Source organism: Spermophilus citellus, assembly GCF_964194105.1.
Source record: "Spermophilus citellus genome assembly, chromosome: 4".
In the NCBI taxonomy this organism is placed as follows: Eukaryota; Metazoa; Chordata; class Mammalia; order Rodentia; family Sciuridae; genus Spermophilus; species Spermophilus citellus.
This window is the reverse complement of record NC_138185.1, coordinates 43,184,630-43,244,321: the sequence shown is the minus strand read 5'-3', so window position 1 is coordinate 43,244,321 and position 59,692 is coordinate 43,184,630. Positions and strand designations below refer to the sequence as shown.

Here is a 59,692-nt window from a genome sequence, read left to right as displayed (position 1 = left end):
CCACTCTAAGGTTATATCGGAATTCTGCCATGCTTGTTTCTAGGACTTTAATGGCTTCATTTTATCACGTAGAAATCTTTGATCTGTTTGGACTATTTCCTGGTGTATAGTGGGAGGTATGGATCCAACTTTATCATTTTCCAGATGGCTGACAAGAGATATTTTTTAACAGGGAGCTGGTCCAAAACACACCAGAGAACACTTTCTTCAGGAAAAGGTCACGTGCCTCAGCAGAAGGTGTTGCAAATTATAGTAAGGAGCAGTTTTTTTTTAATTAGCAAAGATTCATTTGTTCAACAAATATTTCTCAAGTATCCACTGTATGCCAGATAGTTTTCTAGATACTGAAGCTAGAAAAAATAGACCATAGTCCCTGCCCTTAAGGAGCTCACATTCTCTTGGGGAAAGACAGACAATAAATAAGCAAGTAAATACATTTATACCATGTTAGGAATTATAGGGAAGAAAGACGTTCCAGTTACCTTGGCTGTGTAACTAATTGTGCCAAAACTTACTGGTTCTGTGGATCAGAGATTTGGACAAGGCACAGCACAGGAGCATAGGGGATAGGATAGCCGATGACTTTTCTCTACCCTTTGAGATCTGGGGCCTTAGCTAGAAGACCTGAAGGCTGGGGCCTGGAATTGTCTGAAGGCTCGGTCACTCACGTGCCTTGTGATTAATGTTTGCTATTGGTTGGGAGCCTTGATTCCTTTCCACATGAATGTCCCCTTATGGTCTGTGTGGCCCAGTTTGGGCTCCAATGACATGGTGGGTTCATATAGGTAATCTCAAAGAGTCAGGTGGATGGTGCATTATAGATTGAGACCCAGTTAACCAGTTGTGCAATGTTGCTGCTGCCACAATTTGTCAGAAGCATGTTACTAAGGCTGGCCCGTATTCCAAAGAAGGAAAATAAGACTCCCTTTTGATGGGAGGAATGGTTCTTGAAGAGCTAATGGGACCATATGTATTGCTGTGGCCATTTTTAGAAAATACAATTTGCTACTGAAGCAAAGAAGTCTGGAATGAGAAAGAAGTGATGTTGGTGGCATTGTATACAGGGGGGCAAGGGATGTGTGACCCGACAGAAGTGGGGAAGGAAGCTTCCTATCTGGGCAAGGATTCCAGACAGAAGGAACAGCAAAGTCATGGGCCAAGAGGCAGTGGGAGTATATTCGACTTATGTGAAGAGCATGAGGATGATGAGCATTAGCTTATGTGAAGCAGGAACAGGTGGGGGGCATGTAGACAGATGGGGGTCAGAGAGATTCAGGCAGCAAATTGTTACTGCAGGCTGATTATGAAGACTTTAGCTTGCTTTCTGAGTAAATTGGAAAACTGTTAGTTTTGAATTACTATAACAGAATACCTGAGATAACTAACTTATAAAGAGAAAAGGCCTATTTAGCTCACAGTTCTGGCAGCTCTAATCCAAGATTGGGCAAATCCATTGCTTTGTGCATCTGGTGGGGATACTGGAAGAGTATCTGCTCTGGAAGCACATGGCAGAGCAAACCGCTAATCTCATGACCAGGAAGGAAAAAGAGTCCTATAATCCCCCTCAAGTGCATGCTTGCTCCCAATGACCTAAGGACCTCCCATAAAGCCCCACCTCCTAAAGGTTTATAACACATCCCAATAAAGGGCCCAGCCTCTAATGCATGGGCCCTGGAGGACACTCACCCAAACTATAACGGAAACCAAGGAGAGCTTTGAGTGGAGGAATAACATGCTCTCATTTATGTTTTAATGGATTTGCTCTGGCTGCTGTGAGAACAGATTTGGGGGTGGGAGGCAAGGGTGGAAGTGGGGAGACCAATTAAGAAGCTGTTGCAAAAATAAAGCAGGACACAATGAATGCTTGGACCAGGATAACAGTGGAGGAGTTGGTGAGAAATGGCCGGATGCTGGATATATTTTTTAAAATAGAACTAACTGGGTTTGCTGATGGACTACATGTGGGTTAATGGTTAGACCATACATCCTTATTTGTCTGGGGCACTTCTGGTTTATGTAATAAAGTATATGGTCATCCTGGTTAGAAGGAAAAGAGAGGATAACAGAATGACTCCAAAAGGTTTTGCCTGGTACAACTTGAAGAATCAAGGCATCATTTGTATGGGAAGAATTGTGAGGGGAGTCGGGTCTGGGGAGGGTGTGAATCAGGAGTTCAGGTTTGGATTTTTAAATTGCTAATAAGACATCCAAGTGTCTCAAAGGCACAGGGACACAGTGAGTGGTGGATAGAGTTAAAGGAGGAGGGATGAGGAGGCAAAGAAAATTTGTGTTACTGGATCACAGGGAGCAGGAAGCCATAAAGCTTCATGTCCTCAAGTTTTAGTGAGGAAGAATCAATGAGGGAGAGTGTATTAGATGGCATTTAGTCTCTACAAGAAAATATCTGAATGGATTATGTATGAAGAAGAAGAGGTTTATTTTGTTCACAGTTTTGGAGGTTCAAGAGCAGGGCACTGACATCAGCTCAGATCTGGTGAGGCCCCCATCCCAGCTATGTCACATCACAGCAGAAAACAGTGAGTGTGTGAGTTTGCATCACCAAACAAGAAGTCAGAGAGAGAGAGAGGCTGGGGTCCCATAATCTCTTCTGAGGGGAAAACTCCAATTACCTAAGAACTTCCCATAGGCCCTCTAAAGGTTCCTTTTCTGAATCCCACCACGCTGGGGCCCAAACCTTCACCTGTAATGGGCCCATATCCAAACCATAGCACACAGTAGGATGGAGCTGCTGTAGAAAGGGAGGGGAAGTGGTGGAAGTCAGTGGAGTCATTGTTATGTGGAGGTGTATTTTCTACAACAGGGTAGGTTCGTGATGTTACTTTTTTTTTTTTTTTTTTTTTGGTTCTGGGGATCAAACCTGGGGCACTTTACCACTGAGCTACAATTCCAATCCCCCCTCCACTTGTTAAAAATTCTTTTTCATTTTTTATTTTGAGACAGGTTGCTGAGAGTCTTACTAAGTTACTGAGGTTGGTCTTGAACTTGGATTCTCCTTCCTCAGCCTCCCCAGTTGCTGGGATTGCAGGTGTGTACCACCATGCCCAGTTACTATTTGTTTTGAAAGAGAAAATTTCTTAGGCATGTGTACTTTCGTATATTAAACAGGAGAGCAAATATTATCAGTTCTTTTTTCAAATTTAACAAAAATATTTAATGCTTCCAAACAAAAGTATAAAAATACAGTAGGAATGACAGTTTGCTACAAAGTGGTCTCTCCTAAGTTATTTCTTTTATGTCTTTTCTACTTTGTGTGTTGCTGGGATTTGAACCCAGGGCCTCATGCTTGCCAAGCAAACACTTCTCCACTGAGCTATATCCCCACCCCAGCCTGTTTTCAACATTTCATACATGTATTTTAAAAAGCTTAACAATGCTAGAGATGGTGGCACATGCCTTTAATCCCAGAGACTCAGGAGGCTGAGGCAGAAGGATTGCAAGTTCAAGGCCAACCCCAGCAAGTTAGCAAGACCCTGTGTCAAGATTTAAAAAATAGGGGCTGGGGTTGTGGCTCAGCGATAGAGCGCTCGCCTGGCATGTGTGGGGCTCTGGGTTCGATCCTCAGCACCACATAAAAATAAAATAAAGGTATTGTGTCCAACTACAACTAAAACAAAACATTAAAAAATATTTTAAAAATTGAAAAAATAAATTAAAAAAATAAAAAGAGCTGGGGATATAGCTCAGAGGTAAAGCGCCCCTGGGTTCAATCTCCTGTGCCAAACAAACAAACAACACTTAACAATACATAACAAATATGGATCACTTCACAAATATGCACGTCATCCTTGCCCAGGGGTCATGCCAATCTTTGCATGGGTCTGACTTTTTAGTATATGTGCTGCTGAAGCAACAAGCGCTCACTGACTCACACCACCAACTGGTACAGGGGATTGAAGCCAGGGGCACTTTACCACTGAGCTGTATCCCTAGCCCTTTTTAATTTTTATTTTGAGACAGGCTCTTGCTAAATTGCCCAGGCTGGTCTCAAATTCACCATCCTCCTGTCTCAGCCTCCTGAGTTGCTGAGTTTACAGATCTGCACCACATATCCAGCACTATTGGCTCTTTTAAGTAATGCCACAGATGTCACCTGTCAGATAATTTGTAGGCACATCCTCCAGAGTCGCTGAGGCCCCTGGCTGGCTTGTTCTTGCTATGCAGCCCTAGATTGCTACTCTGAAACACCACCCTCTATTGCTTTTTCCTGCCCTTTCTTTGTGGCAGCTATTGTTTTCCTTCTTGTCCTGGGTCGCTCCTCCTTTAATCCTGGGCTTTCCAGGATACAATTGCTAGATAACGAGTTTATCAGGTGTGGAAGAACCACAGGTGAAGGAGGGTCTGTCCTGTGACCTTTAGTCACTGTTTGAGCTGATTCAAGGCCTCTTCCTGCTTCCTTCTTCATTTCCCCTGGATAATTGCTCGAGGGAATGTGACTTTTGGGTAAACCAAGTGGAACTATAAAAGTTATCTTGTTGCTAAATCCATTCAGTCATTCCGTTTTGGCCAGGGTCTTCACACATTGTGTCACACATTGTGTTAGACCCAGCTGGGGATACAAAGACGGATCAGTTCCTTTATATAACCAATACCAGTTGTGGGCTTATAGCCCAAACAGCAATCCCTGCTTCTTTTGAATTCACATTCTAGAGGGAGAAGGACAACCACCAATACGATAAATGTATACAATATCAAGTATGCACATGGTGCCAAGCACCATGGAGAAATTGTCAAGTAGAGAAGGAGTATGGAGAATGCCAGGTGAGGACTTCACGGTGACACTGGGAGGCTTGGATCTTGTGATCCTCTTGCCTTAGCATCCTGAATCGCTGGGATTCCAGGAGTGTGCCACTGTGCCAGGCTACATTCCCACCCCCTTTTAAATTGTTTATTTTGTGACACTAAGTTGGCCAGGCTGGCCTCAAACTTGCAGCCCTCCTGCCTTGGCCTCCTGAGTAACTGAGATTATAGCCAACACACCCAGCTCTGTCCTCTGATTTTTTTTTTCCTTTCTTTTTTTTTTTTTTTTTTTTTTTTGTGGGGCCTTATGATAACCTGGCAGCTTTTGCTTTTGTTTTCTTTTTTTTTTCTTTTATTTTTTTAAATTTTTTTTTTAGCTTTTGCTTTTGAATGTTGGGAGCCCCAAGCTGCCATGTCTGGCCACACTGCTAGAAAGGTGTCATGAGGGGGCAAAATTGTGAAGTTTGCAATCGAGGGGAGAAATAAAGAATATCCACGCACTTCTGCCCCTTTCAATGCTTTATTCACTCAAATTACTTAGAACAATTTTACTCTATAGGTTCTTAAGAAAATGACAATCCTTAATGCTAGGCACAGCAGTAGACATAATCAATTCACAATAAACAATTCTAGATTAATTCTAAACACTGCAAAACACACGTAATCATGATAGGCTAATGACAGACATTTCCTCTGCATGCTAAATTCAAATGTCAGATCAAAAGTCTTAAGCCTTAGGCTTTATGTCCAGCAGATGCACACACACTCAGACCACGGTGACTGGGTCCGGAACCAAGGCAGGCTTTTCCTGGCATGGAGTGGAAGACCGGTTGAGGAGAGGGTCTTAAGGAGAAGTTGTGGCTCTCACCAAGGTCCAGATGAGGCAGTAGAATCTGAGAGCAGTGAGGATCATGCAGAGGATTAGGAAACGATGACAAGTGATGGGATGTCAGGTCCTCATCAGGCTCTCCAGCTCGAGTGCATCCTTAATTTGGCTGGCTGAATTCCTGTTCATTTGCTCTATTATTTATACTGAGTTTGGGGGGTTTTGACCCCCCTTTCAATCCTTATCAGCTATCACTGGATTTCTCAGTGACATCATTTACCCTGGGGTCAGAAACCCTGGTCTGGTGGTCTCCACCCTGATCTTCTCACTTTTCCCTCTTACCAGGGGAGGACAGCCTGTCAGAAGCTTCACTCTGTTTATCAGGGTGAGGGGAAGTAACTTGTTTGAGGCCATACTGGAGGATGTGCCTGGTGACACTGCAGGGTTCAAACTGGAGTTTTTAAAATGGAGTTGCTTAGACTCAGGCCTAAGGCCATCCTAACAAAAGGCCGCATGGACCAGCCTTGTGTCGAAGGAAAGGACCTGAGACTACAAGAAGAGCCTAGTTGTCCCATTCCAACATCCAGTTGGGCCCAGGCTCTCAGCCATCGCCTGACAAGCCATAGAAAAGTGAATGAGTTGTTTTAGATGTTCCAGCCTGGTCAAGTCCCAGATGACTGCAGCCCCCATAAAATCCTGTGTGGATGAAGAACCATCTAGCAGAGGCCAGTTAGTCTGTAATTTTTTTTTTTTTTTTTTTTGTCCCAGGGATTTAACCCCAGGGCACTTTACCACTGAGCCACATCTTCAGTCTTTTTTATTTTTTATTTTTTTCAGACAGGATCTTGCTGAACTGCTTAAGGCCTCACCAAATCGCTAAGGCGGCTTTGAACTTGTGATCCTCCTGCCTCCTGTGCCAGGCTACATCCCCACCCACTTTTAGATTTTTTATTTTGTGACACTAAGTTGGCCAGGCTGGCCTCAAACTTCCTGAGCCACTGGGATTACAGGCATGCACCACCATGTGTGGCAGTCCACAAAATCTTGAGATATGATAAAATGATTGTCATTTTGTGGTGGTTTATGATGCCGAAACAGATAGAGTACTTTTGCTGACCACCCTCGCTCAAACTGCAGCTTCTATGTCTTTCTATTTCCTTTCCTCTGCTTTGCTATTCTCCACAGCATTTAAAACATCCTGACATTTATACCCATATTGTTTATTGTTCACCTCTTCTACTGGACTCTAATCTCCATGAGAGTGGGGAATTTTGTGTGATTTGCTCATGGCTTTATTCCCAGAGTTTAGGACAGTGCCTAGCTTCAAGTAGGGACCCAATAAATATTTGTTGAATGACTATTTAAGTATTTAATCTTCTAAAATCCAAACAGTGCAGGGTGTGGTGGCTATAATACCAGACACTCAAGAGGCTAAGGCAGGAGGATTACAAGTTGGAGGCCAGTCTGGGCAATTTAGCAAGACCCTGTCTTAAAATAAAAAAGAAAAAGGGGCTGGGGATGTGGCTCAAGCGGTAGCGCGCTCGCCTGGCATGCGTGCAGCCAGGGTTCGGTCCTCAGCACCACATACAAACAAAGATGTCATGTCCGCCGAGAATTAAAAAATAAATATTAAAAATTCTCTCTCTCTCTCTCTCCTCTCTCACTCTCTCTTTAAATAAATAAATGAATAAATAAATAAATAAATAAAAAAGAAAAAGAACTGGGGATGTAGCGCATTGGTAAAATGCCCCTGGGTTCAATTCTCTGTGTGTGTGTATCCAAATAGCATCACTTTTATAATGGCCCTTTCCGCCTGGGGGAGGATTCATTCTTAGCTCACAAGGACACATACTGTTCCCTGAGGTGCATCCTGCAACTGACCTCATGCATGAAAATCCACATATTTTTGGTGAACTGCTACATGGAAGACTGATTGGAAAACTACACATAAATATTTTTAAATAAACAGCAATTTTAAGCAATCAGTTGTATGTTTGGGCATCCCCTCTGTTGTGGAGGGGCAGGAAGTAGTAACTGATGCAAGGGCTGGTTCCAGGAAGGGGCCAAGAGCCCTGAGGTACTAAGGAAGAGGGGGATGTACGGCTCTTATCCAGCTGCTCATGCTTCCCAGGGTCCACCTCTGAGTCCCCTCTATATAACAACTGCCCATTGAGATGCCTCCTGGACTCCCTCTGTCCCTACGCAGAGGGGCAGATTTGTGTCACCACCATGGTCCACACAGTTGCTATTCTCTCCTCTTGTTCTATCAGCCTGACATTTCCTCAGCCGATTCCAAGCCCAGAGTACCATTTTAGCTGACGTGGGTGAGTGTTTCGTGGGGACAGCAGATGGATGGAATGACAAATAGCAGGATGGTGGGGACAGCTGAGAAGTGCTTTTTCCTGTGCCGGAACTGTTGGCTGTGCACGTGTTCCGACGTAGTCTAGACACACTGTGGCAGCAGCAGTGTGTGCTAGGGGACAGCCGGCAAGCTGGCTTCCATTTTACTGCAAAGCATACTCATCCACACACGCAACCAGTCCACTGACTATCTTAGTTTGGGTTCCCCAAGAAGCAGACCTTCAGACAGTCATTTATGTGACCCCAGGAAGTGTGTAAGGCAGTGAAATGGTGAATAGGGAAGAGAAGAAAGCCAGTACAGAGTGGTTAGGGAGAGGTCTCTGCCATGGGAAATGGGGGCCCAGTACTGTTGGGCACCCCTGGGTGACTGGCAGAACTTGGCCCAGAGTTGCTCTGGGATGGCTGTTTATCCACTAACTCCTGATTTTCCTCGGTTAAGAATTGCCCCAGGAGTGGAACTTTGGCCCCATCTGCACCCAAACAAAACCTTCAGGCAGGAATTCTCAAATTCTCCTGGGTGTGGTGGCCCACACCTGTAATCCCAGCTACTTGGGAAGTTGAGTCAGGAGCACAGAGAAAAGTCAGTTTTTTTCTTATTTTTTAAATTATTTATTTACTTTGTAGTACAGGGTTTTATCCCAGGACTTCACATATGCTGGGCAAGTATTCTACCACTCAACTACACCACCATCCCTTAAAAAAAAAAGTATTTTGAATAAAATAAAATAAAAAGTATTTTGAGATGGGTTCTTGCTAAATTGCTGAGGCTCACCTTGAAGTTGTGATCCTCCTGCTTCAGCCTCTCCAGCAGCTAGGATTAAGGGTGTGCACCACTGCACCTAGATAGGTTAGTGCTTTTTATATTTTTCTGATCATTATTGAGAAGAAAACTTTTGGAGGTAAGAAGTTGGCACCTGACTTTTTCTGGAGTATACTCCCCCCTCCACACTTTTTTTTTTTTTTTTTTTTTGGTACCAGGAATTGAATCCAGGGGAGTTTGACCACTGAGCCATGTCCCTGGCCCCTTTTTATTTTTTATTTTGAGACAGGGTCTTGCTAAATTGCTTAGGGCCTTGCTAAATTGTACCTGGATTTTCTTTCTTTCTTCTTTATTTATTTTTTCCCAGTGTTGGGAATTGAACCTGAGGCTTTGCACATGCTAAGCAAGTACTCTACCACTAAGCCACATCCCCAGCCCTGGAATACCGTCTTTATTGAAAAAAGAGAGCAGCCCTTAGATTCAGCTTTTGGAAAGAACTGAGTTAGAATTAATCAATAGCCTTGCTTTGTTTTTATTATATTTATTTTATGGTTACCATCTATTTATGCCAAGGGAGAGCTATTTTCCACTGTAGTAGTAAGATAAATATTTACTTTTGAAATAAATTTCTTTAAATAGTTAGCTGTTTAATGAAAAATGTGTAAATAGCAATCTATGTGGTCCTCAGATATGCAAAAATATAGAATTTTTTTTTTTTTTTTTTTGGCATGGGAGTTACTGAAGTTTAAGTATCAAGGCCAGGCTTAGTAGCACATGCTTGTAATCCCAGCAGGCCAGGTTTAGTAGCACATCCTTGTAATCCCAGCAGTTTAGGAGGCTGAGACGGGAGAATCTCAAGTTCAAACCCAGCCTCCATAACAGTGAGGCATAAGCAACTTAGTGAGACCCTGCCTCTAAATAAAATACAAAATAGGTGGGGATGTAGTTCCGTGATCGAGTGCCCCTGAGTTCAATCTCTGGTAAAAAAAAAAAAAAAAAAAAAAAAGGAAAAGAAAAGAAATATTAGCTTACCTAATAAAGATTAAACTTGATCATTATTATGATAACAATTAAGCAGCTATTATTGAGTATTGATATATGCCAGGGATTTTTAAATTTGTCATTCTAATCTTTATTATAACCCTAAGGGGGATGAGAGGGTGGTGCACACCTATAATCCCAATTATTTGGAGGGCTGGAGGATGGCAAGTTGGAGGCTAGCCTTTGCAATTTAGTGAGACCCTGTCTCAAAATAAAAAGGGATAGGGATGCAGCTAGCAGTAAAGCACCCCTGGGTTCAATCCCCAATACCAACAAAACAAAATTAAAACAAGAACAATAGATGGGAACGTGGCTCAGTGGTGGAGTACTTGTCTAGTGTGTTCGAGGCCCTACCTGAATTCAGTCCTCGGCATTACAAAAACAAACCAACAAAAAACAAAAACAACAAAAATAAAGAAAACTCTATGTAGTATTTATAATTTCCCATCTACAGATGAATGAATGGAGCGGCAGAAGCTTTAGATAACTTGCCTGGGTTATGCTGTTAGCATAATAGATAATAAAAGCGTTCACAATTCTTTCCTTTCCTGTATCCACACCACTTTATAACGTGACTTTTCGGCTCCTCTTGTGAAGAGATGGAGTTTGTTTCTCCACACCTTGCCTTGGCCGTGTGATTTGCTTTGGTGAAGGGGACAACAGAAAAAATGGCCCACACCAAGTCCTATAAAGTGCTTGTCCATAGGGCCTTGTTTTTTTGCTGCTGCTGAGAACCCTCTGTAACCACTGCATGAACTAGCCAAGGCTAGCCTCTTGAAGGTTGAGTCACAGGCATCTCCCTAGCCACCGAGCCAATCCTTAGACATGTGAGGTCATCCTAGATCATCTATCTGGCTCTGGCTGAGCTGGCACGAATCAGAAGTGTTTAGTTCAGAAATACGTTTTAAACCATTAAATTTGGGGGTGATTTGTTACACAGAAAATGCTAGCCTTAGAGTTAGTGAGAAGACTCAGAATAGAACCAGAGTGTCTCTCCTCCAGTCTTTCCTATCCCAGCAAATAGCTCTCAACTGCTCATGCCTCAAACCTAGAAGTTGCTGTTCACTTATTTTTTTTTAAAGAGAGATGTGTGAGAGAGAGAGAGAGAGAGAGAGAGAGAGAGAGAGAGAGAGAGAGAGAGAGATGTGAGAGAGAGAGAGAGAGAGAGAGAGAGACAGAGAGAATTTTTAATATTTTTTTTTTTAGTTCTCGGCGGACACAACATCTTTATTTGTATGTGGTGCTAAGGATCGAACCCGGGCCGCACGCATGCCAGGCGAGCGCGCTACCACTTGAGCCACATCCCCAGCCCTGCTGTTCACTTATTGTCTTCCTTATTCTATTCATCCGACCATGAGGGAGGGCTCCCAAAATACATCTCAAATTTGGCTCCTTTCTGGCATTTTCTGTCACTCCTCTAGTCTGAACTATTTACTTCTCATCACAAGTACATTGACAATTTTTTTCTGATGAAGTCCAGATAATAAATTTAGGTTTTGTAGGCCATATAGTCTTTGTTGCAAGGCTTAATCCCATTGCTATAGAATGAAAGCAGCCACGGATGATATGTTAACAAATGGCTGGGTTTTCACAAAACTTCATTTATGGACAAAGGAATTTAGAGTTTTTATAATTTTCATGCATCAAAAGTATTTTTTTTAAGAGAGAAAGAGAGAGAGAGAGAGAGAGAGAGAGAGAGAAAGAGAGAATTTTTTTTAATATTTATTTTTTAGTTTTCGGTGGACACAACATCTTTATTTTATTTTTATGTGGTGCTGAGGATCGAACCCAGCGCCCTGTGCATGCCAGGAGAGCATGCTACCGCTTGAGCCACATCACCAGCCCAATAAAGTATTTTTTATTTTTAGTTTTTCAGTGCTGGGGATCAAACCCAGGCCTCATGCATAATAGGAAAGAGCTCTACCACTGAGTTGTACCCCCAGCCCTACTTTTTAAATTTTGAGACAGAGTCTTCCTGAATTGCTGAAACTGGTCTTGAACTTGCAATCTACCTGCCTTAGCCTCCTGAGTTTCTGGGATTACAGGCATGTGCCACCACAGCTAGCTTCTAGCCTTACTTTTGATACGTTTCAAAAAATTTAAAAATAGGGCTGGGATGTAACTCAGCAGCTGAACACTTGTCTAGCATGTGGAAGACCCTTAGTTGCCCAACCAGTCTCTTTGCTTCAATTCTTTCCTCCTGTATTCTGGTCTCCAAACAATGCAGATATTCTTGAAAGGGAATGGAATGATGATAGTCTCCTGCTTATCCTTCCTCACCTTCCCATCTTATTTAAAATCCAACCTCTTCACCAGGAGCTATTGAGTGTGGCCTCACCCCTCCCCAAAGTCTGCAATCCCTTAATTCCTTTCCTTTCCTTACTACTTTCTGTCTTCCACGAGTAGCAACATACTTTCCTTTCTACCTCTGGGCCTTTGAACCCACTGATCCTTCCACTGGAGTGCATGACCATGTTGGCCACGTTTCATCCTTCAGGTTTCATCTGACTTGTTACGCCTGAGAGGAGCCCTTTCCAACTACCCAACCCAAAATTGCTATTCCCTTCTCTGCCTCAGTGATTCTCAGTTTCTTCATGGAACTTCTCAATATGTAATGTTCTTGTTAATTGTTTATTTTTTTGGCATTAGGGATTGAATCCAGGGGTGCTATACCATTAAGGTGCATCTCCAGTTCTTTTTATTTTATTATTTTTGGTACTGGAGATTGAACACAGGGGCACTCAATCCACTGAGTTATATCCTCAGCCCCATTTTGTATTTTCCTTAGAGACAGGGTCTCACTGAGTTGCTTAGGGCCTCACTTTTCTGGCTTTGAACTCAGTATCCTCCTGCCTTAGCCTCTGGGATAACTGAGCCGCTGGGATTTTAGGCATGCACCACAGTTGTGGCTTTTTTATTTTTTATTTTGAGAGACGTCCTCAATAGGTTGCTGAGGCTGGCTTTGAACTCATGAGCCTCCTGCCTCAGCCTCCTGAGTTGCTGGGGTTACAGGTGTATGCTACCACACCCACTTTGTTTGCTATTCTTTTAGATCGTGAATTTTATGGATCTAAAATTTTTATGTTTGGTGCCTCTCATATTTTGCACAAAGCTAACACAAGATAGATGCATATGCCCAATAAACATTTGTTGGGTGAAGGAATGAATTACCATTGGCGATGGTAAATTTAGTTATTAACTTGACTGAATTAAGGAATATCCAGGTAGATGGTAAAGCATTATTTTAGGGTGTGTTTGTGAGGGTATTTCTTTCTTTCTTTCTTTCTTTTTCTTTTGGTACTGGGGATTGAACTTGGCTTTGAACTTGCGATCCTCCTGCCGCAGGCTTCTGAGCTGCTGGGATTACAGGTGTTCGCCATTGCACCCAGCCCTTTTGTGAGGGTATTTCCAGAAAAAAATACGTGGCATTTGAATTAGTGGACTAAGGAAGACCCATCTTCATCCAATGTGGTTGTGAGGAGGCACCATCTAGTTGGCTGAAGGAAACAGAACAAAAAGGCAGAGAGGAAAGGCAAATTCTTTCTCTCAAAGGCAGAACACACTTCTTCTGTTCTTGGGCATCAGAACTTCAGGTTCTCTGGTCTTTGAACTGCAGGACTAGGAGCATCAGGTCCCTAGATTCTTAGGCCTTCAGCCTCAGACTGAGTCATATCATTAGTTTCCTTGGTTCTGAGGCCTTCTGACTGGGATTGAGTCAGCTTCCTTGGTTCTTCATCTTGCTGATGGCAGATTATGGGATTTCTCAATCTCCATCATCATGTGAGACAATTCTCCAAATAAATCCTCACTCATATACCTATCTACATATCCTATTAGTTCTATCTCTCTGAAGAACTCTAGTGCCTCATCCAACTCACAGTTCCATGACTTTTATAGCATCATGTCCACTGTGTTGCCTCACAAGTCCTATTTTATAAATCCTGATCCACTATGTAACACCTCTAGTTGACACATACCTTTCAAATCGAGTTCACAGGTATACTCATAGTCTCTTAGTCAGGGGCTGACCAGAACTAACTGGAATATTTAAGATAAAAAAAAAAAAAGTCTCTGGTAAGTTATTCTGGCCCCTAGATCTTTTTCTGTCATTATGAGGCAGGGCAGTTTTCCTGTTGTCTTCTCTTATCTCTCTTAAGAAACCCTTCTATGTGGCTTTTGTATACTTCTTTCATTTGCTTGACTTTGAATTCAAGATGCAGCCAATTCTTTCAACTTGTGACTACCTATACTACATATGAAGTTGTGTAACTATTACCCAAGTCTTAGGTTAAAAAGCAATGTGCACTTTCCCCACACCTCCAATACTGAGCCTCACACATGCTAGGCAAGTACACCACCACTGAGCTATATACCCCCCCCCCATCCTTTTTGAAATTTTGAGACAGGGTCTAGGTTGCCCAGTCTGACCTCCAACTTTGATGCTCTTGTTTCAGCCTCCCAAGTAGCCAGGATTATAGGCATGCACCATTGTATACAGCACAATACACACATTTAATTGGAGATTATAGTAATGGAAAATAAGGTGTCCTCATGTAGGAAAATTCATTTAATAGACAGTATGCTGGATGCCTCACATTTCTTTGGCACTGTAGACATTTCTCATGAAGTGGGGAGATGATATTCATATCTGAATCGGTGTAGTGACAGACAAAAGTAGAAACAAATAATTAAAAGTGGGTGATAAAAATAGTGGCACCACAGGAGTTCAATGAAGGTGGAGCCAGTTCTGAGGAGGGACAAACTAATATTTGCCCAATGCCTATTCTATGTTGTCTGTCACATCTTCTCATGTTAATATCCAACAGCACTGATTTCACTACTCTCCCCAAATTACCACTGAAGAAACAAGCATGGAGGGGTGAAATGACTTACTTAACTCTGCAGGGCTGGGACTCGCACCCACATCTGCATGATTCTGCAGCTTCCTCTTTTCTCTACTAACTTGCTTCCTGGGGAACAGGTAAAACTTGGGCTAGAGATGGGTAGGATTGGGATATGGGTATAGGCACTTAGACAATTAAAGACATGGCTGAACAAAAGGATGAAAGAAGTTGTTTTGGGCAAAGGAATCTTTACAAACAGAAGCTTAGAAATGGACATGAACCTGGCGTGGTGGGGCAGTCCAGATTGCTCTGAATGTATGTTTCTAATTACAACCAAACTTTACTTGCTGTTGTTTAGGTTTTATTTTCTTACTATAAATTTTGATATAAATTTAGTGACAGTAATTTAAAGATATGTAACATTTCCAAAACTTTTTTTTTTGTGATACTGGGAGCCAAACCCAGGGGCACTTTACCTGAGCTACGTCCCTTTTTACTTCTGATTTTGAGACAGGTTTTTACTAAATTCCCCAGGCTTTCCTTGAACTTGCCCTTCTCCTAACTTAGCCTCCTGAGTTGCTGGGATTACAGGTGTGTGCCACCGCTAATATATTTCTTTATATCCTTAACTCTCATGAACATTTTTGTACAGATATTTTAAAATGCTTCTATGCCTTTGATGATCAATATTTAACATCTTAAGCATTCTTAACTTCTTTCAGACTGATTCCAGAAGTCTTCACAGCAGGTAATCTGAGGCCAATCTAGAAAGATATTAATGGGGACCCTTTTGAGCCAACTCAGCTCATCCTTCTGTGGTGCTTGTGTGACTAGCACTGATGTTCACATTACTGTCTTTCCCACTGGAGATTCAAGACTGCTCAAGGAATGGCAGTCTCCTGCCCATTTGGTAAGTAGCCTCTTTCCTATTTTATCTCACTCCTCTTTTCTGAGCAGTGACCCAGATGCATTCAGCTGCAAGAGGCTTGGCTGGGCTTTGCAGACAGATCTTCCTTCATCTTGGACTTACCGAAAAGGCTATCACCATAGTAGAAAAAGTAAAAAGTACAAGCTGCCTAAAAATAGAGTAGATAATGGAAAAATCATGTAATTGATCTTATTCAAACCTAATAGCAACCAAAATTGCCTAATTTACCCCAAGATACAAGAAAATCTGTTCTTTTTTGGATCCTGCCCCATAACTGCAGTGTACTTCTCTCACCACTAGAGGGCAATCCCGTTTTAAAGCAGATTTCAAAGGCAAGCAGTAATGGTGTTGCAAATAAAAAATGAACGTTCACCCTAAAAGGTAGGGACCAAAAGGTCTTAAGATACGTGGAAAATCAGGAAATTCCAGACATTACTCGTGGGAGTGTAAGTTGATATTACCATTATGAAGAGAAATTTGGCAGTAATATTCAAGCTGTCACGGAGCAAAGACATGTCCAGGTCTGATCATTTGACAATGACGACAGCTGACATTTTGTTCCCGCTCTGTGGCAGGCACTGTTCTAAGTGGTTGGCTCATTTAATTCTCACAACTCTAAGGATTATTATTCCCTCTTGTTATGATTTAGATTGTGTGTCCTGCAAAAGCTCAGATGTGAAACAATGCAAGAAAATTGAGGTGAGATGATTGGATTAGGAAAGCTGTAACCTAATCAGATTAATGGGTGGTAACTGTGGGCAGTTGGGTGTTGGGAGGAGGTAGGTCCTGGGGGAGTGCCTTTGGGGTTTATATTTTGTCCCTAATGAGTAGAGCTCTGCTTCCTGATTGCCACATCCTGAGCTGCTTTCCTCAGTGATACCTTTCTGCTATGATGTTCTGCCTTACCTTAGGCCCAGAGCAATGGAGACAGCTGTGAACTGAGACCTCTGAAATTGTGAGCCCCAAATAAACTTTTTTTCCTCTAAATTGTTCTTGTCAGGTCATTGAAATAGCTGACTAAAAAACCCCTGAATTTACAAATGAAAAAATTAGGTCAGGAGGTCAGGTAACGTGTCCAAGGTCACAGAACTAGTAAATGGCAAAGCCATGATTCACACCCTGCTTTCCACTCTAATTGCATATGCCTTGTATGTACTGGGACACACATGCAAAGGTGTTCACTGCAGTATTGTCCATAGTACCAAAACATTGCCAACCTTAGAGACCATTAGTATGACAATAAAAAATGAAGAAATATTACAGAGCAGCTAAAGCCCAAGCACTAGATCTAGAATTGGTCAACCTGGACAGATCTCAGAAAGAAATGTTGAGAGTGGTGGGTTAACCTTAGTGGTAGAAAGCTTGTTCACTATGTATAAGGCCTGGGTTTGATACCCAGCACTGTGGGGGGAGGAGTCAAGACAAACCAAGTAAAAATTAAAAAAGCATAGAAAATAGGACTATATTACTGATGGAGACCATACATATAATAAAACTATAAAAAGGATACACTGGAAAGATACATACCAAATTTATGATGTTTGTCCCAAGGGAGAGGGAAATGGGATTAGGGAAACAAACACAAGGGCTTTATCTGTAATGTTCTATTTACTTTCTTTCTCTTTCTTTTAATCAAAAAAGAAAGACTCAAACCCTAACCCAGAACATAATTTTGATTAGTGTTTTCACAACTGCATTACTCAACCTGAAAACTGTTAGTGTCAAGGTGACTACAAGCTTTTTGTTCAATAATGAGCATCTCCCCAAAGAGATTCTCTCAAGCTCCCTTCTATTTAAGAGGATCAGCTGGTTAGACATCCAGGAGCAGCAAATTTGTGCTTAACTTTTAGGCCTGTGGGACTAGAAGGAAGAGTCAGTTCTACCTTTTATTTAGCAAATGTTTAAATAATGTTTTTCTTTAGGTGTCAGCTCAAAACACCTGAAGTGCTTCTTTATATAAGTTCCCACTATTCCCTTGTTTCACGTTTCTGTGTGGGGGTAGGGAGGGAGGGTATAGGGCAGGTTATAATAAAATGTCTAATTGTTCAGGTGGAAAGCTGCAGTGATTTAAACAAATTACCCATCTCCAGCTCATTTTAAAGTCAGCAGGCAAATTGGTTACCTAGAAACACTGACTTGTGACAAACCCTCTTCCTGTATTTACAGGGTCAACACATATGAAAAACCAGAGGTCATATGTTGACAAGTTTTCCTGGAATTGTAATAGATCTATAGGGGTTAATGTTTTCAGATTGTCATGGTCTAATGGCTCTGAGGAACAGACCATGTTTCAGGGGGGAAAAAGCCATTCTTATATTTTTAAATTGAAATTGTTTTTAAGTACCACTTTGAAGCTTTTGTCAGCTGCTGAATATATTAAGAAAGAGCAAACTTACATCAGAAAAGGGAATATAGTTAGTTTTGAATCTAATATTTTTTGTAAAAGTAAAAACTACAAGGTTATGTCCTGAACTTCTGTGAGGAAGCCTCCTAAAGAGCAATATTTACCTCTTTTAAAAAATGTTTTAATAATGCTTAATTAGAAAATCTCTCCTTATTGTGCAACCTCAGTTTCATTTCACAGAATTTTAATATACTGTGTATCACTTAGGAGAAAAGGTAGTATCCCAAAATCAATGTTACATATTAATTCTTGAAAAATTGTGACTCAATTCAGAAATTCACATTTGGCTTTCTCCTCCTGTCTTAGTAGTGATAACTTTTTAAATTTTTTTTTTTTTTTTAAGAGAGAGTGAGAGAGGGGAGAGAGAGAGAGAATTTTTAGTATTTATTTTTTAGTTCTCGGCAGACACAACATCTTTGTTGGTATGTGGTGCTGAGGATCGAACCCGGGTCGCACGCATGCCAGGCGAGCGCGCTACCGCTTGAGCCACATCCCCAGCCCCTTAAAAATTTTTTAAATAAATAGGGTCTCATTATGTTGTCCAGGCTGATCCTGAACTCCTAGGCTCAGGTGACCCTCTTGCTTCAGTCTCCTGCACCATGTCAAGGGCAATAACTTTGTTTTTTTTTTTTTTTTTGATGGTACTGAAGATGGAACCTAGGGGCAATTTATCACTGATACAGTCATGGTCCTTTTTTATTTTCAGACAGGGTCTTGCTAAGTTATTGAGATTGGCCTTGAGCTTGCAATTCTCCTGCCTCAGCCTTCTAAGTCACTGGGATTACATGTGTGTTCCACCACACCCAGGTTGTTAGCTCAACTTTTAACAGTTTCACTTGATTTTTAACTTTGAAAATTATTTGCTACAGGAATATATGCAGTATGGGAATACATCCTCCATACTCCACATGAATACAGAAGTGTACAGAGCAAGTGTAAAGGTCTCCCACAACCCTCCTCTCTCCTACCTGTATTCTCTAACAGGTGACTATGATTGAGAGCTTGCTGAGAACACCATCTTCTGTGCATTTATGTAGAACCAAGTAAGCTACTGGGTTGGTAGCAAAACTGAATTTAAAAACAAAGTCCAAACTGGGTGCACTGGCACATACCTGTAACCCTAGCAACTCAGGAGGCTGAGGCAAGAGGTTCACAAATTCAAGGCCAGCCTTAGCAACTTAATGAGAACCTGTTTCAAAAAATAAAAAGGGGACGCTGGGATTGTGGCTCAGGGTTGGAGTGCTTGCTTTGCACGTCTGAGGCACTGGGTTCAATCCTCAGCACCACATAAAAATAATAAAGATACTTAAAAAAATAGAAATTAAACAGAAGAGAAATAGTTTAAAAAATAAGAATAAATAAAAAGGGCTGGTGCGGTGGCACATGCCTATAATCCCACTAGCTCAGGAGGCTGACAGGAGATCATCAGTTCAAAGCCAGCCTCAGCAATAACAAGGTGCTAAGCAACTCAGTGAGAACCTGTCTCTAAATAAAATACAAAATAAGGCTGGGGATATGGCTCAGTGGTCGAGTGCCCCTGAGTTCAATCTCCAGCACACACACACACACACACACACACACACACAAAAAAAAAAAAAAAAAAAAAAAAAGAAAGAAAGAAAAAAAAAAGAATAAAAAGGGCTGGGGTTGTGGCTCAGTGGTAAGGAACCTTTGGGTTAAACCCAAACAAAACCCACAAAGTCCTGGGCATAATAGCTCCGTAGTACAGCACATGCCTAGCATGTACAAGGACCTGGGTTTGATCCCCAACACCAGAGAAAGTAAATGAAATTTATAGCAGCCTATTATTTTAAGTCATCAGCTGTAACTTAAATGCTACCAGACTTACTTCATAAAACAGAAGAACTTCCCCCAGGGCAATAACAGGCATTTATTTAACTTTCTCAAACCCAAGAACAACTAATTGTTCTTATTACTTATCAAACATAGAAAAAATTTAATGGATTTTGTTAGTGTTCCCATAGCTACAAAGTTCTAAATAAAATTTTTATGTACAGCATCAGCTGACTGACACCAGAAGCAGTTACTAAACCTACAGTGACAATTTCCACATGTCTGGCTACTTCTAGGGGTTATGTGGTATGCCATACTGTCAATGAAATGGTAAGTGTGCTCCATCTTTACAGACAGCAATGCTTACTCCAGGTTAAATAATCACATGTCTATGCAGTTAGTGTTCAATATAAGTTTTTCCCCTTAAATGAAATATATAGAGAACCCCAATATATAAAAGCAAGTTTTAGGAAATTGCATTGGCAGTGGTGACTGGCTAATATATATCCTCATTCTACATACAAGCTGGGGAAATTACAGGTTACAGGAATATATGCAGTATGGGGATGGGGGGAGAACACACACAAATACAGAATTGTACAGAACAAGTATAAAGGTCTCTCTCAACCATTACACCGCTGGGGATATGCCCCTTCTCTCCCTGTGAACCCCGGGTAAATGCTTAGCACATCAAGCCTCAATGCCTTCCAATCTCAATTCAAAGACTGGGCATTGTACCAGAAACACAGAAGTTCTACAAATGTGGTTACTAATCCTAATTGCCCTCTTTTCAGGTAAATAATAAGAGGCAGCATAGTTGTATTTCACATGCCAATACCTAGCTTTTTAAATCTTAAATTTTTCTGGCTTTTTAGTAACAACATGTTTTCTTTCTTTTTAAAATATTTTTTTATAGTAGATGGACACAATACCTTTATTTTTATGTGGTGCTGAGGATTGAACTCAGTGCCTCACATGTGCTAGGCAATCACCCTACCAACTAAGATATAGCCCCAGCCCAACAGCACATTTTCTTTTCTTTTCTTCTTTTTTAGAGACAGAGAGAGAGAGAGAGAGAGAGAGAGAGAGAGAGAGAGAGAGAGAATTTTTTAAATATTTACTTTTTAGTTCTCTGCGGGCATGACATCTTTGTTGGTATGTGGTGCTGAGGATCGAACCTGGGCCGCACACATGCCAGGTGAGCGCGCTACCGCTTGAGCCACATCCCCAGCCCCCAACAACACATTTTCAACAAATTAATATTTCTTCTTGTGTTCAGGCCAACAACACATTTTCAATTAATATTTCTTCTTGTGTTCATATAGGTTTTAAGATTCAGTGATATCTCCTCTTTTAGAACAGTGACTAGCAATGAATCTGTCTAAACAATGAGAAAGTACTTAATATTCCTAAAAGGTATACTATCCTGTTTTCTTTCTTTTCCAGTACTGGGGATTGAACCCAGTGGTGCTCTACCACTGAGTTATACCCCCAGCCCTTATTTTTTATTTGGAAACAAGATTTTACTGTTACCCAAGCTATCCTTGAATTTGTGATTCTCCTGCCTCTGCCTCCCAAACAGACGAGATTACAGGCCTACACCACTGTAACCAACTCTAATCTGTTTTTTGAATATGGTGGTTCTTTTTCTTTTCTGCATATTCTTCTAGCCGAAGAAGCCACTTGGTCCAGTACTGGGAACAGAGCTCTGCATCCATGAAATGTGGGTGGGCAGGGGATCCATCTTTGTAAGCTACCACAATCAGGCCACACTGAACCTAGAAAGAAACACAGGGTGATACCAGTATTTCTATATTAGGTCCAGAATTAGATTTATTTTCTTCTTACTCCAGGGCAAATTCAATCAGTACTAAGCATAATAATTCTAATTCAGTTTCTAAGGTGGGTTGATCAAAGACTTCACCAGGACACATGGAACACAAAGATGACAGATAAAACACTAAAGAATGGTCTGTGATCATTAAATAACTATTTAAACAAATGCCCAGAATGAAAGGAAAAACAGTGATATTTAGGTGAGACAAGGATAAGAGACAGTTAGCAGTGGGATAAAAATAGGGTAAAAACCAAAACCAGTGAAGCAGCTGTAAATAAGCATTGAGCAAATAAGTAAGTAGAGGTTCAGTGCCCTAACCTGAAAACTGTAGTTGGCATCATGGTTTATGGCACCCACATATGCCACAACTTGTAGAGGGTTGTCATATGTATTTTGGATAAAAGGCTTTGGTTTCTCTGATGTCTTCCAATCAATCACACACAACTTGCCCCTGAGGAGAAACCAAAGGAAGTCTTTATAGGTAACAGTCCAAACTGAGAAGCTCTATTAGGTTAACTCTTCTGTACCATTTACTACTTAGTTTACCCAATGACCACTGTTTCTATTCACCACTTTCCAAAACTAGTTTCACTTCTTTAGGATTAGAAAGGCATGATACAGCTGGGCACATGGTTCAGTGAAGAGCACTTTCCTAAGGTGCATGAGGTCTTTCTTGGCTTTGATCCTGAGCAATATAAACAAGAACCTCAGATGTGAACTACGTGGGCAAACTGAAAAAACAAAACAAAACAAAACAAAACCCAACTTTTCTGCAGTTTAAGTTTCTAAACTTTCTTTGTTTTTATTTATTTTTATGTGGTGCTGAGGATTGAACCCAGGGCCTCGCATGTGCTAGGCAAGAGCGCTCTACCTCTGAGCCACAACCCTTGCCCTAAGTTTCTAAACTTTCTTGTAATTCCTTGGACTTGTTTAACAGTTGACAGATGAATTAAAATGTGATTTTGCTTCAAAATCTTCAGAATGAAACACAATATGTCAATAGTGAAGTCCCCATCATGAAAGATTATGTATCATGGCACTTCAAACATTTTCTTGCTCAAAAACCAAAGCTAGGGTTCAAATTCATTAACAATTTTTTTTTTAAATTTTAATATTTATTTTTTAGTTTTCGGCAGACACAACATCTTTGTTTGTATGTGGTACTGAGGATCGAACCCGGGCCGCACACATGCCAGGCGAGTGCCCTATCACTTGAGCCACATCCCCAGCCCCTCATTAACAGTTAATAGGCACTGATTCCTCTACTAAAAGTTTACATACAAGGAAGGGAGTCTGGGATATTGGGAAAATAAAAATTTCTTGCCTTTTTCTTTTGGTACCAGGGATTAACTCAGGAGGACTTGACCACTGAGCCACACCTCAGCCCTATTTTGTATTTTATTTAGAGAGAGGGTCTCACTGAGTTGCTAAGTGCCTTGCTGTTGCTGAGGCTGGCTTTGAACTGGCAATCCTCCTGTCTCAGCCTCCTGAGTCACTGTGCCCAGCCCGCTATTTTTTTTTTTTCCCAAGGGAGGTGTCAGGTAACCAGTATACCCCTCCTCACTCCCCCAATCCTGGTGGGGGTCTTATTTATTTTTTATTTTTTTTTGGTATTGAGGATTGAACCCAGGTATATTCACCACTGAGTTACATCCCCATTCCTTTTATTTTTTGAGATAGGGTCTTGATAAATTGCTTAGGGCCTTGCTAAATTGCTAAGGCTGGTCTCAAAATTGCTATGCTCCTTCCTGCCTCAGCCTTCCAAGTTACTGAAATTATAAGCATGCATCACTGTGCCCAGCCTGGTGGGCTCTTATATTACAATTATAGATATTAAAGGGATTGTAGTGGAGAGATATCATTGGTGCTATCTGTTCAATCTGTCTTTTAAAACTTCATTTCACAATCAGAAGTTTGGCTGGGTGCAGTGGCTCAAGCCTGTAATTCTAGTAACTTGGTAGGCTGATGAAGGAAGATTGTAAATTCAAGTTCAACCTCAGCAACTTAGTGAGACCTTGTCTCAAAATGAAAAATCAAGAGGGTAGGGATGTAGCTCAGTGGTTAAATGCCCCTAGTTTAATCCCCAATACCAATAAATAAATAAATAAAAATAAAACCGCAATTTGTAGAGTAATTTTGTACAAAGTATGTATGTTACTTTCGTGTCAATATAACGCTAGATAGCTACAACTTATGCAGGCCTATATAAATAGAGCAGCACTTTCTTTCTTTTTGTTACCAGAGATTAAACCCAAGAGTGCTCAACCACTGAGTTACATTCCCAGCCCTTTTTATATTTTATTTTGAGACAGGGTTTCACTAGGTTGCTTATAGCCCTGCTAAACTGCTGAGGCTGGTTTTAAACCTGCCATCTTCCTGCTCCAGCCTCTTGAGCTGCTGAGGTTATAAAGGTGTGCCACCCTGCCTAGCTAGAGCAGCACTTTCTAAAATAAAATAAAATAGGAATGGGAATATAGCTCAGTTGGTAGAGTGTTTGCCTCACATGTACAAGGCCCTGAGTTCCATCTCCAGCACCACTAAAAAATAAAATAAAATGTCAGATGCCTGAAGTCCTAGCAACTCGGAGGTGAGGAGGGAGCAAGTAAGTTCAAGGTCAGCCTCAGCAATTCATAAGCAAGACATGATTTCAAATAAAAAAGAATGGGGGGATAGAGCTCAGCAGTAAAGTGTCCCTTGGGTGCTGTCCCCAGCATCATTAAATAAACAAACAAATAAGTAAATAAATAAATAAAATAAATAAGATGCAAGCCATATGTCATTTTAAACTTTCTAGTAGCTATGATTAAAAAAAGAAAAAAATAGGTATTTAGTATTTTATTTAACCCCAGATGTCTAAAATATTATCATTTCAGCATATAATTAATGTGAAAATGTTACTAATGGGGTGTTTTGCCTTGTTGTTGTTCTAAAGCATTGAAAACTAGTTTGTATATAGTCACAGCACACCTCCGTTTGTATTGCCCACTTTCAAATTCTATATAGCCATTTATGGGTAGTGACTACTCAATACAGGTCTAGAGATAATTTTATTGTCTTTATAGTTGTTTTGTAACATTGCCAAGTCTGAGAATCTACCTAAATGAGAAGAGAGCCCCAGTAACTCCATGAGGATGGTATTTCTAATTTTCACTTGAATAAATCAAAATGCCTCAAAAAAACAAAACAAAGAAAACCCCACCTTTCTGCCATGGACCACTGTTTATAGAAATGTACTATAATTATAGAACTTAACATTGGTTGGATATATAGCCTTAACCAAAATGCTTAGGACATTTAAGTATTTAAGATTTAAGCCATAGGCACATGCCTGTAATCCCAGTGACTTGGGAAACCACAAATTCGAAGCTAGCCTTGGAGGCAACTGGGTGAGACCATCAGCAATATGGTGAGATCCTGTCTCAAGATAAAAAGTAAGAATGGCTGGGGATGTAGCTCAGTGGTAAATTGCTAGTGCAAAAACAAAAATGAAAACCAAAAACTTCAGGTTTAGAATGTTTCAGATTTTAGACTATTTCACATTTCAGATGAGAGATGTTCAACCTGTAATGTGAAATATCTTAGTAGCATGTCAAAGACTATAAAACATTGATGAAAGAAGATGAAGACGACACAAATAAAATTTAAGATATCCCGCATTCATGGATCGACAAAATACTATTAAAATGTCCTCACTACCTAAAGCAACATACAGATTTAATGTAATCCTTAATAAAATTCCAATGTCATATTACATAGAAATAGAAAAAAAATCCTAAAATATTAATTTGAACCTTCAATAGCCAAAGCAATTGAGCTAAAAGGACAAAGCCAGAGCATTGCACTTATTTTTTTGGTACCAGGTGTTGAACCCAGTGACCTTAACCACTGAGCTACATCCCTAGCCCCTTTTTTCATGTTTTATTTTGAAACAGGGTCTGGCTAAGTCCTTGGTGCCTTGTTAAATTTCTGAGGTTGGTCTTAAACTTGCAATCCTTTTGCCTCGGCCTCACAAGTTGCCTGGACTATATAAGTGTACCACTGTGCCCAGCACCACACTTCTTGATTTCAAATTAAAAATTATATGCTGGGCATGGTGACTAACACCTGTAATTCTAAAGACTCAGGATTGGAGTCAGGAGGATCTCAAATTCAAGGCCACTATCAGGAACTTAGTGAGACCCTTCTGAAAATAAAAAATAAAAAAGGTTGAGAATATAGCTCAGTGGTAAAGTACCATTGGGTTCAATCCCTAGTACCAAATAAACAAACAAATAAATCAAGTTTAGTAATCAAAACAGCATGGTTCCAGCAAAAAGAAGAGACACACAGACCAATGGAACAGGACAGAGCCAGAAATAAATCCATGCATTTCAGTCAACTGATTTAAAAAAGCTGCCAAGAACACAATAGGGAAAGGACAGTATCTTCAATAAATGTTTAAAAAATGGATATCCACTTGCAGAAAAACGAATCTGCATCCTTATCTCACACCATATACAACAACTGACTGAAAATTAAACACCTAATTATAAGACCTGAAAGTATAAAACTTCTAGAAGGGGAAAAGTTCTACAACATTGGTCTGGGCAATGATTTTTTTAATATAACCCCAAAAGCACAAGTAACAAAAGCAAAAATGACAAATGGGATTATATAAAATTAAAAAGCTTCTACTCGGCACAGGAAACAATATAGTGAATAGACAAACCATAGAATAGGAGAAAATATTTATAAACAATACATGTAATAAGGAGCTATTATCCAAAATATATAAGAATTCAACTCAATAACAAGAAAACAAATAACTCCATTTAAAAATTGGGCAAAGAAGCCAGGCATGATGGTGCACGCCTCTAATCCCAGTGACTTGGGAGGCTGAGGCAGGAGAATCACAAGTTCAACGTCAGCCTCAGCAATTTAGTGAGATCCTGTTTCAAAAGAAAAAAATAAAATGGACCGGGAATGTAGCTTAGTGGTATAGCGCCCTGAGTGAAACTCCCAGTACTCCTCCTGCCAAAAGAATTTTTTTTTTTTTAAATATTTGTAGTTTTCGGTGGACACAGCATCTTTATTTTATTTGTACGTGGTGCTGAGGATCGAACCCAGCGCCCCGCGCATGCCAGGCGAGCACATTACCGCTTGAGCCACATCCCCAGCCCCCAGAATTTTTTTTAAAAAATATTTTTTTCTTGTCAATGTACCTTTATTTTGTTTATTTTTTATGTGGTGCTGAGGATTGAACCCAGTGTCTCATACATGCTAGGCAAGCACTCTACCACTGAATCACAACCCCAAACGCTGCCAAAAGAATTAAAAAAAAATTTTTTTTTTGGCGTGTGCAGTGATGCTGGAGGTTGAACCCAGGGCCTGATGCATGCATGCTAAGTATATATGCTATCACTGAGTTACATACCCAGCCCTGTCTTTTTTTTTTTTTAAGTTAAATTTTAACTAGAGCTCTATGGGCTATACACACAGATACCGCCCCCACTCCCCATCCTATTATCATTGCTCACATGCTTTATTTGGAATAAGGGTGCCTGCAGGTTATAGCTACTCTTGGAATCTGGACTAACTTGGAAAAAACAGTAACAGCAGAAATTTTAAAACTGCAGGAAGCTTCAGTAAGTTTAGAATTCTTCCTATCATGTCAACAACTCAACAGGAAGAGAGTTGATTTTCAGGGCCAACAGGTCATGGTACTAGGTTTAGGAAAACAGGAAAAAAGAAAAATCCCCAAAATAAAAAAAATTGAGAAAAAAGGAAATGTAAGAATCAAACTGGATCTTATGCTGGTATCCTGTTTGGAGAGAGGAGAAAAAGGAAAGGCTGGAAGGCACCATGCTGGGGATATTGAAAACTAGACTTTTTTCCCCAGCAGTCTGATTATGAAATACTGATTATCAAGGACTATGCACCTTTCCTTTCTGTATCTGTTATATCTCCTTCCCTGCACCCAATACTTTCACCTATAATATAGGTTTGACTTTAAAGAGGCAATGCCACAACACCTATAGGTATCCCTTGAAGCAGGGGTAAAGAAGAAAAAGTAAGCTGGGTGCACGCCTGAAATCCCAGTAAGTTGGGAGCCTGAGGAAAGACTGCATGTTCAAGGCCAGCCTGGGCAACTTAGCAAGATGGTCTCAAAATAAAAATGAGCTGGGAATATAGTTCAGTGGTTAAGTACCCCTGGGATCAATGCTCGGTACCAAAAAATAAAAATAAAAAAAAAGGAAAAGAAGTATCTCTTGACAGGCACCATCTGTCCTACCTGACATTCACTCACCACCACACTGTGACAGAAACAATTTCATACTTACTGATACTCAGCCACACAGTCCAGTAGACCTACATACTTTAAGGTCTCATGCTGAACAGCGCTTTCAAGAGCCCGCACTCCACTGACATCTTTCAGAATATGTTGGATGCTTTCGATGTAGCCACATTTGAGGAGTTTTTCATCTCTCTCTTTTATGCTCCCCTGGGGTGAAAGTATGCTTTCCAAGGCTTCATGGAACTGTTTCCCTTGTAAAAAGATGTCTGAAAGAAAAATCAAGGAAAAAGAAGGAAAAAAAAAGATACAAACAAAAACAAAGCTAATACGAAAAACCAATGCTATAGACACCATAAAACTAAAAGTCACATGAAAGTTGCCAGGCATGGTGGCACAGCCCTGTAATGCTAGCGAATGGGGGAGGGCTGAGGCAGGAGGATCACAAATTGGAGGCTAGCCTCAATAATTTAGAACCTTATTCAAAATAAAAAAATAAAAGTGACTGGGAATGTAGCTCAATGGTAAAGCACCCATGATATTGGTTAAATCCCCAGTACCAAAACCCAAAATCCCAAAAAACAACAACAACAAAAACACACAACCCATAAAAGTTACCTTTAAGAGGCAACCCCAGCAGGGCACAGTGGCATAGGCCTATAATCCCAGTGACTCAGGAGGCTGAGGCAGGAGGATTACAAATTTGAGGCCAACCTTAGACATTTAGTGAGGCCCTAAACTTAGCAAGACCTTGTCTTAAAAAAAAAAAAAAAAAAAAAATTAAAAAGGACTGGGGGAAAAAAAAAAAAGGACTGGGGAAGTAGTTTAGTGAAATACTCCAGTACCAATTAAAAAAAAAAAAAGAAAGAAAGAAAGAAAAAGAGAGAAAGGGGCAACCCCTATGATACAAAATTTAGCTTCTGGTGGGCCCTAAGAATGTACTTTCAAAAACCAAAGGGATCAGATCTGTTTAGAAATGAAACACATTTAAATGAAATATTTCTAGTAGAATTAAGCCAAAGCTAGAACTGAAGATCTGCGGGGCTTAAGGACCACATCTAATTTATGGTACTGTCTGTGTAAGTACCCAATTTAAAGAGTTTTAACTGGTTGTAATAAAAACCATTAGAAATTTAGGGCACTATGCTTCTGGTTAGTTCTTGTTACAACTAAAACTTAAGACAGGCATAGATTAAAAATATTTGGATGTTGTGGAATTTGGATGGGGAGGTGAGAAGAATATGTGGCATTCTTCCTCTGCACTTATTTATTTTTTTGGTACCATAATCTGCTCTTTTTAATTCACCCCAAGCAAAGAAAGAAGTTTAAACTCAGAGAACACCATTCAGATACACACAACAATTAGTAGGAGATAATACATGCTTGGAGACAGACCCTCATAAAAGGAGAAAAACAATCTCATCCAATAGGTAAAATTAAACCATATTAAGTTTTTCAAGTTTGTTTTGCACTACTGGGGATTAAATTTAGGGTCTCACATATGCTAGGCAAGTGCTCTATCCCAGCCCTTGTCAAGTATTTTTATGAAGACTTTGAAAGTTGAATTCTACCACTGGCAAAAAAAAATGGCATTGCTTCTAGGAAATTACTTGGAGAATTAAAGATGAATTCAACTTAGTAAATAAATTATTCTATTCTACATATACTTTGCTCAATTTGGATTATTACCCCATAGAAGGCTTACAAAAAAATTTAAGACTGATGGAATTAAAACCTAAAGAATAGAGATATGGTATTTATCTATAGACTAGCTTAATGAATCAGAAGATAAACATGTCAAAAACAGGAAGAGGGCTAAGGGGCGTAGGTCAGTGATAGAGTGCTTGCTCAGCATATGTGAAGTGGCTGGTATTCCCCAGCAACATACATAAGAAAATGTTGCTTTATCTACTGCCATGCAAACAGGCAATTCATTCTTTGCTGTCGACCTGAACTGTGGCTAGATTCTTCAATATATGTAACCTCACACAAGGAAATCTAGACTTCAGAGTCCCTTAGAGTATGTGGCTCAGAACATCAAACATGACTCAGTTTATAAATTTGGTCTGAGATGAGGTCATGAATTCAATCCCTGGCACCAGGAAAAAAAAATTCAAGAATAGATTATAGGTATCATCAAGTCAGAGTATTTATTCAATAAAGGAATGCAAGTGAAATGTTTTAAGTCTCAGTACAAGTGCATTTAAAAAGAAATCATGCATCATCAATATTCTGATGCTAGAACTGGCAGGATAGTTGATATTTTAGGATTAAAAAAAAAATTAGTGTTGACTGGAGGGTGTAGTTGTGGTATAGTGCTTGCCCAGAACATGTGAAGAGTACCACTAAAACAAAACAAAAACAAATGAGTGTAACAAAAATAAATAAATTAGAATAAACTTCAGCCTTTTTCATCATGATCAACACTTAAATCTGAGTATAACAGACTTTCTCATCCTCACCCTTCTTTTAAAAAGTGAACTGATACTTGGAAATTGCTCAAGTGTTTGGAAGAAGGTGAGCCTCTGGGCACATCCCTATGCTTTGGGCTTTGGATCGACTGAAGAGAATTTATCAATTCAGTAGGATTCAGATTGCCTCTCTAGACCCAGTAATCAATTTAGTGACTTTTCTCCTTCCTTCTTTTTTTCTCTTTCTTGACATGACACTAATCTATGTGATTGTCCCTATTTTCTTAAAGAGTGAATTGAAGGTTGATCTAGAGTTAACAGAAAAACACAGCAGAAAGCTCATTTAGATCAACAAAGTTGACCCTGAAATGCGCCCAGGGTTACAGGGGCACATTTGCAATCCAAAGAGAAATTCCTTTCCTTTACCTATGGGGTCACCATTGCATTTCCTTACTCTGTGCCAAGAGCTGCAGACCCTAGGCTCCCATGTGACCCAGCAGATTTCTCCCTTTACAATTCTTAAATTACCAGTAATTTCAGATTCCTGAAAGTTGTTTAAGGAAAATCAAAACAACTCCTCATGAGGAACATAAATTCTAGTGGTACAAATACAAAACTTAGGTCATTAGAAGAGTTTTTTGGTACTTATTTAGAAAGCGGAGAATAATTTCATAGTTACCCATTTTAAGAAGGCAGCCCCTGAGCCTGGCATGCTGGTACATGCCTTTAATCCTAGAAACTTGGGAAGCTGAGGCAGGAGGATTACAAGTTCAAAGCCAGCCTCAGCAAAAACAAGGCGCTAAACAACTCAGTGAGACCCTGTCTCTAAATAGGGCTGGGGATGTGGCTCAGTGGTGTAGCCCTGAGTTCAATCTCCAGTTCCCCTGAAAAAAAAAAAAGGTTGGGGATGTAGTTTAGTTGTAAAGCGCCCCTGGGTTCAATCCCCAGTACCACACACCAAAAAAAAAAAAAAAAAAAAAAAAGCTGGGTCATGACAATAGCCTCTGCATATAATTCTTGCCCTATACAGCTAAGGAATATTAAAAGGGGGTAAGGCCTTGACCAGGTACTGTACATACTTAAAATGTGTGCATGGTTACATCATATTTTCTAAAATGCTTGAGAATAAGTACACTACTTTTATTTTTACCTTTTCAGTACTAGGGACTGAACCCAGGTGTACTCCACCCCTGAGCATCATCCCCCAGCCCTTTTTATTTGGAGACTTAGAGGTCTCCCTAAATACTGAGGTCAGTCTTGTGATCCTCCTTCTTCAGTTTCTTGAGTTGCTGGAATCACAAATGCCACTATGTTATATTATAAACACCATAGTGCCCCTATGTCTAGTAAGCACACTACTTTTAAAACAAAAAGAAAATCGCTCATGTACCACTAGGGGTATATGTACTGATCTTAAGGAAGCATGGGCTAAGGAATGTCTATGTAAAAATTTAGTTTGAACAAAACATACACGCAAATCTTGCCACTGAGCTAACTCCCTAGCCCCACTTTTTAAAAATTAACTAATTATTTTTTTGGTGGTGCTGGGGATAAAAACCAGGATCTTATGCATACTTTTTTTTTCATTTTATTTTGATAGGGTGTTTTATTAATTTGCTGAAGCTGGCCTTAAATTTGTAATCCTCCAGCCTCAGTTTCCGAAGTACCTGGGATCACAGTGGGTACCAAGACTGTCCTCATGGGACCAGCTAATTGGCTTAAACAAATCATGTGTTTTTGAATGGAAGCTATTCTTACCCATCTAAGAAATTTAGGACTTGAAAGCTAAAGTTAATTTACTTTTAGTTCCTAATCAAGAATATCTGAATAATGGGCCATCTGTTCTGGCTTATTGCCAGGATCTTTAAATTTACCAGTCAGTTTACACTTGATCTACTGAACAGGTATTTGATTCTGATGCCTACCAAATGAGAATTTTATTATCAAGTGACTTTTTTTCCATAATTAGGGAAAATAACCAATTCTGATATAGTTTGTAGCTTATAAAACAAATTAATTTTATGTTCATGTAGTCAAATTATTGATCTCTGTGCTTCAGTTTCATCTATGAAATGGGGAACTAGTTTATGTTTCACAGGATTGTCATGAGGATTGCATTAATACATATGAAGTGCTATTTTATGCTAATTAAATAAATAGTTCCTCACTAGTAAGGTTAAAAATGCTTAATTCTGCCAGGTAAAGTCGTATATACCTTTAACCCAGTAACTTGAGAGGCTGAGATGGCAAGTTAGAGGGCAGACTCAGCAACAAAGCAAGATCCTATCTCAAAATTAAAAAATAAAAATAAAAAGGGTTGAAACTGTAGCCCAGTGGTAGGGAATCCCTGGATTCAATCCTTACTGCCCCACCCGCAAAACAGAAACCATCTTTGGTTCTTTTGATACCAATACTTTCTCTATATTCTAAAAATTATAGAACCAGAATTAAGAGAATTACTTGAGGTGTATTCTGCAAAGCCATCTTCTCCCAGCTCCAGAATCATTCGCTGTTTCCACCTCTCCAAATAGAAAACCTGTTGTGATGTCATGGTCTGCTGAAGTACCCGGGTCACACTTGGTATCATATTCCTTTGCAAAGGGATTTTCAAAGGCATTGAAGAATCATTTGGATCAGAAGAGTCACTTCTCTCTGGATTGAAGATGGGAAACCAGTTTCGTGGGACTCTTGCCCCCTTATCTTGCTTTGAGAGTTTATGTTTACTCACGGGTCCATAGAGTAAACAATCTTCCTCAAACAATGATTCTGGAGTCTGGGCAAGGCCTCTGAATGACAAAACAGACCTTACTAAACTAGAGTATTTAGTTTGGTCCACTTCTTCATAAGGGTTTTTTTTCTTCCGGCCATATGAATAAAGGGAAGTGGAGAAATTCACAAGGGGAGCTGGCTCTACAGAAAACCCCTTTAAACTTCTGAGATGCCTGCAAATGGTCTGAAATGCCTTCATCTTTAATTTTTTTTCACTTCTATCTCCGCAATGTCGAGAACCTTTTTTTTATTTTGTATTCCTATTAAAAAGAAAAGTGGTGTTAGATACCAGACCTATAACATATTTGAACCACCAGTGAAAGCTGCATCGGAATCACGTTGCCTATCTAACTGTATTTAGTAAACCTTTTCGACGTGTTTGCAGAAAGCTATTTCCCATGAAAGAATCAATCCCAGAAAGGCTAGCACTTATTAAATGCCAACTAGTAGATAGTTTGGGCAAGACGCCCCTAATCTTTAATCTTAAGAGATGCGACGCTCAGGAAGGAAGGTTTTCCTGGGAGACCGCAAAATAGAACGATGGGAAGCGTCCTGCAAAAGCCGCGAGTCGTAGTTATGGATCTCTAAATATCAGGTTTTTTGTTAAATATACGGATATTTCTTATTTAATCCTCACACACTCTAGAGTGGGCATTATAGTGATCCCGTTTTACGGACGTGAAATTCGAACTTCTGAAAGGTGGCCTTGTTACAGGTTGGAGCTAGTAAGCCGCGGTCAGCAAGGCCCGCCGACCTATCCGGACAACGTGGTCTCCGGCTCCACAGCAGGTGCAGACCCACGGCGGGGACAGAGCGGCTGTGGGCCGTGTGGGGATAATGTGGCTCAGGGAAGAGTTACAACTGAAACAGAACGTCAGCCTACAGCAGGGTTAGTACCTTGGACGCTACCACGCTTTGTTAACTCCCAAGGCGCCAACACCTTCTCGAGAATCCTACTTTTATCAGTCCCGCGCTTTGGCCTGGAGTCAAGCCCCGCCCCAGGCAAGACAGCCCCGTCATGCACTGCGGCGCTCACGCCCCACCCCCTGTCCTTTCTCAAGCCTCCACAGGCAAGCAACCCATAGGGAGTCCCACCCCTCGTGCTGAAGCGCGGGCACCTCCAAATCTCGTACTTTCTCTCTCACGAGATCTTGCATACGTCACCTCTCGTCGCCATCTTGGACTCGGGCTGAGCAATAAATTGCTTGGTACAGGTTCGTGATCTCTCTGTCGAAGCGTGCCTCGCAGGAAGAGGGTCAGTGTCTCCGCTCCGCGTCTCAGTCCTCGGGTCAGCGGTCTCCGCGTGGTGCGGAGCGAGGGTAGGCCCCGCATTACTTCTTTGCCCGGCTCCAAGATGGACGGCAGCCGGGACGGGGAGGCCGCTCTAGGGGAGCACGTGGCGCGCCGTTTGCCTGCTCCCGGGGCTGCTGGGATGGTGGCGGAGTCCCAAGGCCTCCTGCCGCCGTCGGGCAGGGAGGCCAGCGGAGGCGGGGCCGCGGTCGCCCCTGAGAGGCGCCCTGGCGGTGGTGGCCCAGCCTCTTCTTTCCTCGCACAGCCAGGCGGCCCCTGCTCTAGGCCCGCGTCGCCATGGCCGCGGTTCCCGAGTTGCTGCAGCAGCAGGAGGAGGACGGTAACAAGGTGAGGTCCTCCCCTCAGTCTCCAGGACGGGAGGCCCAGTCGACCTCCCGGAGCCTTGTTCCTTTCTCCACCCTCTCCCAGGGGCCTGGCTGCTCTTGGACCCCAACCCTCCCCCCCCAGTACCGTAACACCTGCGAGACCTGGTGCCCCTTTTGTGCTCTGTTCCATTTGAAGACTGCCCGGGGTCATCCCGGTGACCCCCGATTCTCCCATTGGGGAGAGGACCACACATGCTGGAAGGACTCTACTTAGGAACCACTCCTCCACTGCCTGATACCGATACCGAGTAGTCTCTTGGCCAGTCTCCTTGACTAATTCTTGAAAACCCCAGAATGTGTTTTAATATTAGAAGTTTATAAAATTTCCGTTGGTTTCCATTGGTGACTTGAAGGTGGACGTGAAATTTACTCATTATGGAGCAAAAGTCAGTGGTTTGTAGTCTCCAAACTGGCGCCTCTTCCAACCCCCTTTAAGAAAGGGTCTTTTTAGCCCAAACAACTGGGGAAATTCAAATCTGTAGCATGTTCCTTGCAACTTCGTAAACGCTAAATGCGTCCTCGTGGGAGTTGTGTAATTTTTAGTAGGTCTGAAATGTTTACTGAGCTGCGCTTTTATTTTTAAATTCTGTGTAAGCCCCAGGCGCGTTTCTTGAAGTCCAAAAGATTGCAAATGCCATAAACTGAGGTTACTATAGCCAATTAAAGATTTAGAGGTGAGTCTCCACTCTTTATTGGTCCTTTAAGTTTGAATTGTTCGGAGCCGCTATCTTAAATGCAGAATCATCATATAGTTTTCTTGACAGAAAAGTTTTTAAAAAAATATAAAACAACTAGGCGCTCTCAAATTTAAGAACTTTGGATCCATGTTAAAAACAGCTCTTTTGGGGCTGGGGATGTGGCTCAAGCGGTAGCGCGCTCTCCTGACATGCGTGCGGCCCGGGTTCGATCCTCAGCACCACATACCAACAAAGATGTTGTGTCCGCCGAGAACTAAAAAATAAATATTAAAAATTCTCTCTCTCTCTCTCTCTCTCTCTCCCCTTGTCTCTCTTTAAAAAAAAAAAAAAAAACAAAACAAAACAGCTCTTTCCAACTCACAGGCATCTTTGGAGAAAGTATTCTTCTAGTAAGTAAATACCCGAAGTTGCAGGCTGAGCAACTGGACTGTTGGAACAAGGGCGCCATTGTATTAGTTATTGAAACGAGCTTTGTACACGGGAGGGGCTTGATTTTTTTTTTTTTTTAAGTTGAAAGAGGTTCATTTAAGTCAAAGTGAGAACTTGAAGTTAGTTTCTTTGAGTATTCTGGTTATTTTTCTCTTCAAAATGTAGGTTTTGGATAGAAGTTTTTATAGCCATTTGTTTTTCTTATTTTCTTTGGTGAGGGGTACCAGGGATTGGAACTAAGGGGCTGCTTGAATCATAGCAGCTCAGGAGGCTGAGGTAGGAGGATTTGAAGTTAAAAGCCAGCCTCAGCAACCTAGCCAGACCCTGTCCCAAAACAGCAACAACAAAAAAGATTTGATTGCTTCAGCTCACCTTATTTATTTAAATTGGTTTTTAAAATGACTTCCCCAGCACCCTGATTCTCCATCAAAATTGGAAGAGGGTTATGAACACTATCAACTGCCTCTCAAGTTCCAGGAACTTGGTCTATCAGTAGCGAAGATACTTTTTTGGAAACTATGGGTTCTTTACCACTGAGCTACCTTTTTACTTTTAAGACAGGGTCACACTAAGTTGAGGCTGGCTTTGGTGTCCCTGGGATCCTTCTGACAAAGTTACAGAAATAAATTACCCTTCATTTTGCTGCCTGATCTGTGCTGATAACTAGTATTGTGCTGTGGTGGATGAGGTCTAGATAGTTTTACAGTTTATCCAACAGGGAGTTTGTGGCCAAGTCTTGGGTAAAATCTTGATTAAAAAAACAGTTTTAGCCTGGTACAGTGGCACACCAGCTGTTCAGAGGCTGAAACAGGAGGATCACTATTTCAAAGCCAGTCTCAGCAAGGGGAGGCATTAAGCAACCCAGTGAGACCCTGTCTCTAAATAAAATAGAAAATATGGGTGGGTTATGTAGCTCAGTGGCCAAGTACCCCTGGGTTTAGTCCCTGGTGCAACCCGCCACCACTACCAAAAAAAAAATAGTTTTATAGTTTGTTAGTCAACTGAGATATTTGGGGAGGGGGATGGTACTTGGAATTGAGTCTAGGGTTGCTTTATCACTGAGGTACATCCCTACTTAATTCTTTTTTTAAATTTTGAGACAGTCTTGCTGACTTGCCTAGTCAGGCCTAAAACTTAAAATCCTCCTGCCTCAGCTTCCCAATATGCTGGAATTACAGGTGTATGTGCCTGCATCATACAGAAACATTTACATGTTAGCTTAATGTTTAGATGTTATTTGCTTTAGTTTGCAATTTCCACAAGGGTGGAATTCATGGATTTGCATAGACCCTACCACCCTATGGGGTTAAAACAAAAGTAGAGGGTAAAATTGATTATTGAGGATTTTGAATGCTTGTGTATACTCATTTTGGAAAAGTGAGCAAAACTAAAAGTATTGAGCTGTGTCTGGTAGCTGAACACTCCAGTATTTGTAATATCCTTATGCCTAATGTGTTTGCTTGTTCCTCAAAAATCAGAGTTCAGGGGAAAAGTTGCATGGTTAATTTGGTCTTTCCCATTAGTGTAAGGGCAAATCAAATGTAACAGCATTTTTTTGTGGGTGATAGTCTCTTTGGTTCTGAAAAGCTTCAGATTTCTCTCCTTTATTGTGAGTGGACTGAAGTAAGCTGAACATTTGGAAAGAAAAAGCTGTCTAAGATTGAAATCTGTTCTTAATTGATTTGGAAACTTTTAGGGGTGAGGGCACTTAAGCTAGGATGGAGAAATGTCCTGCAGGGCCATTCCTGAATTTTGACCAGCTTTAAGTCCAAATTTACCAATTTTTGTGGTCTAATGTTTTTTGTTACACTCATGACTATTTTTTCCAGGAAGTATGACTTATCAAAGCTGCCCACGCCCTAGTTCTGGATCAGTAACTTGCACACAGTGTCTTAAGGTCCCCATTTGTGAATACTATTTTGACAATTTATGATGATCTCCTATTTTTTGGTTACAGGAAGAAATGACCAAGAGGTTATTTGAGAATTTTCTAGATTTGACTTTTTCTGAGATCTGAATTCTCATTTGGTAAGACATAGTAAGTGAAAACATCTAATCTAGAAGTTTACTTTAAGCCAGGATTTTTTCCAACTTGAGCACTGTTGAGATTTTGTTTTGGGAACTTGTCTTGTACATACATAGTTGGTTGTTGAACAACGTTATCAGCCTCTCCTAGGTAACAGCAGCTTCCTCTCCTTCATTTGGATAGTCAGAAATATCTGTAGCCTTTGTCAAATGTCCTTTGAGGCCCAGTAGATTGACTCTTGATTGAAAATCACCATTTAAACTGACTCTAAAATGATGTGCTAATGGCTGGAGTAAAGTTGTTATAGATGCTAGTCTTAGTTGGCTAGTTTGATGCAAGTTCTTGAGGTTTATGATTGTGTAAGGAAGTAACATAAAACTTAGATAATTGATTTGATATCTTTGGTAGCTTTTCCACTAACATCAAAGAACTTTGTTGAAAAATGTTAAATGGTTGTCTTCAGCAGGTTCTGGGGCACTTAAAGGATATAAAGGGGCAACTTTGTATATGTTATGTTTGTGAATGAAGTCCTGGGTTTGGACATTGTAAACCTGGGGTTCTTGTGCCTTAACACCTGTAAAAGCTCTGTGGGCAAAAATTAAAGCTCACTGAGAAATGTGCTGTGGTGAGATGATTTTAAATCCTACTGTTTATTTAATTTTGCTTGCTATCTTTACTACCAGGGCTTTGTTTCTTGAGCAAATTAAGAACAGTATATAGATTAGAAATCTGAATATCTCAAATAGCCAGTGGTCAAAGAAGTATGCAGCAAAAGTTAGTATTTAAGGAAACTTGTAAACTTGATACCCATATTTTTAGAAAAGACTTTCAGAACTTTGTAAGTTCTGCTTTTTCTTTTTGAAACAGGAAAAGAAGATGGCTGTAGGACATCATGTGTCATGAATGTGGTAAACTTATTTAAGTACCATAATAATTAAAGTCTCTGGGTTGGGGATGTGGTTGACTGGTAGAGCACTTGCCTAGCATTCCTGGGCTTGTTCCCCTGCACCAAAAAAAGATGTAGGTTTTCAAAAAAAGCACTCTCTCAGCCTCCAACCTATTTCTGATCAGGTGATATGTTACTCCTAAGATAGCTATCTTAATTCTAAAAGAGGGACATGGGCTTTGGGTTTTTTTTTTTTTTTTTAATTTGTTTTTTGGTACTAGGGATTGAATCCAGAGTGCTCTACTGAGCTACATTCCCTTTTGCTTGATTGCTTATTTTTTTATGTATTTATTTGGACATGGGGTTTTGCTGAGTTTGCTGAGGCTGGCTTTGAACTTGAGGTCCTCCTACCTCAGTCTTCTGGGCAGTGGGATTACAGGTGTGCACCACCGTGCCCAGCTCTTTGAGTTAGGTTCTCATGAAGTTGCTAGGCTTGCAGTCCTCTTGTGCCTCATTCTCTGGAATTGCTGGAATTATAGGCATGCATCGCTTTGCACTGGCATTTGTTGAGTTTTTTAAGGAAAACCCCAAAGGCAAATCATAAATATGCAAATTTTGGGTGGAGGTGAAGGGCTTTAGCTCTGAATGAAAGAAATATTTTTTTTTCAACTATGGGAGCTTTTTCTCTTGCAGTGTTGTGGTTGTTTCCCAGTATGATTTTTGTGCCAAGAGATACTTGCAGATCATATGGTTCACCCAACCCTTTTTGCTTTGTGAACTCATTTGAAGATAGTCCAGATATCAACTAATTACATGGATTTCTAGACATGAACCTAATTCAGTGGAATCTCTTTTCTATTTCTATGTTCAGATTTGACTACTGAATGGACTTGCAGCCTTGTGAAATGATGATTCAGTTTATCCATTCGCTGAGTGTGCTGCATTGACCTTCTTCCAAGCCCCAGTTCCTGTTCTAGAAACTTTGGTGCTATGTAGCCTCCAAATGCCCTGCAGTCTGCAATGTTCTATTGCAGATTGCTTGTGTGTTGGTAGCCTACTGGTAAGAGTGGTTGATGTCAGCAGGGATGGGTCCCTCTGGGTCCTATCTTACCAAGATGAGTGGTGCAAATCTGATCACTTGCTGCAGCCCTTCCAGGTTTTTGTTAAGCCTGTGCCTAAGTAATTTTCTTGTTATTAGTAGCCTGAGATCTAGAAGTCCTAAGTTCTCTTTAAAAACAAATTTATACACATACATTTAGTTGTTGATAGACTTTTATTTTATTCACTTATTTATATATGGTGCTGAGAGTTGAACCCAGTTAGTGCTCCTCAGATGTGAGGCAAGTGCTGTACCACTGAGCTACAATCCCAGCCAGTTTTCTTATTCTTGAGGATAGATATATGGTTATAGGCCCCAATCAGGGAGAACCAATGGGGGGAGAAAGAGTGAATTACCCATAAAGGCAGAGAGAATTAGTATAGTGGTTATAATTGATTCAGTTGTTTTATGTACCAGTGCTTTAGTGGAGATTAAATTTTAGTTATTTTTTTTTTTGAGAATTTTTAAATATTTATTTATTTGTTTATTTATTTATTGTTTTTGGCGGTCACAACATCTTTGTTGGTATGTGGTGCTGAGGATCGAACCCGGGCCGCACGCATGCCAGGCGAGCGCGCTACCACTTGAGCCACATCCCGAGCCCCTAGTTATTTGTTTTTAAAAAATATTTTTAGTTGTAGATGAACACAAAATCTTTTTGTTTATGTATTTTTTATGTGGTGCTGAGGATTGAACCCAGTGCCTCACATGTGCGAGGAAAGAGCTCTATCACTGAGCTACAACTCCAGCCCCAAATCTTAGTTATTTTTAGGGTAGGAGAAAACAGTAACAATTCAGAATACCAATACTTTGAATCATTTTTGCCTTTTAATACACTTAAACCATGAACGAGGTATAGGGAAGGCTATGGTATTTCTTAGAGCACTTTCTTCTTGTGAGTTAAAACAGTAACAAATTAATGTTTTATAAGCATGTGAGACAGATCTCAAATATTTGCAGAAAATAGTATAAATCTGGAGTATTTGGACAAGTTTTTCTTTTTTCTTTCTATTTTTTTGAATTGGATATTGATCCCATGAGTTACATCCCCAGTCTTTTTTGAGACAAGGTCTCTTAAGTTCCTGTGGCTGACCTTGAACTTGAAATCCTCCTGCCTCAAATTTCCCCAATCTATGGCAGAATGTTTTTGCATTTTATTTCATACTAATGAGTATTAGAAAGGAAGGTATTAGTGCCTTGCCTTGCTTTTGCTTACTGTGGGAAAAAATGAAAATCTGATCCAGAAGGCATCTTTCCCCTCTCAGTTCCTTGTACACTTATACAAAACAAATGTGTTTTCTCTGTAGTAGTTTCTTTGTAATATTCAGATACATAGGGGAATATTGGGACTGACATACAACTTTGTAACATTGTGCACAAAACTGATTAGATTAAAATAGCTATTTCACTAGCTCCCACTCTGGCATATCCTTGTTTATGGAGTTTCATTTTGGCTATATGGCACTAGTCTAAATCAGAATTTGCAAGCAGCATAACATCCTGACGTTTATAATTTCATGTGTTTTTGTTTCCCCTGTGGGTTTTGAATTTTGGAACATTGCCCTTTTGTCATGAAGATACCCTTTGCCATCTGTGATCCTTTAGATCTTTTGAAGAGGGAGCTTTGCTGGTGGCATTAAGTCAGTCTTGAGCCAGAATGAAGAGAGATTTGAACCAAAATTGAACATCCCAAAGATCTGCCGGGTTGTCCTACCACCAGTGCCTGATTGACAAGTGGAGGAAAATGCACAGGGGAGTCACTAACAGTTTTTCTCCCTTCAGGAAAGTGCCTGGCTCTCTTACCAAAAGCATTCAGATTTCTTAAAAATGGTTTAAGGTTTGTTTCTAAACAAAGCAGTGCTTCTTTACCCCTTGTTGGCCTTGAGGAAGGTGCTTGTAGTCTGTTGGTTTTAATACTGGGGATTGAACCCAGAAGTACTTTACCACTGAGATATTTCAGCCTCCCATTTTTCCCCCCCTCGTACTGAGGATTGAACTCAGGGGAAATTAACCACTCACATCCCTATCCCTTTTTTGTATTTTATTTAGAGACAGGGTCTCACTGAGTTACTGAGGCTGGCTTTGAACTCGTCGTGATCCTCCTGCCTCAGCCTCCTGAGCTTCTGGGATTATAGGCATGTACCACTGTGCCTGGCTGTATCTCTTATTGAAAGATGGATCTGGTAGAGAGGAACTTTATGTTGTGTGTGTGATGCAGTGGTTTATAGGAAAATCTATAAGAGTCAGTTTAAAACTCAATTCCATTGTTTGGGTGTAGGTATTTGAAATTTGATTCTCTCAATGACAAGGGGTCTGAGAGACAACTGAACTCTACATGTCAAATGTCTGGCATTGAGCCATTTTCCCAGTCCCTAATGTCCAAGGTTGAACCTGGTTCTGAAGCCTTCCTTATCCTGCTGAATGTAAATGTCTATGTAAATTCTAGGTATTTTAACATCTGTTTAAGTCATTTAATATGTGGGTCAAGTCAGATGTTCACAATATTGGCTTCACCGAATGTGAAGTAGTACTCTGGGTGGTTTAATCAAGATAAGGGGTAGAGGTGGGTAAAAGGAGAAGAATGCTCATCCCTTCCTACCCCTGAGTCTGGCAATTTATGTAGCAAGTACTGGGGCATGGGACTGAAGGGTGTTGGTTTTGTTAATCAAGTGTAAGAAGGAATGCTGACTTAGAAGCTCTAAGCATTTCACAGTTATTTTTTCCCCCAGTGCTGAGGACTGAACCTAGGGCCTCATACATGATAAGCAAGAATTCTGTCGCTGAGCGACATTCCTAGTACATTTACAACTTTTTATTCCATGATGATGTGTGCTTCATCTGGAGGATTGTATGCTACAGTGTGAGAAAGTTGGTGATGTCCTCCTTCCCCTGGGAATTCTGTCAGTATTCTGTTTCAGATCATTATTTAAGGCCCACATACAGACCTGCTTATTTGGTGGTTAACACTATCATGTCAAGTTGTTGGTATTTTTGTTTGAATTCCTTCTAGTGGTGATATGAGAAGCATATCCTGCTTGGTTACTTGGTTTCCATTTTCTGGGTTTTTGATATTTTTTTTGTGGTACCTGGGATTGAACCCAGGTTGCTTAACCACAGAGCCACATCCCCAGCCCTTCAAAACCATCTTTATAGGGCTACCTCTGGTTTGTTTTTTACAACTTGAAACCTTTTCTTTGTCACCGTGCTTACAGAAAAGAGAAGTACTTACAACAAGATAGGGGAGAGAGAAGTAATTATATTTATTGTTTGTTTGTTTGGTACTGGGAATCAAACCCAGGACTTCATGCATGGTAGGCAAGCATTTTACCATACCCTAATTATATATTTTTAACGAATGTAGTCTTTTTATAGGTGATTGGGCCAGGTTTCTTATTTAAGTTCATCAGTTCCTAGACTTTACGTTTGTACTTTGAAGACAAGAATTAAAAGGGAAACACCTCAGACTTCACTGAACATTTTCTAGAGTTTTATGACTTTAGCATTAGTTACATTGAAGAATGGGAAAGGAGATACTTTTGAACTTTAATAAAGAATTGTTTGACAAATACCAAATGTCTTCCTTGATATAATGAGAGCAACTAAGAACAGAACAGGGAGGATGAGCAGGAAGAAAAGATTAGCATTAAACAGAGACATGAGGCGGGAGGGAAAGGGAGAGAAAAAAGGGAAATCACATGGAAATGGAGGGAGACCCTCATTGTTATACAAAATTACATATAAGAGGTTACGAGGGGAATGGGATAACAAACATGGAGGGAAATGAATTACAGTAGATGGGGTAGAGAGAGAAGATGGGAGGGGAGGGGAGGGGGGATAGTAGAGGATAGGAAAAGTAGCAGAATACAACAGTCACTATTATGGCAGTATGTAAAAATGTGATGTGTAACTATTATGGCAGTATGTAAAAATGTGATGTGTAACCGATGTGATTCTGCAATCTGTATTTGGGAAAAAATGGGAGTTCATAACCCAACTGATTCTAATTTATGAAATATGATTTGTCATGAGCTTTGTAAAGTTGTGAACATCCAATAAAAAAAAAAATTGTTTGAGTGCGTTGCTGTACACCTACAAAGCCAGTTCAAAAGCCAGTTCAAAGCCAGTCTTAGCAAAAGTAAGATGCTAAGCAACTCAGTGAGACCCCTGTTTCTAAATAAAATACAAAATAGGGCAGAGGACGTGGCTCAGTGGTTGAGTGCCCCCGAGTTCAATCCCTGGCCTCCCCTCTCCAAAAAAAAAAAAGAATTACAGAATTTAACTTGATTTAAATTTAGTAATAAAACTATTTAACTGCTTTTTACTAGTAACTCAGTTTTAGTGTTTGTACTGTTTTTTTTTCCTTACTCTGAAAAGAAATATTTTCTTAAATCTGGCAAAATGAAGATGGGTGTGTAGGCCCCCCACCCCATTTTTCCAGATTTACAGCTCATAAAGTCAGTCACTTAGTTTCCAGGGCAGGATTCACACTTGTGCTCATGTGTAACCATAGTAGGATTCTGCTTTGGTTAGTATCTGGTTTCTGTAATTCACCCTTCTTGTCTAGATTTCTCAGCTGTTTGTAACTGTCTGAATATAATTAGGTCCATTTATTTCTCCATCTAGGACCGCATACCAGGAGACTGTTCTCTGTCATTTTCCAAGGTTTTTCTAGTCTTTTGGATCCTCGTGATATATGATCTTTACAGTCCATAATGCTACTGGGGATTCAACCCAGGGGTGCTTAACCGCTGAGCCTCATCCCCAGCCTTTTTTTATTTTGAGACAGTCTCACTAAGTTGCTTAGGGTTCCACTAAGTTTCTGAGACTGGCTTTGAACTCCTCCTTTCTTGGCCTGCCCCTCCCCAACTGCTGGGAGTTTTGTGCCGCTGTGCCTAACTAATAATGCTTCTTGAGGGTCTGGGTCTGTAGCTCAGTGGCACAGCACCTATCTAGTATGTGTGACGCACTGGGTTTGATCCTTTGCACCACATAAAAATAAACAAAGGCATGCTGTCCATCTACAACTAAAATTATTTAATAATAATGCTTTTTGAATGTTGTCATTAACATTTACATAAGAACTCATCTAGTTAGTGTACTGTCATAAGAAATGCAATCTCATGTACATGATATTAGAATCATACAGTTAGTTGCTTTGTTCAGTTTATAGGAATGCTTTGAATACATGGATTGGACATAAAGAGCAGGTTTCCCTATAATTTCAAATATCAAAACTGATTTTGTTCTAAATGATCTATATCAAGAATACTTTTTAGGGATGAAATTAATACTCAAAAAATGTGTTTCAGCTGAGGTCTGTGTCTGTGGACCTGAATGTTGATCCCTCACTTCAGATTGACATACCTGATGCACTCAGTGAGAGAGATAAGGTCAAGTTTACAGTGCACACCAAGGTAAGTGACAAAATGGCTTTGGTAATACTAACAATGCTAGGTTATAGCCTTGTTCACGTTTGGATGTGAGAAGATTGATTCCATTAACTACAATGGTTACTGTTTGCTGTGTACCAACTGCATAGTGTGAACCTCTCTCATGTATAGCTTGCTGTTAGCAAGTGCTGTTGCTTCAGCATCCTTCTGCTATGGTGAAGCCACAATGACAAAGTGATGTAGCTGGGTGCTGCCTATTTATATAATTCAAACCTTGCACCTTTGGTTTTATTTGCATCTGAAGGTAGTGTCTGTGGCTTGCCTTAAATCTTATGTTTGGAAGGCCCTTTTGTTTGTGGTATTCTTCGTATACCTCAGGTATACTTCAGGGGAAGTGTCAAGACGGGCAACCTGATTCTCTACTTGAGTTGACTTGATCATAGTAGATAAAATTATCATTCACAGGAGTTCAAAGGAAGCCAAGAATAATTTCCACCACCCTAGTAGCTAAGACTTTTTTAAAAAAGATGATGATGATGATGATGATGATGATGATGATATTTTTTGGTCATAACTGGGATAAGTTCCTTTTTTTCTTTTTTTAAGATGGAAGTAGGGTTGTTTAACTTCCTGGAACTTTTTCTTTTACTAGTAGATATTTTTCTCTTTGATTTGATACCTTGGCAAACTTCCAAAAAGTGTAGTTTTGTGAAAAGTCTTCCTTAAAGATCAGATTAAGTCTTAGCTGTGGCTAAGTGGTAGTTGGAGATCATATACTGCTACTTCTTTATCATGATGTTGTATTATGCAGAATTTTCCCATAGTGCAGCCCAGGAAACCCAAACCACATTATCAGGTGATGGTTAGCGATTAACTTCTTCCTCTTTACAGACTACACTGCCCACTTTTCAGAGCCCAGAGTTTTCTGTTACAAGGCAACATGAAGACTTCGTGTGGCTACATGATACACTTATTGAAACCACAGACTATGCTGGGCTTATTGTGAGTACGTTTTAGCATACCAAGTAATTAAGTTATGCTACCTTGGTATTAGATTTCACCAACATTTTATAATGGGTTGTGAAAACTCTTGATTTTTATCTGCCTATTAGAATATTTGCTAACTCCAGATTGGTATAGTCTTTAACTGAATAGTGCTGTGAGATGAAGCATACACAGAATATAGTATATACATTATAAGTAGGTAAACAAGTTTAATGATTTAAGTCCTATCTACCTTTTCTCTGGCATCATTTTTGGGCATTAGTAAGTTGATTTCTAGGATACTTCAGTATTGTTATAGTTCCCAGAATAAAGAGGCCATTGTCACCTTTTGAGAATTAATTTTTGGCTGTGGGAACTTCTGTTCAGGGGTCTTCCCTTCATTTAAAATTAGGATCTTTTGATTGTCCTTAGAGGTTGAAAATTTTGCTTTTGTTTAATCATTTTTGTCATTGATTATCTTAATTTTAAGCTAATGTCAAACTGGTACTCTGCTAGTTCTCTATAAACTGAACAAATGATTATGTCAGAATGCCCAACTGTGGGGAACATACTTTGGGGTCAAAAGATTTAAAGTTTGGGTGAAACCGAGTGACTTTAGATAGCCCCACTTGGGTGGCCAGAGTTGAATGAGGCATCAACTAGAACGTGGTGGGCAAAATGCTCATCATGTATTACCTGACTATATTGCAGATTCCCCCTGCTCCTACAAAACCAGATTTCGATGGTCCTCGAGAAAAGATGCAGAAACTGGGAGAGGGTGAAGGGTCTATGACCAAAGAAGAGTTTGCAAAGATGAAGCAAGAACTGGAAGCGTAAGTGGATTTTCTTTTTAAAGTTTGAGACTGGGTTTCACTAAGTTGCTGAGGCTGGCTTTGAACTTGTGAACTTGTAGGTGTACCACACCTGGTGGGTGGGTTCTTTTTAAACAGTGTAGCTGTTAATTGCCTAGTGTTGATTTCTAAAACTACATTTTGTAAATATAGTTTTGTGGGGTACAGTTTTTGTACTTCTGACCTTTATTCCTTGAAAGTCATTTTTTCTCCCACATAAACCATACTTTTATTAGGGCATGCTGGTCTGGCATAGGGAAGAAAGTAGACCTTTAAATCTTCATAAACAACATTTTCAAAGTGTTAAAATGTATAAAAATTTGTCCCTTGAAGTTTTGTTACAAGAAGTATTAGAAGAAACTAGGTTGTAACAAATGCTGTTACAAAGCATTCTAAATAACCATATTGATGGTTTGAAAGAGGCCAGGTACATAGGCAGCATATTTTAATCTGGTTGTAATTTTAAAGCAAAACTGTATTCTTTATTCTGTATCATAGGTGTAGGTTTGCATTACTGAGTACTGAAAAACTTATAGCAGATGTTTTTTTTTTTAATAACAGCAGCAGATGTTTTTCAACTATTATTTCTTTCCTTAAAACAAATCAAATATGAATTTTAAAACCACATACCATACCATTTAAGTACTGGAAGGTTAGAGAAAAGGTATTGTGCTCTCCTCACCCCCACCTTGTATTAGGGATTGAACTCCTGAATGCTTTAGCACTTAGCTATGTACCCGGCCCTTTTTATTTTTTGAGACAGAGTCTCATTGAGATGTCAAGGCTAGCCTCAAACTTTCCATCGTCTTATCTCATTTTCTCAAATCCATGGAATTATACGTGTGTGCAACTATGTATTTCACTTTGTTAAATTGGTTACTTATAGATGATGATTATTATTTTTTTAATTTCTTGTTCCTCTACTCTTGAACTTCTTTATCTTGGCTCAAAAGCATTCACCCTTTCCTCTTATCATCAGCAAGTTAGAATTCAGGTGCTCCTTTCAACAACTCTTCAATACTCTGTCCCAAGCCCATGTTGCGTAGGGCAGGGCTCACACCTGAATAACTCTGTGCACTATAGAGTGCCTGTGAGTCCAGCCCTGGGGATAAAGCACTCAACACAAGTTTCCAAACCCTAACATCTTGAATGCCTTAATTGAGGTAACACTGCTTTGTAATTTCTGCTGATCCCAATCCTTATTAAGGATTTGTGCTGTGTACATGACTGCCTAAAGGGGTTTCATCCTTTTTAAAACAACAAATGTCAACGTACTTGCTAAATTTCAAGTAATTACATGTAGGCTTGGGGAGTCTTAGAAGGCAGAAAAGCACCACTTTCCTCCTCTATTGGTTCATTCCAGATTCTAAAATGCCAACTGATTAACTACCAAATCAAACCAGTATGTTGTTTTGGCCTAGTTGTAGTATTTTACTTAATAAAAATGAGCAGATCACTAGATGATAGATCGTTGACCATCAGCACATGATAATATCCATCAGGGAGTAGAGTGATGCCAACTGAATTGTGTATGCATTTGTCTTTTCAGTGAATATCTCGCTGTCTTTAAGAAGACTGTGTCCTCTCATGAAGTATTTCTTCAGCGGCTTTCTTCTCATCCTGTTCTCAGTAAAGATCGAAACTTTCATGTTTTCCTGGAATATGATCAGGATGTAAGGCAATTTTACTCACATTTCCATGGTTCAGTTAAAATGTATGATTATGACCCATGATGGCAAATGCCTGTAATCCTAGCTACTCAGACTGAGGCAGGATTGCAAGTTTGAACCCAGCCTTGGCAACTTAGAAAGATTCTGTCTTAAGCTTTAAAAATGACTGGGAGTGGGCTGGGGATGTGGCTCAAGCAGTAGCGCGCTCGCCTTGCATGCGTGCGGCCCAGGTTCGATCCTCAGCACCACATACCAACAAAGATGTTGTGTCCACCGAGAACTAAAAATAAATATTAAAAATTCTCTCTCTCTCTCTCTCTCTCTCTCTCTCTCTCTCTCTCTCTCTCTCCCCCTCCTCTCACTCTCTCTTTAAAAGAAAAATAAATAAAAATGACTGGGAGTGGAGCTCAGTCCTGGAAAAGAAAAAATTATACTTTCTGAAAAATGACTTATCACAGAAACACAATGGAAATGTTTGGGGATGCTCCCCCCCCCCCCAATCCATTATAGAAGTCATTTTTGTGACTCTGCCTAAGCTTTGGCTTTTTATCCATCTTCCAAAGACTAGTTTTTTCATTGTTAAGTTTGGGATTGTTAGAAGGAAATTAAATTGATTTACATTGGTTACCCTTTCTGTTAAAGGAGATGTGCTTGTGTCCTTATTTTTGTATTTTTTTTTTTTTACATGTTATATTTATTGTCCCTTGATGAAACAAGCCCTAATTTAGAGTTCTGAAGCTTAAAGCCTAATCAATGTAGATTGAAAAGAATGTAATTCTGCCAAGGACTGAAAATCCTCAAAGACTTGGTTCCTACATATGTGATCTTTTTAGAAAGAGATGACTTACATTTAACATTATCCATTTATTATGTTTTTCAGTTTAGTTGGTAAAGCAGAACTAAAGATATCTATGTTTCTATATTAGTATTGTTTGGAATGTTATTATTAATTTGAGAGCCTAGAAAAAATATGTAACATAAACTGTTTTGGAATTTTCTTTTAGCTAAGTGTTAGGCGGAAAAATACCAAAGAAATGTTTGGTGGCTTCTTTAAAAGTGTGGTGAAAAGTGCTGATGAAGTTCTTTTTTCTGGAGTTAAGGTAAGGGACTTGAGCTTTTTAAGAAAATTCATAACTTTATAGGAATAGAAGATCATCTATTTCTTTGGATGAGATAATACCACAATGTACTAATTTTAAGGAATGGGCTATTTTCATTTACTTAATTCAGTTTTTGCTTATTTCTCCAAAACACCTTGTTCTCTCTCAGGAGAAGTGACGTGAACCTTTCCACACTTGAGTATTTTCTCCTTTTGTAAGGACAGAGGTTACTCAATTTTAAAAAGAAAATAAGCTAGAAGATCAGTATTTCATGCCTTTCTCCAGTATGGTGGCCGCCAGCCACAGGTGGCAGGTGAGCACTTGACATGTAGCTTAGTAGGCATGGTGAAAAAAAAATATTTTGTTTTATTTACATACTGGATTTAAGAATTTACTACAAAGAAAAAAATATAAAATGTCTTACTACTGTTTTACATTAGTTATGCGGTTAAGTATAATATTAAAATTAATTTTACTCTTCCCAGAATACCAGTAGAGAAGTTAGCATCAGAAATTCTTTTTGGGTAGTGCTGTTCTAGAAAATAAGAATTAAAGCACAAGTCTTTCATTACCCTCATAGATGTGATTTCAAATTTCTTTACTCTTCAGGCCATTCCCCTCCTTTTAAACTGAGATACTTTAATATTTACTACCAGAATCTGACTTTGTCTTTCCAGGGTAGGGCTTAAGTGGGAAACAGTATAGGTGCATAGTATACTAGAGAGGGTAGTTTCATAAATTTGGAAACTCTTTGGCACAGTGCTGAGATGTGTGGACTGTCCTATCAATTCATTGAATGATATTTAGCATCTTTGGCCAGTGCCTACCAGGTGTACCAGTATGGCCTCTCAAACTGAAGCCATCTAAATTTAAATAAAAAATAACCACATGCATATTCTAGTATTCAAGTCTGGGTGGCATTACCTGACTTGCAGAACTGCTGCAATAGTAATAAAAACATTGGGTCTTGGGTTACCAGAGATTGTTCTTCAAAATGATTCTCTGACATTTTCTTGATTATTGCTAGTCCTGGGTATTATCACTGTGTTTTAAGTTTGCAATCCTCTTATCTGTGGAGGTTAAACTTTTTACTTAGAAATTTGTCACAAAATACATTCTTGTAATTTATGCTAAAGTTCTTTTTTTTTTCTTATCTCCTTTTAGGAGGTAGATGACTTCTTTGAGCAAGAGAAGAACTTCCTTATTAACTATTACAACAGGATCAAGGATTCCTGTGCTAAAGCTGACAGAATGACCAGATCTCACAAAAGTAAATATATATCTTTTACCCACTAGCCACTTTTGGCTTTGCTAGTGTGCCTGCTCTGCTCACATAATAAGGATTGCACTGTCTCTCCAGATGTTGCTGATGACTATATTCACACTGCGGCCTCCTTGCAGAGCCTGGCTTTAGAAGAACCCACAGTCATCAAAAAGTAAGCTATTGTTGTGAAAGCATTTCCCTGACTTCCTGATTGAAGACTACTGAGTGATATAATTAAAGAATAAAGAGTACTGTCAGAGGCAGTTCTTCCCTGGAACACAAGCTTATCAAGAACACTACACTGTTCAGCACTCAAGTGTTTGGAAGGCACTAGTAAGAGAATCATAGTAGACTTTGGATTCTTCTGTATGTAGCTGAATAGATATGGTGTAGAGCCTTTATTTCTGTCACATTAAATGACTTCTTTTAAAAAATATTTATTTTAGTTTAGTTGGACACAATACCTTTATTTATTTTTGTGTGTGCTGAGGATGAACCCAGGATCTCGTGCATCCTAGGCAAGCACTCTACTCCTGAGCCACAACCCCAGCCCAAATGACTTCTTTTTTGTTCATTTTAATTTTGTGGTTGTCTTTGAGAGAAGTATGCCTTGGTTTTCTTTGTTAATTGGTTCTTGCCATTCTATCTGGTCTTTCTTGAAGAGATTTCTTTTTGTTGTTGTTGGGGTGTTTGTTTCTTTTGCACTGTAGTTTGAACAGGGATACATTACCACTGGGTTATAACCCCAGCAGTATATCTTCGTTCCCCCACCCCTAGCCCCTCCGCCTTTTAAAAATTTTTTTCAGACAGGTTTTTATAAAGTTGCTTGGGGCGTCTAAGTTGCTGGGACTGGTCTCAGACTTATTATTCCTCCTGCCTCATCCTCTTTTCAGTTGCTGGGATATAGGCGAGCACTACCACACCTGGTTCTTGCTGGTTTGGGGAACAATTCAGTGACTCAATGATCTTGGACTTTTACATTTGCTTTCCACTGTTTCTCTGTACTGGGCATTTTGAGTATAAGACTTTAACCTAACACATCTCTACTTGGTATAATAGGTGATACAACCTCTAACTTGAAGTTGAAAGTCATGCTAATAGTAGAACCAAGATGAGATGGTAGCATATTTTTGCTTTATGATGCCCTTGGGGGAAGCTCATTAGAATATGACCTTCTTTGAACATAGGATAGGCCTTTGATAACAGCATCCTGGACACAAGACAAGGTGACTGAAGGGCAAGAAAGAGAGGCTAATGCCAGTAGGCTGTGGCACTGGAAATGTGCTCAGTTTTATAGTCATTTGGAAGGAAAACACTACTTTTAAAAATCAAAGCACATTGTACTCATTCATGTCTTGAGTTTTGATAAGATCATTTATTTAATACCTTAAACCACAACTGTGTTTATTTTCAGATACCTATTGAAGGTTGCTGAACTGTTTGAAAAACTTAGGGTAAGAATTTTTGTTTCTGTCTTAATAAAATATATATTTTGTAATCTGTACATAACTGCTTTGATAGTGACCTTTATTTTTTTAAATAGAAAGTGGAGGGTCGTGTCTCATCAGATGAAGATTTAAAGCTGACAGAGCTTCTTCGATACTACATGCTCAATATAGAGGCTGCAAAGGTAAGATGAGGAACCGGGAAACCCAACACAGTGCTAGACCACCTGTTGTGACCAGAAACCTAATGCTAGAGCTATTCCTTTTTTTGGTAAAAAGGAAAGTTGCTTTATATTAGGAGGGAGATAGGAATTTTATCAGACTTCTTTGTTAAGTGATGTGCCCTTTTTTGGTATTGGATCCATAAGTAGTATGCAGAATAAACTCCAATCTCTTGACCTGAGCATACCTTTTCTTATATTTGGACATTTTTAATGCTTTATAGATTTTCATGGAATTAAGAGCTAACTTACAAAACTAGGTACAGTAGTTTCACTGAGCTTCAATAGTTTTTGGTGTTGAGGTGACTTCTACTTTGCTATAAGATTGCAAAGAATCATTATTTCAAATTAGGCTAGTCCCTAGTATATATTTCCAGAAGCAGGATTGGCAGTGTAGGGTTATGTGTGGTCCAGACTGCTTTGTTGTATTCTTGCAGTATTCTGCTCTGACTCACCAGCAGTAACATGTGATTTGTTGTTGTCATTATTAGATTTTGCTGGTATTTGTTTTGTGATACTAGAGGTAGAACCCAAGTGCCTCATGTTTTGCTAGTCAAGTGTTCTTTTTTTTTTTTTATTTTTTTTAATATTTATTATTTTTTAGTTCTCGGCGGACACAACATCTTTGTTGGTATGTGGTGCTGAGGATCGAACCCGGGCCGCACGCATGCCAGGCTAGCGCGCTACCGCTTGAGCCACATCCCCAGCCCAAGTGTTCTAATTTTATTTTCTTTTTTGAGACTGGATTTCACTAAGTTGCTGAGGCTGGCCTCAATCCTGTGATCCTCCTGCCTCAACCTCCCAAGTATTGGAATTAGGCATGTGCCACCACAACCAACTGTGCATGTGTTTTAGTACACAACATTTAATTTTGTTAATTGCTTTCAATTATTGAATCAACTAGAAAATAATCCTTATTTTTACTCTGTTGGATCATCCCGCCACCCCTGCCCCAGGTACTGGAGATTGAATCCAGGGGCTCTCTACCAGTGAACAACATTCCTCTACCCTTTTAAATTTGGAACAAAATATTGCTGAATTGTCTTGGTTGACCAGGATCCTGGGATTCTTTCCCTGCTGAGTTGCTGGGATTTAGGCATGCATCACCATGCCCCACTGTTGAGTTTTGTTCTGTTTTAACCTTACACATAAAGAATTCTGGGAAAGCCCTCAAATATGAGTGGCATATCCCTGCTAATCTTATGAGGGTAGATATAAGCATAAAGGTAGATTAGATTCTAGATTGTGTAAGCTATTTGGTATTCCTGTTTTGTTCTCTGGAGATTTTTATGTTCTAACTGTTAATTTTCTTCTCAGGATCTCTTATACAGACGCACCAAAGCCCTCATTGACTATGAGAACTCAAACAAAGCTCTGGATAAGGCCCGGTTAAAAAGCAAAGATGTCAAGTTGGCTGAGGCACACCAACAGGAATGTTGCCAGAAATTTGAACAGCTTTCTGAATCTGCAAAAGAAGGTTGAGCAGGAACATTCTTTACTTATTTTACATTTTATTTGGGAAAGCTTACAGAGAGGAAAAGTTTTTCAAAAGTGCAATAATACCCACATGTCCCACATATCCTTTATTACTTGGACACTAACACTTGCCTTCACATGGTGTAAACATGGATGCCTGGTGTTCCTAGTCCATATGAATATCCTAAAAACTTTGTTGGGTTTCCTATCTAGTTATCCTAGATCTTAGTCTCCTTTATTAGGAAGTTTTTGGTTATTTAGTTTTTGTTGTTGTTTGCAATATTTATATCTTTTAACTATTTTGTAAATATCTCTTTGTAAAAAGATTTTTACAAATAGATTATAATGTTGTGTGCATCTTCTTTCCAGTTGTGGTGTTCATTTTGGTTACTTAGTCAAGTGTCCACTTTCTCCACTGCACTTAATATTCCCCATCACCTATCTATAGGGGAGATAACTGAAGATCACATACATGTTCTGCTTTTCACTAAACTTCCCTGGGCTCAGTGTGTATGATTCTTTCCTAACCAGCATTTATTCTGATGGTTGCAATTAGATGATGCCTCCTCCCTCAATTCTAGCATTTCATCTGCAGGTCAGCAGTTGCCTTCATACTACAAACAAGAGCCCTGCCCCTCCACCCCTTTTAAAATATCATCTTAATTCTTTGTGGGATGCTGGAGATTGAATTTAGGCTCTTGAGCATGCTAACCAGGCCCTCTACCACTGTGCTACATCCCCAGCCCTTCCTTTTCTTTTAATTTGTTACTGTCCTTAATTATTTTGGTGCTCAGAGTGTCCAAACTTTTCCAATGGGAACATTTTGAAACTAGTATGTCTTTGTGACACATTACACACACTTTTTTTTTTTTTTTAAGCAGTTAGTTGTTCTATGTAATCTGTAGACATTCAACTCCAACCCTGGATTTGACCATTTTTCAAGGAGCCGAGATTCTTTTTCTTAGGTAATAGTAGCCAATATCTGGGTGTGCTTGTTGTTTGGGGGTGTCTTTGCATCTAGGCCCTTTAGGAGACAGAATTAGGAGATGTAAGTGAATACATGTGATTGCACACCTAGACAAGTTTTAGGGATCATGAGTCTATCCTGATGACTCGATTCCAGTCTGTGTCCACTATATTCTTTCTTGCCTTTACCCCATTCCAGAACAGGTTTTTTTTTTTTTTTTTTTTAGTTCTGGGATTGAACCCAGGGGGTCTTAACCACTGAGCTGCCACATTCCCAAACCCTTTTCATTTTATTTTTGAGACAGGGCCTTGCTTGGGGCCTTAATAAGTTGCTGAGACTGGCTTTGAACTTGGGATCCTCCTGCCTCAGCCTCCTAAGTTTCTGGGATTACAGACACGTGCCACCATGCCCATCCCTATCTCATTTTAAAGCATATTTGTCACGGGACTTTTTGGTTTTCTTTTGGCCAGTGGTAGAGCCATTTATGTGTATTGGAAATATCTTCATAATAACATGTCTAAGTCTAGATTTTGTAGAGTATAATATCTTGCTTTATAATATCTTGCTTTGCTTCATGTCTGTGCTTTGCTTCTAATGTATGGCAAAGAGCTTTTTATTGCAAGTTGGCAATTGCATGCAAATATTTATGTTGCTGGCTGTGTTGGATTGTTTCAAAGTATCTTTTTACTGCCCTATTCTTTCTTTAAAAATAGATTCTATTTTTTTTGTTGTTGTTTGTTTGTTTGATTTTTAAACTGGGGATTGAACCCAGAAATGCTCTACCACTATACTACCCTGTTATCTTTTATTTGAAACAGAATTTTGCTGAGTTGCCCAGGCTGTCATCTAACTTGAAATCTTCCTGCGTCAGTCTTCTGAGTCTCTAAGATTACAGGTGTACTCCACCGGTTTAGAATTTTGCTTTATTTTTTTTCTTTAAGGCTGAATAATACTCAATTTTGTCTGTAATTCATTTTTTTTTTTTTAAATTTATTTGTTGTCCATTGATGGACACCGGTGATTCCATGTCTTGGCTATTGTTAGTAGAGTTCAAGACGCTTTTGACTATTGTATTTTGAGAAGAGTTTTCACCTTGGGATCCTCCTGACTCACTTCTCCCCACTATCTTGAGGGCAAGAGTGAGGCAGTTCCTCACAAGTTCTTCAGTGGTGCTTGGTGATTGAGTAGTGTGTGGCCTGCTTAGGATCACAGTAACCAGAAGACAATTAGTGTATGTCCCAGTCAGAGTGCTTAAGAAGGAGGAAATAATGGTGGTTTGATCATAATGATATTTGGAAGCTATGTGAATATGAAAACTTAACATTTCTTGGTTTGATAAACTTTAACTCTTTCTTCCTGTAGAACTTACAAATTTCAAACGGAAGAGAGTGGCAGCGTTTAGAAAAAACCTAATTGAGATGTCTGAACTGGAAATAAAGCATGCCAGAGTAAGTGTTTTCAAATTAAACCAATAACATTTTAGGTTCCACCCCTCTTTCCCAGTTCATTGCCCCAATGTCGTCAGGCAGATAGGGTTTGCTGTGTGGTTTTAATTCCATGTGGTACTTAGTAAATGGGAACCACCCATCAGAATATTTTTGTTACTGCAAATCAGAAATCCATATCTTGAAACAGTTTACCTGGTGTGGGGGGGTACTAGGGATTGAACTCAGGGCCACTAAGCCACCCCCCCCCCCCTTTCTTTTTTAATTTAGAGACAGGGTGAGTTGCTTAGCACCTAGCTTTTGCTGAGGCTGGCTTTGAATTTGTGATTTCCCCCTGCCTCAGTCTCCCAGGCTGCTAGAGTTATAGGCATGTGCCACAGTGCCTGGCCTTGAAATAGTTTTGAGAAGAGCATTCTTGGTTACGGCTCCCTTGGTTCCCCCTCACAGGGCTTGTGAGCCATACTGACATGCCTGCTCTAGTAATTTAGCAGTAAACTCTTTAGTATCTTGGATTTCATTGGCTTTCAGTAGAAACAACTTTTTGTTTGCCAAGCTTCTTTCAGTACACTTTCTTGGTTTAGAAAGGAAGACAATCTTCTGTTGCATATATCTGTAGCTTAGCACAGAAGCGAGAGGACACTGTTCTCAATGCTGGGAACATGTTAGATCTAATGGGGTCTTTTGAGAGTTTTTGGTACCTGAGGGTATCTCCTTTGGCCATTCAAGGACTTGGCTTCAGACTGCTATGGACGAGGTCATCCTGTCAACCTTAAGGACCATAACAGGGATTTCTCCCTTGGAAGGAACTGTCACTGGCCTTCAGTTTGTGCTTACTTTTTATCCAACCACTGAGCCACATTCCCAGTCCTCATTTTTTTTCTTAATTGGGTCCAGCTTTCTGTTTATGACTTTTCATTGGAGTTTAAAGCATAATTTTGCATAAATCAGCCATGTTCTGGGCACTTTTTATTTTTAAGTTGTTTTTGAGGTGGTACTAGATATTGAACCCAGTGATACTCTACCACTGAGCTACATCTCCAGTCCTTTTTGAGACAGGGTCTGGCTAAGTTACTGAGGCTGGCTTTGAACTTGCAAGCCTCCTACCTCAGCCTCCTGTGTCACTGGGATTACAGGTGTGGACACTGATCACGGCTCTCTAATGTCTTTGAGGTGAGAACTTCGCAAAGCAATTTTTAATCTTGCCAATGACTTTTTATTTAGAGACAGTTTTTGAGGTGATCCTCTTACTTCAGTTCAGCCTCCCTAGCCACTGGGATTATAGGTGTGCGTCACTGTGCCCAGCATCAGTGACTAATTTTTAAGCAACTCTTTATCTGGTCTTTTTAAGAAGGCCTTGTAAAGAAGAACAGGCATGGTTGCATTTGGGAGCAGATAGGGTGGGAGATGCTAGAGTAGTGACCAGTAGTCCCAGACAGACTCTCTTAAGGGAGAGAAACTCCACATGAAATGGGTGGTGAGTAGTTTGTGCACTTCAATTGGGATTTAGAGGAGAAAAATGCCAACCCACTTGGGCTAGTTTTAGATCTCTATGGACATGCTATGTCAGTTGAATTTATGCTTCATTCTGGAGTATATAACAATTCTTAGATTCTAGAATGATTTTTTGGTCTACTTTGACTTTGATGTTACTTGTGTTTTGTTTTTTCCCCAGAACAATGTCTCCCTCTTGCAGAGCTGCATTGACTTATTCAAGAACAACTGATCTATCTGCCTTTTCTCTGAAGGAAACAAATGTGAAAACTGCATCACTTGCACTTAAATCATTATCATAGAATATGATTAGCTTTGACTTTAGTTTAAAATTATGTGAATAAATATTTTGATTTCTAAAAATCTTAACACTTAACCATGTTGGTTTAAAAATATTTTTATTGCATGCAGCTTGGATATAACTAATCTTTTTCTTATGCATTTAATACCTCAGAGTGGGCAGAATCTAAATACTGGATTCTCCTGTAGTTTGTCTTCAGTTACTTAAGAAAAGGTGTGGAAGACATGTGCCTTCTGGAAATATGTAGAAGCAATCACCAGGCTCATGTCTGTCATCCCGATTCATGTGCCCATGTACCTACAGACTGATCTGTCAGGAAGGTGCCAGTTCAACAAATGATAATAGCTACTTGTTACAGCTAACAGACATTCCATTCCTTCATTGGGGTTTTTTTTTTTTCCTTGTTACTTTCATGTTTTTGAGTCACCTAAAGTGTTTGTATAATAACAAGGGCAAAAAAGATCTCATTTATCTTTTTAAAAACCCTTTGCAGTTCCATTTTTATAGTTGGGATATAAATATTTGAGGGGAGAGAAGTATGTAGGGGTATATATAGAAATAAACAGTATGGCCTGCTTTAAAGATGGCTACACAAGAAAGATGTAAGCTCTTTCCCTGATGTTGGGGGAATGTGTGTTTGGGCTTTTGTTTTTTTATAAAGTATGCAATAAAATAATAAATCATACTACTTATGGAGTTTTTCTGTGAAAAGATGAAATGCGTTTGCAGCTAAGCTAAGCCTTGTCTAATTGACCACTGAGCCATCTTCAGCCCTATTTTGTATTTAGAGACAGGGTCTCACTGAGTTTTTGAGGCGGTCCGTCCTTCTATCTAATCTTAATTTTTGAGGACTTTAGGCCAGTTGTTTAGGAGGTCTCTTAATCCTGGTCTGTTTGTTCCTGTTTTTATTCAGGTTTGTATTTTTGACAGGGGCATATGTGACACTTGTGTCTTTGGGTTTATGTCATCTTTTTTGGCAATGACTCCAAAGTACCCAAGGTTGTTGTGTCTGTCAGGTTTTCTTTACTGTAAAGCTTAATTTTTACCTTTGTAATAAGATACTTTGACATTAGGTAAAATCCCAGCATCTTTAGTATCTATTATAGTGTAATCAGTAGCTGCTACAAGGGTTACTTAGCTGATCATTTGAATATCACAGGGAGCACTTTTCTATTTTAGCAGGTGTTGATGTCTTGCCTTCCCAGCTCGGTACAGGTGGCCATACTGTCCTCTACTGCCTCTGGTGTTTATTTGGGAAGTGTGATTCAT

General features: G+C 39.8%; 2 protein-coding genes across 5 annotated transcripts; one reads left to right on the top strand and one right to left on the bottom strand.

Annotated features, from left to right (window-relative positions):
* Positions 1–20,817: 20,817 nt before the first annotated feature.
* MGME1 (mitochondrial genome maintenance exonuclease 1) lies at positions 20,818–34,034 on the bottom strand. 2 transcript variants are annotated; one of them, XM_081292729.1, is made up of 5 exons: positions 33,902–34,034; positions 32,696–33,264; positions 27,874–28,093; positions 21,872–22,004; positions 20,818–21,494 (listed from the first exon to the last, which is right to left on the bottom strand). In XM_081292729.1, exons 2-5 carry the CDS (start codon positions 33,201–33,203, stop codon positions 21,333–21,335), a joined length of 1,023 nt encoding a protein of 340 aa, XP_081148855.1. In that variant the 5' UTR covers positions 33,204–33,264; positions 33,902–34,034; the 3' UTR covers positions 20,818–21,332. The 2 variants fall into 2 exon arrangements, with proteins under 2 accessions (XP_081148855.1, XP_081148856.1); XM_081292730.1 differs by having other exon boundaries at positions 27,910–28,093.
* A 121-nt stretch (positions 34,035–34,155) lies between these two features.
* On the top strand, positions 34,156–58,572 carry SNX5 (sorting nexin 5). 3 transcript variants are annotated; one of them, XM_081292697.1, is made up of 14 exons: positions 34,156–34,323; positions 34,560–34,642; positions 45,128–45,232; positions 46,100–46,210; positions 46,904–47,025; positions 48,593–48,716; positions 49,718–49,813; positions 50,978–51,083; positions 51,174–51,249; positions 52,492–52,531; positions 52,621–52,707; positions 54,061–54,220; positions 56,549–56,634; positions 58,304–58,572. In XM_081292697.1, exons 2-14 carry the CDS (start codon positions 34,592–34,594, stop codon positions 58,352–58,354), a joined length of 1,215 nt encoding a protein of 404 aa, XP_081148823.1. In that variant the 5' UTR covers positions 34,156–34,323; positions 34,560–34,591; the 3' UTR covers positions 58,355–58,572. The 3 variants fall into 3 exon arrangements, with proteins under 3 accessions (XP_081148823.1, XP_081148824.1, XP_081148822.1); XM_081292698.1 differs by lacking the exon at positions 34,156–34,323 and adding an exon at positions 38,701–38,741 and having other exon boundaries at positions 34,346–34,642; XM_081292696.1 differs by lacking the exon at positions 34,156–34,323 and having other exon boundaries at positions 34,347–34,642.
* Positions 58,573–59,692: the final 1,120 nt, after the last annotated feature.

Excerpts from the sequence above, each read along its gene's own strand:
- MGME1 (XM_081292729.1), bottom strand. The coding sequence starts at position 33,203 with ATGAAGGCATTTCAGACCATTTGCAGGCATCTCAGAAGTTTAAAGGGG. Across the intron at positions 22,005-27,873 it reads GACTGTGTGGCTGAGTATCA|GGGCAAGTTGTGTGTGATTG; the intron begins GTAAGTATGAAA and ends GTTTCTCCTCAG. Across the intron at positions 21,495-21,871 it reads ATGCCAACTACAGTTTTCAG|GTTCAGTGTGGCCTGATTGT; the intron begins GTTAGGGCACTG and ends GTTTCTTTCTAG.
- SNX5 (XM_081292697.1), top strand. The coding sequence starts at position 34,592 with ATGGCCGCGGTTCCCGAGTTGCTGCAGCAGCAGGAGGAGGACGGTAAC. Across the intron at positions 52,532-52,620 it reads AACTGTTTGAAAAACTTAGG|AAAGTGGAGGGTCGTGTCTC; the intron begins GTAAGAATTTTT and ends TTTTTTAAATAG. Across the intron at positions 56,635-58,303 it reads TGGAAATAAAGCATGCCAGA|AACAATGTCTCCCTCTTGCA; the intron begins GTAAGTGTTTTC and ends TTTTTTCCCCAG.